The sequence below is a fragment of the Pristiophorus japonicus genome, chromosome 2, assembly GCF_044704955.1.
Source record: "Pristiophorus japonicus isolate sPriJap1 chromosome 2, sPriJap1.hap1, whole genome shotgun sequence".
In the NCBI taxonomy this organism is placed as follows: domain Eukaryota; kingdom Metazoa; phylum Chordata; class Chondrichthyes; family Pristiophoridae; genus Pristiophorus; species Pristiophorus japonicus.
The window spans coordinates 173,356,373-173,428,461 of NC_091978.1; the positions used below are offsets into that span (position 1 = coordinate 173,356,373).

General features: G+C 44.1%; 1 protein-coding gene across 1 annotated transcript; it reads right to left on the minus strand.

Annotated features, from left to right (window-relative positions):
• Positions 1-5,663: 5,663 nt before the first annotated feature.
• Positions 5,664-35,301, minus strand: chrna9a (cholinergic receptor, nicotinic, alpha 9a). The gene is made up of 5 exons (XM_070860747.1): positions 35,205-35,301; positions 31,071-31,216; positions 21,402-21,556; positions 12,903-13,435; positions 5,664-6,313 (listed from the first exon to the last, which is right to left on the minus strand). Exons 1-5 carry the CDS (start codon positions 35,299-35,301, stop codon positions 5,664-5,666), a joined length of 1,581 nt encoding a protein of 526 aa, XP_070716848.1.
• Between the last annotated feature and the right edge of the window lie 36,788 nt (positions 35,302-72,089).

The window sequence follows — 72,089 nt, forward strand, 5'->3', positions numbered from 1 at the left end:
TCACTCACCGGGATTCCCCCAACTGAGCTGCTCATGAAAAGGGCACTTAAAACAAGGCTCTCTCTGGTCCACCCTGATCTACATGATCACGTGGAGGATAAGCGGCATCAGCAAAGTGTGTACCATGACCGCGCAAACTTGTCACGCGGTATTGAAATCAATGATCCTGTGTTTGTGCTCAATTATGGACATGGTCCCTAATGGCTCGCTGGCACAGTCACAGCCAAAGAGGGGAGTAGGGTATTTCAGGTCAAACTGACCAATGGACAAACGCACAGAAAACACTTGGACCAAATTAAATTGCGGTTCATCAACAGCTACGCACAACCTGAAGAGGACACTACCAACTTTGACCTTCCAACACACACACAAGTGGCAACTGACATCACAGTTGACCACGAAACAGAATTCATCATCTCCAGCAGCCTGGCAAGGCCAACTGCCCAACAGCCCAGTGAAGAACTGACCAACCCACCCACACCAGCATTTGTACCGAGACGATCGACAAGGGAGCCCCAGATCATCTCACCTTGTAAATAAGTGTATTTTTGACTTCACGGGGAAGTGATGTTATGTATTTAAGCCCTTGTAACCTGCATCACACCTGTCCACCAGAAGGTCTACCTGTTGGAGTCCCAAGGGATCCCAGCATCGCTTGGGAGCACAGTATATAAGCAGGCCACCCACGAGGTACCTGCAATCTGGAACTAAAATAAAGGAGCTAAGGTCACACTTGCTCACACTCGGTCGGACCATTTATTATGAGTGTAACAGAGAGTATCCTGATGGCCAGGTATAATTTTTACACGCACCATCGCTCCGGGGGCCAGGATGTGGCGGGTTATGTCGCTGACCTTGCGATTTTGGAGCTGCGTGGGGAAAATGCGACAGGACGTTTTCGTGCTGGGCATTAGCCATGAGGTCATTCTTTGAAAGCTGCTGGCTGCCAGAACCCTAGACCCGAGCAGGGCCATCACGATCACCCAGGCACGCATGGCCACGGACGATAACACCAAGCAGATATCTTCTCAACATCGAAGCTCACCAGCAAGTACTGTGCACTAAAGTCGCCAGCAGGCCGAACTGCATATGGCAGGGCCTATAAGTCTGCAACTGCAAGACCTGTGATGACTCAGAGTCCGCCATTGGGGGTGAATGTGAATCCATTAGCACCATGCTGGCGCTGCGGGGGTAATCATTGGGTCCATCAATGTCGATTCAAGCACTACGTGTGCAAAGGCTGCGCAACAATGGGGCACCTCCAGCGAATGTGCAAATGTGCTGCGACACACCACATGGCAGAGGATGATCGATCCGGCGCAGATCACGCAGCACAGGAAACTCAACCCAATGAAGAAGAGAATGGGGTACATACCTTCACCACCAAGAGCCCTCCTATAATGCTGAAAGTCAAATCCATGGAGTTGGACACGAGTGCGAGTCAGTCAATAATGAGCCAGAAGGCTTTCGAGAAACTGTGGGGCAATAAGACACAAAGGCCCAAACTGAGCCTGATTAATGCAAAGCTGCGTACCTACACCAAAGAGCTCATAGCAGTCATTGGAATTGCGGCAGTGAAGGTATCGTATGATGGAGCTGTGCATGACCTATCATTGTGGATTGTTCCAGGCAATGGCCCACGTTGTTGGGTAGAAGCTGGCTAGAAAAGATTAGATGGAATTGGAACAACATCAAAACACTATCTTCAGTGGATGACGCCGCGTGTGCTCAAATGCTGAGCAAGTTTCCCTCACTATTCAAACCAGGCACAGATCCATCTCGGCACTGATGCACGGCCCATCCATCACAAGGCTCCATACATGATGAGGGAGAAAGTCGAGATTGAACTGGACAGACTCCAACGCAATCATATCGCCAGTTGAGTTCAACGAGTGGGCCAGTCCAATTGTTCCAGTGTTGAAAAGCGATGGCACGGTCAGAATCTGCAGACACTACAAGGTAACGATTAACTGAGTCTCACTACAGGACCAGTACCCGCTGCCCGCTTGTCTCGCATTCTGCTCAGTTACCGGACACGACCCCACTCGCTTACCGGGGTGCCCCCAGCAGAATTGTTAATGAAGAGAGCCCTCAAAGCCAGGCTCTCCCTAGTCCACCCTGATCTTAGTGATCACGTGGAAACCCGGCGAGACCGGCAGAACATGTACCACGATCGCGCGGCTTTTACACGTGATATTGATGTTAACGACCCTGAATTATGATCATGGTCCCAAGTGGGTTGCTGCCACTGTTTTGGCCAAGGAAGGGAATAGGGTGTTTATAATCAAATTGTTAAATGGCCAAACATCCAAAAGCATTTAGATCAGACCAAATTGCAATTTACTGACAACCAAGAACGACTTGAAGAGGACATCACCATCGACGATCCACCAACACACACCCAGCAATCGACCTTGCTGTCAATCAAAAGGATGAACCCACCGTTCCTGACAGTCCGGTCAGACCAGCCACGGTGCAGTGCAGCAATGGTCCGACCAACTCACACACGCCAGAGTTTGAACTTCGACGATCAACCAGGGAGTGAAGGGCTCCAGATCGCCTCAACTTGTAAATAACTTGTACCGAAGACTTTGGGGGGAGGGGGGGGGAGTGATGTTATGTAAGTAAATATGTAATACTTGCCACCAGAGGGTGCGACTGTTAAGAGTCCTAATGGTCACCTGCACAAACATGCAGGACCAGTATAAAAGGTTGGCTACCATGTTGTTTGGGCACTCTGGAGTTGTAATAAAGAAGACTAAGGTCACACTCAGTTTTGCTCACAGTACTCAGCCTTGTGGAGTTCTTGTATACTTAACAGGGTCAAAATCCTGGAACTCCAGCACTGTGGGAGTATCTTCACTACACAGACTGCAGCAGGTCAAGAAGGCAGCTTACTGCCACCTTCTCAAGGGCAACTAGGGATGGGCAATAAATCTTGGCCTTGCCAGCGATGCCGACATCCCATGAATTAATACATTTTTTAAAACACCAAATTCTATAATGGGAATCCCTGCCCCAGTTTTTTGTTGACAATGTATTGAAGTCATTATCACACATTTAAAATGGGAGTTGGAAGGGCAGGTCAACAACTTTTTTTGTTGTATGGGCTTATGGTTTAGCTTCATATCTTTAAAAAAAAACTGGGTCCTATATTTTCCTTCTGTGGCTTGATAGCAGTTATAATTTAAGTTCCCACCAACACAATTAAGAAGATGTGCACCTGGCCAGGTATACTTCTCTATTGGATTATGTTGGAATGGACTGACTGCACCCTTGCTTACCCAACCACCCATATTTACAAACTAAAAGATTTGCATTTATATAGTGTCTTTCATGACTACCAGATGTCTCAAAGCATTTTACAGCCAATGAAGTACTTTTGAAATGCAGTCACTGTTGTAATGTGGGAAACGCAGCAGCCAATTTGCACACAGCTAGCTCCCACAAACATAATAACCAGATAATCTGTTTCTGTTATGTTGATTGAGGGATAAACATTGGCCAGGACACCTGGGATAACTTCCCTGTTCTTCTTCGAAATAGTGCCATGGGATCTTTTACGTCCACCTCAGAGAGCAGACAGGGCCTCGGTTTAATGTCTCATCCAACAGTGCTGCACTCCTTCAGCACGGCACTGGAATGTCAGCCTAGATTTATGTGCATAAGTCCCTGGAGTACTAAGCCAAAGTACCTAGATATATTTGACAACATCTGCCTCAGACACCCATGCATCACCAGGGTGGCAGTCACTGAATGATGTTATCCACTCAAGCAAGATCTATAGACAACAGGGATGGCTTAGCTGGTGACCATCAAGGTGACTGTGACCTTGAACTTTTACACTACTGCATCCTTTCAAGCAAAAGCAGGGGATATATACTTAATACACTATATGCTGTGACGGTTAAAGTAAATCATTTTGGTGTTGGACTGAATGTGGGGTTTGAACCTCAGCTTAGGGTTGAGCAGAACACAGAGGTTGCATACTTTAAGGTTAAGCCTGAGAGAATAGCCGGAAGAAGCTTGGAGTCAGCACCTAAACTGCATAATTTCCAGGTCATGAACAGGTTGGCTTCTGTTATTTGGAGCTGGTCAGTGTGGTCAGTGTGGTCAGTGCTTCGATGCTGGCCTGGGCGAGAACACTTATGTTGGTCTGTCTATCCTCCCAGTAGATTTGCAGGATCTTGTGAAGGCTGCGCTGGTGGTACTTCTCCAGCACTTTGAGATGTTTGCTTTATATAGTTCATGTCCTTGAGCTATATAGGGCAGATATCACTAAGCTCAATGCTGTGGATGAAGGCGGGAGGGGGGGGGGGGGGGGGGGGGGTGGTGGCAGAGAGAGATAAATAGAGCCAAAATTGTGAGGTAATCCTGCCACTTTATAAATCATTGGTGCAACTTCACTTACAATATTACATACAGCCCTGGTCACCACAGTACAAAAAGGATAGTGCAGCTGTAGGATATAGAAGGGCAAGCAAAATGATTGCGGGGTTGGAGGGATTGGATTACGACAAGCAGCCACATGCATTGGGCATGCTCTCACTTGCGGTGATAATATTGGTCCTTTTAGGATTCTAAAAGGGACTAGATAATGCAGACAATGAGAATCTGTTGTAATGTGCCCTAAATACTAGAATCAGAGGACCTGGTCTGCACTTGAGATGGGGGGGGGGGGGGTGGGGGGAGGCAGTGAAGGGGGTAAAATTCAAATCTAATCTGTAGAAACAATATTTCAGTGAGCAAGTGGTAAAATCTATGAAACAGGTCACTAGGGGAATAGTAGAAGCAAATAGTTTTGATTCATTCAAATGTAAATTAGATATATTTCTTTAAGAAAATAATATTTTAGGATACAGGTGTATGAGTAATTTGAGACAAAACATTTGATAAGTGCAACCTGCTTAGGAAGAACTGGTGACTTTGGACCTATGGCTCCCAAAGCTTTCAACCACTGTAGGTTTTCCTCACCTTATCTCTGGGTCTGTTGTAGACTAATTGATAACCATGATTAGTGAATAACTCCATTATTATTGTATCCTGTGACCAGTAAAGAGGAATTTGAGGTTATAATTTCCCTTAAGAGTGATTCTGGATTTAAAAAAGGGTTTAGCCACAGAGAGGCAGATCAATGCTGTTTGAACTGGTCAAGCATTATTTCACTTAACTTCATCGACACAAGTGACTTCAAACCAAAAGTATTTACAGAAATAGGTAAGTAACCATTAGTTACACAATAGCAAACAGATCAGTAAAATACTTTTAGTTTAGCAAACATGGTGCCTTTAGCAATGTCTTCTAGTGTTGCAGGTCTTGGAATCCACAAAGGGGAAACTGTTGCTGCCGCCGCCTACAACTCCCAGTATATTACACTTGATTAAATAATTTGAATTAACATCTGAAGCATTGTAAAAATAACTTTAAAACCTAGAATTAAGAAATTGGTTTTGGAGAGCTGATAGATTCTACATACTGTAATACTGTAAATTCAGGTTTGAAGATACTGAAATAATTTTCTCAAGGTTTCATTGGCCCCAACAATGAGAGTTAGCATTATTCCACTTCCAAACTTCACTAGCACCAATGTATAAAACTTCTATACTACAGCAATCATAATTGAATAAGCAATTATACATCATATAAGACATGTGAAAATAAAGTTATGTTGCCTTTCCTACAATTAAAATGCTCATAAAAAACACCATGACAAAGAAAATCCACATGAAGAAACGATCCATTACTTTAGCCACTTTCTTCCACTCAGCAGATTTAGCATTGGTTGCTTTTTGCTCTCTAAAACAGTTGGCTATAAATTCAATATTTTTTGCCATCCTGCCTCGATGTAAATAACAGAAACAAGAGGACATGTTAAAATCTTCTTCACTGGCACAACTGCCCCCTATGCTTCCATCAAAATGCCCATTGGATTCTTTCTGGTTGCATATTGGACACTGATGCACTGGTAACACAGAGAGAGCAGCTTCCTCCTTCAGCATTGCATTGGTGCATTGGTAATTTTTATAAAGCGGAGCCTTTATTGTTGAGTCTTGCTCTTTTCTAAATTTTCCATTTGTTTTGGAATTATCCATCTGGAGTTTATAGTCCGGTTTTTCATCTTTCCTTTGCACCATTGTGCAAGTTTCACCAATGTCATACACAAAAAAGATCTTTGACATGTACTGCAATATTATCACTTTTGCCCAATTTGGAACTGGTTTGGCTTCTGGCCCACAGTGGTGAATATTCATGATGAAAATGGTCAGTGCAGTGGAGGCAGTGATCATCGTCATTGTTGCTATGTAGTATTTACCTGAAAAATAAATATTGGAGTTGTTTAAAGATTTCATAGTCAAATTTAAAATACATAATTCTTTAGGCACATGCACAGAATTAAGAAAAGGCCATTTGGCTCATCAAACCTGTTGACTCCACAAGCAGTGTGTGCAATATATTCTTTCATGTGCTCTACCCAATCCACACAATCTGATGAACAAAACTGTCAAAATAACACTGATTTATTCAAATGACCCCCAAAAGTAATGAAGCCAGATAATTATATACAGGCAGCTCTCATTTATCCGGACACAGATCCAATGGAAAACCTGCTGTAACGGAATTTAAAATAACTGTCACACACATGAATATCTCGCTCACTTCAACTGATGACACTTGATTACAGCAAAGGCCAAGGACTTAAAGATGAAAATGAATCTAGCTGAAGAGTGCATTTTCTCAGAGGGCTGGCTCACACGTTTTAAGCAGCGCCATGGCATTCGCCAGCTGGATGTGTCGGGCAAGAAAAAAATCAGCAGACAATGAGGCCGCAGAGAATTATTCAAGAACATTTGCTGAAATGGTGCAGGAAATTAAATTGACTGCAGATCAAATATACATCGATGAGACTGGCTTGTTATGGAGGTGTTTGCCAACTGCTACGTTGGCTGCAGCAGGGGAGGGGGAAGTTGCAGGCTTTAAAATGAATAAGGAGGTTAACAATCTTGAATTGTGACAACGCCTCTGGAGAACATAGACTTCCACTTTGTGATTGGCAAATCAAGGAAACCACGTGCTTTTAAAGGAATTGCTCATTTACCAGTTAGCTATAAGGCTCAGAAAAGTGCATGGATGGACAAGGACATATTCATGGAATGGTTTTCAACAGAATTCGTCCCCCAAGTTAGAGAAAACAAGAAAAAAAAATAGGCAAACCTAGTGGAAAGTGTGTGCTGCTTCTGGACAATTGCAGAGCACACCCGCAGGGGTCAAAATTAGTGTCCAGTTGTGGCAATATCTTCGCATGCTATCTGCACCCCAATGTGACCTCGCTCATTCAACCTATGGATCAGGGTGTCATACAAAACTTCAAGTGCCACTATAGGAATAACTTCATATGCAAATTGATTAATAGCGATCAATCATTCTGATTTCCAGAGAGCATACAATATTAAAGATGCCATCTATGCATGCTCTCTGGCATGGAGAGAAGTAAAAAGCATTACATTGAAGAGGTGTTGGTGCAAGTTGTGGCCCAATGTCATATTCGAAGTCAGTGCTTCTGATGACAAAGAATTCGAAGGTTTCTATGTTCGGACTAATAAAAAACAGGTCGTCACAGAAATCGTGCAGATTGTCAGCAGTGCACACGAAACAAACGCACTTAAATCCCTAGCAGAAGATGACATTGCTAAGTGGATAGATGTTGACACCGACACAGATGCAGCACAAACTCATACTGACGAGGAACTCATCGGCATAGTCACCAATAAAGACAATTCTGACGAAAGGATGAGCGATTCAGACAATGAAATTGAAGAAGAAAAATAAAAAGACTTGGACACGTGATGAAGAAGCAATGAAATATGTTGCTGTTTTTTTTTTGAGGAGAATTCTCCTTTTACTTCTCATGAGGTTCTGCAAACTCATATCATCCACAACATTTTAATTCAGAAAAGGAATTCATTTAAACAAGCAGATACAAGATCACTATTTTAAAAATCAAGCTCAGTTTTAACAGAATAAAATAATTTTTAATTGAAATGTTATGAATCAATTTTCATGTATTTTATTACATTCATGTCCAGATAACACAAACTAAATCTTTGTGGGTGACTATCACCTTCAAATATCAGCTTTAAAATGTAAACTCGCCCCGACAGAAAATTCGTTCACCCAAAATTGCCAAATCCCCGAGCGATCCGGATAAACGAGAGTTTACTGTATTTATTTCCTCTAGTTCCATAAGCACAGTTCATGTCTCTCTTCCTTGAATGAAATCAACTTAATCTGAGTGTCTCTTTAGATCTGGGTTACTTTCTTTGAGCTAGATTCTGCCCTCCTATCTCTCGAAGACATGGATTCCTTCCTGGGTTTCTGCTTAAAGGCACCAAATCACTTTCCAATGCCTTGCCCAAGTGTCTATTAGTGAAATTTGATTTGAAACTTGTTGCTACATGGATAGTTTGTCTGTCATAAGAAAATCTCTGTCAAGCTAGTGGGTCAAGAAACAGGAAGCAGAGTTTCTCATAATGCAGAAGACAGATTTAAGGTTGTATTTGCATTTAAAGTCATTACAGAGCCTCCCTATGAAGTCAGAGCCCTTCCTGTTTACACACATTTCTGTACTGGTGAGCAGAATATATACTCAGTGTAATACCAGCTGGGTTGTATACATAGGATTTTAAAATAAAGCACAATGTAAGGCAGATTATGTACTGATACAAGGCAGTCTGTATTTTTATGAAACAAGACTTGAGGCAGGATTGTATATGGATAAAAACAAAGTTTTGTCTGTATAAATGGATTTCAATGAAAATTTAAAACAATGGATTTAGTATAACACAAATGTCATTTGTTTTTGTTTTCAGAATTAGTCTAATATATGCAATTATCCAATACTTGCGACCGTTATGATTGGAACCACCTGTATTCACATGAGTCTTGACCAGTGAGTATCAGCAGGAATTGCTCAGCTAATATCCACAGGTCATCTCCAACAATGGCTACTGGATAGTAACCAGAGGTGAGTACCTCAGATAATTTCCCCCTACCTAACCCAGGTGTGCTGAGGTCAATTGGTATGCAAAAGCCAATCGCCACATCTCTAATAGTGCCCCAGCTGACATCAAAGACTTAATTCTCAGACAAGGCACTGAATCTGCAACCTTTTGGTCTATATGGCAACTGTTCACTGCATAAACTCACAATCTTCAGGAAAACAAGTCTCTATTTCCTAAATACTGGAAATATCCTCATTGCACATCTTCAATGTACTTTCAGGGCAGGGTATCCAAAATTGGATACAATGGGGTTTTGTTTTCTCTGTCCACTATTTATAGCACTCTGGTTGTTGCATTTATGTTCAATTCCTATCTAAGCTGTTGTATTGCAGTCATTAAACTATTCACTTAAAAAAGTTATTTTAACCTATTTGCATCAAAATAACAGACAGGAATTTAATGTAAGCACATCAATCAGTATGCCAAAAATAAAGAGGGGAAATTAAAGTTCAATATTGTGAATGTGACCTTAGAGATAGACAGGATTAAAATAACTTTATTTGCCTATGGTCAAATGCTTTAGAAATAGATCTCAGTCTTAACGACTGGATTCTTTACTGAGTAGTCAGTAATTACACCCAGCTCCTTTCTTGACCACCTCTGGTAATGGAGACCCATTCATTCATGCACCCAGTTTCATGTCTCCTGCTCCAATGTGCATCATCTTATATTCTGCAACAGCAAAGTCATGCAATAGCCTAATAGAAAGTACATATCTTGACTGCAAAACTAGACAGTACATGACCTAGCCATGTGGCTAAACAATTGACTTATTCAACATATAGCCCTGTTTAAAACACCCATTTGCTTTGTCCTGGCCAATATTTAAACCTCATATCAACATTAAAAAAAAGATTATCTGGTCCTCATCACATTGCTGTTTGTGGGAACTTGGTTACGTGCAAATTGGCTGCCACGTTTCCCACATTACAACAGTGACTATACTCCAAAAGTACTTAAATGGCTGTAAAGTGCTTTGAGATGTCCGGTGGTCGTGAAAGGCGCTATATAAATCCAAGTCTTTCTTTTTAATGTAACTGAACTATTTTCATTAGTTAGCAATTTAGTCTTTGGTGCTCTATTCATCCCCTTAGTGATATTTACTAAATAAATTACATAGAGAACACATCAATTGTATTATTTAAACCAAAAATGGTAAAACGCAACTTAAAACTGTGATCCCATCATAAGAATAATGATTTTACAATAAAGCACAATAGAAGTCAGCTTTTATACCGGTTTTAATGCAGGTTCTATATTGGTTATGAAACACGACAAAGCCATTGACATATGGATGTTTTGTGCTGTCACTTGATGTTTTGAACTGCTGCATACTGTATTGTTGCATATGGTTGAAAGGATGTGGTCAGTCCTACAGTGAGACCATTATTTTTAAACAAAGTGATAAACAGCCATAATAAATTGCTTGCAGATGAACTTTCTCAGTGATACAATGAATACAATCTTAAAATGCTATGAATGGAGCAAATTTATGTAGCAGAGTGTTGGGACTACTTAGTTAATCCAACTTGGATGTAAAGAATTAAACAATATTATAAATCGGATGTAAATTATTCACACTTTTACACTAAGAGTGCCTTTGACAGCAGATGTGCATACTAAGAAAGTAAGAAAGACTTGCATTTGTTCAGCACCTTTCACAAACTCAGGATATTAAAAGCAAAATACAGCCAATGAAGTATAATGCAAGATTAGGCATTTTCAGCACATAAAACTTAGTTAGATTAGGTCTTTTTAAACATAAATAATATTAACCACTCAAGTTTAGGTTAGGCATCTTTATGCATAAACAGCACACAGTTATACATAGGAGATAGCTAGGAATAATCTTCTAAACTCCGGAGAGTATAGCCCCATTCTACTCCATTCATAGGCTTAGGGTCAGTATTTACAGTAAAGGAGGATAGCATGCCAAACATCCCAAGAAAACTAATCAAGAATGGTGACATATCAAAATTAACGTAAGCAAAATAACAGCAAAGAAGAAAATAATGGCACTAAGGAGTGACAAATCCCCAGGACCAGATGGTTTCCATCACAGGATTTGAAAAGAAATAGGTGAAAACATAGCAGATGTCCCAATTATAATCGTGCAAAGTTCTCTCGATTTGGAAAACATTCCTTTAGATTGGAAAATTGTGCATGTCACTCTGCTATTTAAGAAAGGCGAGAGGGGGAAGCCAGGGAATTATAGACCAGTTAGCCTAACATCTGTTGTCAGGAAATTACTAGAGTCTATAATTAAGGATAGGGTGACTGAACACCCTAGAGCCAGCATGGATTTGTAAAGGCTAGGACATGACTGACAAACCTGATCGAAGTTTTTGAAGCGGTGACTAAAAGTAGTGGACAGGGGAATGTCGAAGGATGTTATTTATATGGACTTCCAGATGGCATTTGATAAAGTCCCACATAAGACACTGTTAGCTAAAGTTAAAGCTCACAAAATTGAAAACAAATCATTGACTTGGTTAGGAAATTGGCTGAGTGGCAGGACACAAAGTAGAAATGATGGGCAGGTACACTTAAATTGGCAGGATGTAAATAGCAGTGTCCCACAAGAATTGGTTTTTGGGCCTCCATTATTCATTGTATGTATTAATGACTTAGATAATGGTGTAGATTAAGCAAATGGGCAAAACTGTGCCAAATGGATTTCAACATAGGCAATTGTGAGGTCACCTACTGTGGACTTAAAAAGGATAGAACAGAGTACACATAGTTAACATGCAGGTACAGCAAGCAATTAGGAAAGCAAATGGTATGTTGGCCTTTATTGCAAGGGGATTGGAGTACAAGAGTAAGGAAGTCTTGCTGCAATTGTACAGGGCTTTGGTGAGACCACACCTGGAGTACTGTGTACAGTTTTGGTCTCTGTACCTAAGGAAAGATATACTTGAATTCAAGGGGTTGCAATGAAGGTTCACTAGATTCAGTCCTGGGATGCAAGGTATTGGGTTCCTATCACAGATGAGACTGCACACATGGAGGTTAAAGTAACAGTGACCTCAGTCTTTATTAAGACACTCCAGAGTGAGGAACAGGCCTTAGGGGCCGGCTTATATACTGTGCTCCCAAGGGATGCTGGGATCCCTTGGGTCTTCAGGGGATGCCCTCCCTGGTGGCGGAACATGGGAGTGCATGCTTTACAGATACACAACACAAGGGTTGTCCTATGAGGACAGATGGAACAGAATGGGGCTATCCTCAAGTTTAGACGGTGACGTGATCTAATTGAAACATACAAGATTCTGAGAGGACTTGAAGGTGTAGATGCTGAGAGGATGTTGTTTCTCCTGACTGGAGAGTCTAGAATTAGGGGGCATAGTCTCAGTATAAGGAGTCAGCCGTTTAAGACTGAAATTAGGAGAAATTTCTTCACTCAGAGTTAGGAATCTTTGGAATTCTCTACCCCAAAGGGCTGTGGATGCTCAGTTGCTGAATATATTCAAGGTTGAGATAGGTAGATTTTTGGACTCCAAGGGAATCAAGGGATATGGGGATCAGGTGGAAAAGTGGGGTTGAAGTCGTAGATCAGCCATGATCTTATTGAACAGGCTCGAGGGACTGTATGGCTGCCTGCTGCTCCTAATTCTTCTGTTCTTAAAGAGGCCTACCTAAAAGCAAATGTAATGATCACATATGCAAGCATAATTTAAAAATCTAATTTGCAACAATTTTCTTTTAAAACTGGTAACAGTTTGGTGAGGTGGTGTATTTTTGTCACAACACAAATTATGGAAGCTTTCCAAATTGCAAAGTATGTAGAATTACTTTTTAAACCCACAATTTTGAGCATAACCTCAAAGCTAGGTCACTTACCAATCAGTGGAACACTTTCAGACGGAGGCATGCTTTCTGCAACCATCAGCTGAAACACAGTCAGTGCTAGGAGTACAGTCACACCAAGTGATACCTTCTCTCCAGAATCAGCTGGTAGGTAAAATCCTAATGGAGCTAGGAATGAGATCATTACACATGGGATCAACAAGTTAAAAATGTAAAAAGATGACCTCCTTTTGAGGATTAAGGTGTACGTGACATCTGGATATGGATCTGAACAACACCCATATGTTATTACATTTTTTGTTGCTGGCATTCCGTGTACTTCCCATTCTACATTCTCCACAAAATCAGTCAGATCTCCGGTGTCGAGTCCATTAGTGATGTCGACCTGATTTCCATTGTAGGTCCAAGAGCCAAAAGTAAGGTTGCATCTCTGATCATCAAATGGGAAGTAGGCCACATCCACTACACATGAGCTCTTGGTAATCGCTGGTGAATCCCACGTAATCTGCCCATCATATCTCAACACCACATTAGTCTCCATGGATCCTGTAGACTCATCATCAGCTCTAAAACAACAAGTTACCAAAAGCAAGCACTATAGTCAGTTACAAGGGCTTTATAGGAAAATATTCAGTAATGTTATTAATACAAATGATAACAGCCATGTAAAATGAAATTTTAACTACCAATGTATTAAACTACTTTTTTCTTCTTTCTAATTTCCTGCCCTCCGTCATTCTCTCCTGAAGGCATCACTTCTTTGCTGGGATGCTGTTTCATGAGTAAAGTCTACCTCAAACATTGCCCACATGCTAGTCTAGAGAATAAGGCATGTCAGGTTATTCAACCATGAGTAGTATCAGACAAGCCTGATAAGAACATAATAGGAGCAGGAGTAGCCCATTTGGCCCCTTGAGTCTGCTCCGCCATTTAATAAGATCATGGCTGATCTGATCATGGACTCAACTCCACTTCCCTGCCCGCTCCCCATTACCCTTTATTCCCTTAGCACTTAAAAGTCTGTCTATCTCGGCCTTAAATATATTCAATGACCCAGCCTCCACAGCTCTCTGGGGCAGAGAATTCATAGATTTACAACCTTCCAAGAGAAGAAATTTCTCGTCATCTCAGTTTTAAATGGGCGGCCCCTTATTCTGAGACTATGTCCTCTAGTTTTAGTTTCCCCTAAGAGTGGAAATATCCTCTCTGCAGCCACCTTATCGAGTCCCCTCATTATCTTATAAGTTTCAATAAGATCACCTCTCATTATTCTGAACTCCAATGTGTACAGGCCCAACCTACTCAACCTATCTTCATAAGTCAACCCCCTCATCTCCAGAATCAACCTAGTGAACCATCTCTGAACAGCCTCCAATGCAAGTATATCTTTCCTTAAGTACACAGTACTCCATCCAGGTGTGGCCTTACCAATACCCTGTACAGATGTAGCAGGACTTCTCTGCTTTTAGACTCTTTCCCCTTGCAATAAAGGCCAACATTCCATTTGCCTTCCTGATTACTTGCAGTACCTGCATACTAACTTTGTGTTTCATGCACAAGAACCCCCAGATCCCTCTGTACTGCAGCACTTTGCAATTTTTCTCCATTTAAATTAGAATTTGCTTTTCTATTTTTTCTGCCAAAGTGGATTACCTCACATTTTCCCACATTATACTTCACCTACCAAATTTTTGCCCACTCACTTAGCCTGGCTATATCCCTTTGCAGATTTTGTGTGTCCTCCACACAATTTGCTTTCCCACCCACCTTTGTATCATCAGCAAACTTGGCTACATTACACTCGGTCCCTTCATCCAAATCATTAATATAGATTGTAAATAGTTGAGGACCCAGTACCAATTCCTGCAGCACCCCATTAGTCACTGTTTGCCAACCAGAAAATGACCCATTTATCCCACCTTACTGTTTTCAGTTAATTAGCCAATCCTCTATCCATGCTAATATATTACCCCCAACCATGGAACTTTTATCTTATGCAGTAACCTCTTATGTGGCACCTTATCGAATGCCTTCTGGAAATCCAAATACACCACATCCACTGGTTCCCCCTTATCCACCCTGCTCGTTACATCCTCAAAGAACTCCAGCAAATTTGTTAAACACAATTTCCCTTTCATAAAACCATGCTGACCCGGCTTGACTGAATCATGCTTTTCCAAATGTCCCGCTACTGCTTCCTTAATAATGGACTCCAGCATTTTCCCAACGACAAATGTTACACTAAATGGTCTATAGTTTCCTGCTTTTTGTCTGCCTCTTTTTTTTTAAAAATAGGGGCGTTATAATGGGGAACAAAGAAATGGCAGATCATTTCAACAAATACTTTGGTTCGGTCTTCACTAAGGACGACACAAATAACCTTCCGGAAATACTAGGGGGCCGAGGATCTAGCGAGAAGGAGGAACTGAAGGAAATCCTTATTAGTCAGGAAATTGTGTTCAGGAAATTGATGGGACTGAAGGCTGATAAATCCCCAAGGCCTTATAGTCTGCATCCCAGAGTACTTAAAGGAAGTGGCCTTAGAAATAGTGGATGCGTTAGTGGTCATTTTCCAACATTCAATAGACTCTGGATTGGAGGGTAGCTAATGTAACAGCACTTTTTAAATAAGGGGGGAGAGAGAAAACAAGGAATTATAGACTGATTAGCCTGACATTGGTATTGGGGAAAATGTTGGAATCAATTAAAGATGTAATAGCAGCACATTTGGAAAGCAATGACAGGATCAATCCAAGTCAGCATGGATTTATGAAAGGAAAATCATGCTTGATAAATCTTGTAGAATTTTGTGATGATGTAGCTAGTAGATTAGACAAGGGGGAACCAGTGGATGTGGTGTATTTGGCAAGGTCCCACAAGAGATTAGTGTGCAAAATTAAAGCACATGGTATTGAGAGTAATGTATAGACGTGGATAGAGAACTGGTTGGCAGACAGGAAGCAAAGAGTAGGAATAAACAAGTCCTTTTCAGAATGGCAGGCAGTGACTAGTGGGGTACCACAAGGTTCAGTGCTGGGACCCTGGCTATTTACAATATACATTAATAATTTAGACAAAGGAATTGAATGCAATATCGCCAAGTTTGCAGATGACACTAAATTGGGTGGCAGTGTGAGCTGTGAGGAGGATGCTAAGAGGTTGCAGGGTGACTTGGACAGGTTAGATGAGTAGGCAAATGCATGGCAGATGCAGTATAATGTCGATAAATGTGAGGTTATCCATTTTGGTGGCAAAAACAGGAAGGCAGAATATCTGAATGGTGACAGATAGGAAAAGGGGAGGTGCAACGAGACCTGGGTGTCATGGTACATCGGTCATTGAAGGTTGGCATGCAGGTACAGCAGGCGGTGAAGGCGGCAAATGGCATGTTGGCTTTCATAACGAGAGGATTTGAGTATAGGAGCAGGGAGGTCTTGCTGTAGTTGTACAAGGCCTTGGTGAGGCCACACCTTGAATATTGCGTACAGCTTTGATCTCCTAATCTGAGGAAGGACATTCTTGCTATTGAGAGTGCAACGAAGGTTCACCAAACTGTTTCCCGGAATGGCAGGACTGACATATGAAGAAAGACTGGATCAACTAGGCTTATATTCACTGGAATTTAAAAAAGAGGGGGATCTCAGAAACATATAACATTCTGATGGGACTGGACAGGTTAGATGCAGAAAGAATGTTCTCGATGTTGGGGAAGTCCAGAACCAGGGGTCACAGTCTAAGGATAAGGGGTAAGCCATTTAGGACAGAGATGAGGAAAAACTTCTTCACTCAGAGAGTTGTGAACCTGTGGAATTCGCTACCACAGGTTGTTGAGGCCAGTTCGTTAGATATATTCAAAAGAGAGTTAGATGTGGTCCTTATGGCTAAAGGGATCAAGGGGTATGGAGAGAAAGCAGGAATGGGGTAATGAAGTTGCATGATCAGCCATGATCATATTGAATGGTGGTGCAGGCTCGAAGGGCCGAATGGCCTACTCCTGCACCTATTTTCTATGTTTCTATGTTAATGTGGCTCAGGAGAGTGAGATCGCTTTTAAAGCATTGACACATACTCTATCGGGAAACTATCAAATTATCAAACAATCAGGAAACAGTTAAACACACCGATACCTCTTCAAGGTAATTGAAGTTGAAGTGGAGAGTTACATGGATTTTGGATTGGGACAATTGAAAGCTAGGGAGAAATAAGTTTAGCAAGAATTATCCACAAGATGGATACGAGTAAAAGTGAGATCTGGAGAATCTTTTAATCCATGACTTATTGGATGTTAAACTGTAGTGTTGCTTGAAATGATTGAGACACTGAATTTAACTGTGACTGTAATAATGGTGTTTTATAGGTAACAGAGCATGGGAAAAGCTAGCACGAATTCAGTACGAGATCATTTTGGTGATGCATCCTGTGTCACTACTACTGCAACTACCAGGCTTTACAGGTCTAACAGGACCTGTCCCATTGGGCTGAATAAATCAGCACACCCTTACGTTTGTATTATTTCACATGCTCTGGTAGTTCTCCAACTTGTAATGATAGTGTATTTAATATATGTCTATGGCTAACCAGCACTAATACAAAATTAATTAATTGAGCACACCAAAAGAAAAGGAGATCCCAGGCAGAGTAAGATCAGGAAAGAAAGAAGAAATAGAGGTTACCCCAGGTGGGGCAGAATTCGAACACCGGAACAATGAATTGAACTTGAGTAAGAGGTCGGAGTTTGCTCCTCCCCTTATAAGTCAATAAAGATATTTCCTTCTCAAAGAAGGGAATGCAAGAAATCATGGATTAGAAGAAATAACTTGAGACCAAAAAGCCTCTTCAGAGTGGTGTTGGAATTGATGGATTCATTCCATGGTACAATAGCTAAAGTGACTTGAACAACCTGAACATAAATAATTTAGAACAGGCAACTCTAAACATCCGAAGGCCAAGAATGGCATGTCTGACTCCAACCTTGCGTGGATGTGAAGAGGGGGGTTTCACCCAAAAGTTGAGACAAAGAATCCAACATATCATAGGTTAATAGCCCTGCCAATATCCTACTTCAGGACCACCCCTAAAAAGAGAAGAAAAGAAAGGCATTTCAGGGCAGACAGTGAAGATAAGAACTGCTCATGCCACTAACAGTCTGTCCGATCGGGACTAATAACAACTACTTGTCACGGTTGTATGTCTACTATGTCTATCCTGATTGTGTGTTGTGCTCGACTATATTTGAACTATCGCTCCCTTAATAAATGCCTTATAACTCCCAAGACCCTTTGGGTATGTGTGTGACCTGTGATACTAAATCTTACACAAAAGGAAGATGGTTGTGGTGGTTGGAGGTCAATCATCACAGCCCCAGGACTTCACTGCAGGAGTTCCTCAGGGCAGTATCCTAGGCCCAACCATCTTTCGCTGCTTCATTAATGACTCCCTCCATCACAGTCAGAAGTGGGGATGATCGCTGATAACTTCAGTGTTCTGTGCCATTCGCAACTTCTCAGATTAAGGAGCAGGTCATGCCCGCATACAGCAAGATCTGGACGACATTCAGGCTTGGGCTGATAAATGGCAAGTAACATTCGCGCCACACAAGTGCCAGGCAATGACTATCTCCAACAAGCGAGAATCTAACCACCGCCCCTTGACATTCAACAGCATTACCATTGCGAATTCCCCATCTTCAACATCCTGGGGGTCACCATTTACCAGAAACTTAACTGGATCAGCCACATAAATACTGTGGCAACAAGAGGTCAGAGGCTGGGTATTCTGCTGAGTGTCTCACCTCCTGGACTCTCCAAAGCCTTTCTACCATCTACATGGCACAAGTCAGGAGTGTGATGGAATACTCTCCAACAACACTCAAGAAGCTCGACTTCCAGGACAAAGCAGCCCACTTGATTTGCACCCCATCCACCACCTTAAACATTCACTCCCTCCATCACTACCATGGGTGCCGTGTGTACCATCTACAAGATGCACTGCAGCAACTCGCCAAGGCTTCTTCGGCAGCACCTCCCAAACCCGTGACCTCTACCACCTAGAAGGACAAGGGCAACAGGTGCATGGGAACAGCATCACCTCCACGTTCCCCTCCAAGTCGCACAACATCCTGACTTGGAAGTGTATTGCCGTTCCTTCATTGTCGCTGGGTCAAAATCCTGGAACTCACTCCCTAACAGCACTGTGGGAATACCTTCACCACACGGACTGCGGCGGTTCAAGGAGGCGGCTCACCACTATCTTAAGGGCAATTAGGGATGGGCAATAAATGCTGGCCTTGCCAATGACACCCACATTCCATGAACACATTTTTAAAAATGCATTGCAATACTCAGAGTGTAAGAAATAAACTGGAGGAATTAAGAGCAATTATGTCACAAAACATTGATTTAATAGGTATAATAGAAATATGGCTGTTCACTGGAAAGGAATAGAAAATAAAATATATTGGGTTATAATATTTTTAGCAGAAAATAGATAAGAAGGAAGAAGGAGTGACAATATTGGTGAAGGAGAGAATTGTTCCAGATTTTAATTATTTGCTCATTGACAGGGAGCTAGTAAATGGAGAAAAGGGAATGGAATTCCTAAAATGGATGCAGGACTCCACAATGCAGTATGTTCATGTGCCTTCAAAGGGAGAGGCGCTGCCAGATCTAGCAATGAGTAACAAAATTGAGCAGGTAGAGGAGTTAAATGTGGGTGAACACACTGGGAGCAGTGACAATATAATAAGGTTTAAGGTTCAAATAGAAAACTAAAATGTTGGTACAAAAACAAGGGCACCAGATTAGAGTAGGGCAGATTTTAGAAAGATAAAGTAGGTTTAAGTTGAAGTGGAAAGACCAATTGAAACACAGAACTATAGATCAATAATGGGATAGTTTTAAAAAGATTACAAAGTTGCAAAATTAATATATAACATTAAAAGAGAGACTACTTCGTTTCACATTGCTGTGGATAAATAGAGGTTAAAAATGAACAAAAGTTGAAGAGGGAAGATAGGGCTGAGAAGATGTGATAAAAATATGAGAAAGAGAAAATAACGAGACACTCAGTAGAGGGGTAAGGAGAGTGAGGAGGGACTATGAGGCAAGCATCTGAAAAAAATATTAAAAGAGTAGAATATTCTACAAATACATCAGTAAAATTGAATTGTTAAATGTGAGGTGGGACCCCTGAGAGGAGAGGCTAGTGAGTTAGTAGACGATCAATGAAAAATGGCAGAGATACTTAACAGCCTTTAACTGCACACACCCCTTTGATTTGAGCTACTATCCAGATTTTGCACAAACCCATTAGCCTAGTTGCTAGCTCAAGACCAAGAGCTCATGTTAATTATTCAGTTCATAAATTTGGGTAGTCGGTTCAATAAGCAGTGGGCCAGTTCGGTTTGGCAGCCAGCCATTTCCAGCACATATTTTGCTGGTCTTGCAAAAATTAGGATTGATATTACAGTTCAGGATTGGAGCATGTCAGGAAGTTTTATTAATGTTTCATTTCCATGCATAATGATCCTGAATAAGTTGACCCATCAGTCACTGCAGCTCCCCAGAATGAAGGAAATTTGGTTTTAATGTACTGTGCCTGCTTCACATAATGCAATCACTGCATAGTTTCAGAATAAGGGGTTGCCCATTTACAATGGAAATGAGGAGGAATTTCTTCTCTGAGGGTCGTGAATCTTTGGAATTCCCTACCTCAGAGCTATGGAGGCTGGGTCATTGAATGTATTTAAGGTGGAGATAGACAGATTTGTCAACGATAAGGGAGTCAAGGGTTATGGGGAACAGGCAGTGAAGTGAAGTTGAGGCCAGGATCAAATCAGCCATGATCGTATTGAATGGCATAGTAGGCACGAGGGGCCAAATGGCCTACTCCTGCTCCTATTTCTTATGTTCACATAGAACAGCAAGTCTGAGAATGGCTAGTGAAAAACCAAGAGCCTGAGAGAAGGAAACAGGAGACTGGGACCTCTGGAAAAAGGGAGTCAGAGACCAGGAATTAAAGAGAAGTGAAGTAGAACCAGGCCAGGAGTAGGGGAGTGCATTTCCTAAAGTATTCTCCATCATAATAATCCACATATAAAACTATCTCCTTACTTTCAAACCTCAAACAGTGTCATGAATTTCAAGTCGCATACATGAGTATATACAGCTTAGCACCAATTTCACAAAATTGTGCTCGTGGCCAGAACCCGGAATTCAGCTACACACTTCCAAGGACTTTTCCTCTGCATTCAAAGTATGCCCCATGCTTTAAACTAGCACTTTATGATTACGTTTAAACCTTAGTAAATTAGTTATGCACAGTCAATAAATAAATCATACTAACTACACTATAAAATCACAGTGAAAATGCAGATTGTTCATGTGCACTTTGACAACACAACTGTTTTAAATAGAAAGTGAAATATAATAAGGAGTCAATTATATTATTTTTACTGACAACCATAATGATTATTTTAACTAAATATGTTAAAAATGTAGCAATTGATGATGAAACAATGACATTCCAACTTACTTGTTATATAGAACAATATCAGGTCTCCATACAAAGCTACTTGGTATTCGAATAGCATCAAGTCCATCATATTTGTCTCGGTCCCACTTAAGGAAAGCATCAAACCAGATTTGCCGAATCCAAAGGTAAGCGGTCAGAATTTGGTTCCTTTCATCCTACAAGTATCAAAAAAGTAAATTCTCAAGAATCATAACAAATTTAATTCAGATACCAATACAATATTTTTTTTTGTATTCTCCCTCAAATTACAATCATCTTTTCCATCTTAATTAATTCAGCATTACATGTCCAATGCTGTGTAGGCTACATATTTTTCCAGCCATTATCAGCACAGAAAAATCATAAGAACTTAACAAATAGGAGCAGAAATAGGCCATTTGGCCCTTCGGCCCTGCACCACCATTCAATAAGATCATGGCTGATCTGATCTTGGCCTCAACTCCACTTCCCCGCCCGCTCCCCATAATCCTCAACTCCCTTATAATTCAAAATCTGTCTATCTCCACCTTAAATACATTCAATGACCCAGCCTCCACAGCTCTCTGGGGTAGAGAATTTCAAAGATTCACACCCCTCTGAAAGAAATTCCTCCTCAAAAATAAAATGGGGAAGGTGGCGCAACCGTAGCTAACAAGGGAAATTAGGGACAGTGTTAAATCCAAGGAAGAGGACTATAAATTGGCCAGAAAAAGCAACACACCCGAGGACTGGGAGAAATTTAGAATTCTGCAGAGGAGAACAAAGGGTTTAATTAGAAGGGGGAAAAGAGTGTATGAGAGTAAGCTTGCAGGGAACATAAAAACTGACTGCAAAAGCTTCTATAGGTATGTGAAGAGAAAACGATTAATGAAGACAAATGTAGGTCCCTTTCTGTCAGAATCAGGTGAATTTATAATGGGGAACAAAGAAATGTCAGACCAATTGAACAAATACTTTGGTTGTGTCTTCACTGAGGAAGACACAACTAACCTTCCGGAAATACTAGGGGACCAAGGGTCTAGCGAGAAGGAGGAACTGAAGGAAATCCTTATTAGACAAGAAAATTGTGTTAGGGAAATTGATGGGATTGAAGGCCAATAAATCCCCAGGGCCTGATAGTCTCCACCCCAGAGTACTTAAGGAAGTGGCCCTAGAAATAGTGGATGCATTGGTGGTCATTTTCAAACATTCTATAGACATTGGATCAGTTCCTATAGGTTGGAGGGTAGCTAATGTAACCCCACTTTTTAAAAAAGGCGAGAGAAAACATGGAATTATAAAACTGTTAGCCTGACATCAGTAGTGTGGAAAATGTTGGAATCAATTCTTAAAAGACGTAATAGCAGCGTATTTGGAAAGCAGTGACAGGATCAGTCCAAGTCAGCATGGATTTATGAAAGGGAAATCATGCTTGACAAATCGTCTAGAATTTTGAGAGGATGTAAATCATCATAGGCAGTCCCTCGGAATCGAGGAAGACTTGCTTCCACTCCCAAAGTGAGTTCTTTGATGGCTGAACAGTCCGATATGAGAGCCACAAACCCTGTTACAGGTGGGACAGACATTCATAGGGAGAGGGCGTCGGTAGAGCTGGTTTGCCGCGCGCTCCTTCCGCTGCCTGCGCTTGGTCTCTTCATGCTCTTTGCGTTGAGACTCGAAGAGCTAAACGCCCTCCCGGATGAACTTTCTCCACCTTGGGCGGTCTGCGGCCAGGGTCTCTCAGGTGTCAGTGGTGATGTCGCACTTACCAAGGAAGCTTTGAGGGTGTCCTTATAACGTTTCCGCTGACCTCCTTTGGCTCGTTTACCATGAAGGAGCTCCGCATAAAGCATTTGCTTAGGGAGTCTCGTATCTGTCATGCACACTATGTGGCCTGCCAGCGAAGCTGATAGAGTGTGGTCAGTGCTTCAATACTGGGGATGTTAGCCTGGTCGAGGCCACTGATGTTGGTGCGCCTGTCCTCCCAGGGGATTTGCAGGATCTTGGAAACATAGTTGGTGATATATCTCCAGCGACTTGACGTGCCTTCTATACATCGTCCATGTCTCAGATCCATACAGGAGGGTGAGTATTACTACAGCCCTGTAGACCATGAGTTTGGCGGTAGATTTGAGGGCCTGTTCTTCAAACACTCTTTTCCTCAGACGGCCGAAGGCTGCGCTGGCGCACTGGAGGCGGTGCTGAATCTCCGCATCAATGTCTGCCCTTGTTGACAAGAGACTCCCAAGATATGGGAAATGGGAGTGGAACTAAACTACAGAACCAGTGGGAAACTGTTTAACCTACGCCGCCTCCAGGCCAGGTCCAAGATCACCCCAACTTCTATCGTTGAGCTGCAGTATGCGGACGACGCCTGCATCTGTGCACATTCAGAGGCTGAGCTCCAGGATATAGTCAATGTAGTCACTGAGACATATGAAAGCATGGGCCTTATGCTTAACATCTGTAAGACAAAGGTCCTCCACCAACCTGTCACCACCGCACAGCACTACCCTCCAGTCATCAAGATCCATGGCATGGCCCTGGACAACGTGGATGTAACTAGTCGAGTGGACAAGGGAGAACCAGTGGATGTGGTGTATTTGGACTTTTAAAAGGCTTTTGACAAGGTCCCACACAAGAGATTAGTGTGCAAAATGAAAGCACATGGTATTGGGAGTAATGTATTGACGTGGATAGAGAACTAGTTGGCAGACAGGAAGCAAAGAGTAGGAATAAACAGGTCCTTTTCAGAATGGCAGGCACTGACTAGTGGGGTACCGCAAGGTTCAGTGCTGGGACTCCAACTATTTACAATATGCATTAATGATTTGGACAAAGGAATTGAATGTAATATCTCCAAATTTGCAGATGACACTAAGTTGTGTGGCAGTGTGATCTGTGAGGAGGATGCTAAGAGGCTGCAGGGTGACTTAGACAGGTTAGGTGAGTGGGCAAATGCATGGCAGATGCAGTATATTGAAGATAAATGTGAGGTTATCCACTTTGGTGGCAAAAACAGGGAGGCAGATTATTATCGGAATGGTGATAGATTAGGAAAAGGAGAGGTGCAACGAGACCTGGGTGTCATGGTACATCAGTCATTGAAAGTTGGCATGCAGGTACAACAGGCAGCGAAGGTGGCAAATAGCACGTTGGCCTTCATAGCGAGAGGATTTGAGTATAGGAGCAGGGAAGTCTTACTGCAGTTGTACAGGGCCTTGATGAGGCCACATCTTGAAGTGTGTACATTTTTGGTCTAATCTGAGGAAGGACATTCTTGCTATTGAGGGAGTGCAGCGAAGGTTCACCAGACTGATTCCTAGGATGGCAGGACTGACATATGAAGAAAGACCAGATCGACTAGGCTTATATTCACTGGAATTTAGATGAATGAGAGGGGATCTCATAGAAACATGTAAAATTCTGACGGAAATGGAATGGTTAGATGCAGGAAGAATGTTCCCGTTGTTGGGGGAAGTCCAGAACCAGGGGTCACAGTCGAAGGATAAGGGGTAAGGGGTAAGCCATTTAGGACCGAAATGAGGAGAAACTTCTTCACTCAGAATTGTGAACCTGTGGAATTCTCTGCCACAGAAAGTTGTTGAGGCCAGTTAGATAGATATATTCAAGAGGGAGTTAGATGTGGCCCTTACGGCTAAAGTGATCAAAGGGTATGGAGAGAAAGCAGGAACGGGGTACTGAAATTGCATGATCAGCCATGATCATATTGAATGGTGATGCAGGCTCGAAGGGCCGAATGGCCTACTCCTGCACCTATTTTCTATATTTCTATTTCCGCTTTAAATGGGCGACCCCTTATTCTGAAACTATGCCCCCCAGTTCTAGGTTCCGCCCACAAAGGGAAACATCCTCTCTGGATCTACCTGGTCAAGCTCCTCAGAATCTTACACATTTTAATAAGATCACCTCTCATTTTTCTGAACTCCAAAGAATATAGGCCCAACCTGCTCAACGTTCTTCATAAGACAACCCCTTCATCTCAGGAATCAATCTCGTGAACCTTCTCTGACCTGCCTCCAATGCAAGTATATCCCTCCTTAAATAAGGAGAACAAAACTGTCGCAGTACTCCAGGTGTGTTTTCACCAAAGCCCTGTACAGTTGTAGCAAGACTTCCCTACTTTTATACTCCATCCCCCTTGCAATAAAGGCCAACATTCCCATTTGCCTTCCTGATTACTTGCTGTACCTGCGAGCAACTGTGTACAAGGACCCCCAGATCCCTCTGTACTGCAGCATTTTGTAATCTCTTCCCATTTAAATAATAATTTGCTTTATTTTTCCTACCAAATTGGATAACCTCACATTATACTCCATCTGCCAAATATTTGCCCCCTCACTTAGCCTATCTATATCCCTTTGCAGATTCTTTGCATCTTCCTCACAACTTGCTTTCCCACCTTTGTATCAGAAAATTTGGCTACATTACACTCTGCCCCTTCATCAAAGTCATTAATATAGATTGTAAATAGTTAAGGCCCCAGCACTGATCCCTGTGGCATCCCACTAGTTACAGTTTGCCAAACTGAAAGTGACCCATTTATCCTTACTCTCTGTTTTCTGTTAGTTAGTCAATCCTCTATCCATGCTAATATATTACCCCCAACCCAGTGAGCTCTTATCTTGTGCAGTAACCTTATCGAATGCCTTCTGGAAATCCAAATACACAACATCTATTGGTTCCCCTTTATCCACCCTGCTCGTTACATTCTCAAAATAACTCCAGCAAATTTGTCCAACACGGTTTCCCTTTCATAAAACCATGCTGACTCTTGTGGACTGTATTATAGAAACATAGAAATTTACAGGGCAGAAGGAGGCCATTTTGGCGCATTGTGTCCAGGCCGACCCTCAGTCAGCAGCCCTGAAGGTTACATATAAACCCATGAACAATGAACAATGGCGGAAAGGTAGAGCAGCCGGCCTAACCCGTCCGCTCCACACAACTGCGATACCCCATGTATCGCAACATTTTACACTCCACCCCACCCGGAGCCATGCGATCTCCTGGGAGAGCCAAAAAACAGAAAAACCCAGGCCAATTGGGGAAAACAAATCTGGGAAAATTCCTCTCTGACCCATCCAGGCGATCAAAACTAGTCCAGGAGACCACTCTGGCTGTGTTAGATTCCCTGAAGTACTTACCATTGTATCTGCGCCAGCCAACAAGATGTTATCCAGTCTAATTTCACTTATCAGCTCTAGGTCCGTAACTTTGCGGGTTACGGCACTTCAAGTGCCCCATTCAAGCACCTTTTAAATGTGGTGAGGGTTTCGGCCTCTACCACCTTTCCAGGCAGTGAGTTCCAGACCCCCACAACTCTCTGCGTGAAGAAGCTTCCCCTTAAATCCCCTCTAAACCTTCTACCAACCACCTTAAAACTATGCCCCCTCGTAATTGACCCCTCCACCAAGGGAAATAGGCTCTTGCTATTCACTATATCCAGGCCCCTCAAAATGTTACATACATCAATGAGGTCTCCCCTCAGCCTCCTCTCTTCCAAGGAGAACAAACCCAGCCTATCCAATCTGTCCTCATAGCTAAAATTCTCCATTCCAGGCAGCATCCTTGTAAATCTCCTCTGCACCCTCCAGTGCAATCATGTTCTTCCTGTAATACAGCGACCAGAACTGCATGCAGTATTGCAGCTGTGGCCTAACCAGTGTATTATTCAGTTTAAGCATAACCTCCCTGCTCTTGTATTCTATGCCTTGGCCAATAAAGGCAAGCATTCTGTATGCCTTCTCAACCACCTTATCCACCTGGCCTGCTACTTTCAGGGATCTGTGAACAAGCACTCCAAGGTCCCTTTGTTCATCTATGTTATGTCTCGAATAAAGCAATGTGACTGAGTACTGTAGACTTGAGTAAGTGTGACCTTAGACTCTTTATTCTGACTCCAGGGTGCTGGCACAGCATGGGAGGTCTGCTTATATACAGTGCTCCCAAGGGATGCTGGGATCCCTTGGGATCCCAATAGATGCGCCCTCTGGTGGCAGTAGAAATGTTGGTTACATGATGTTGCATACATAACAATTTACACTTCTAAGCGGCCTACCATTTAATAGTATACCCTTTCCTTATTAGCCCTCCCAAAGTGCATTATCTCACACTTCTCCGAATTAAATTCCATTTGCCACTGTTCTGCCCACCTGACCAGCAGATTGATATCCTCTTGCAGTCCATGACTTTCCTCTTCATTATCACACAGCCAATTTTTGTTTCATCTGCAAACTTCTTAATCATACCCCCTATATTCAAATCTAGATCATCGATGTATATTACTACATAAAGCAGGGGACCCAGTACTGAGCCCTGCAGAATCCCACTGGAAACATTCTTCTGTGACATTCTTCCAGTCACAGAAACATCCATCAACCATTACCCTTTGCTTCCTACCTCGAAGCCAATTTTGGATCCAACTTGCCACTTTGCCCTGGAATTCATGGGCTTTTACATTCGTGACCAGTCTGCCATGTGGGACCTTATCAAAAGCTTTGCTTAAATTCATATGCGTAGACCATTTCCCATAACTCGGGAGCCGCTTATCAACAAGAGCAGACATTGATGACGAGATTCAACACCGCCTCCAGTGATCCGGGAGGGTGCTGAGCACTCGAGTCTAATCGCCGAGAGCACGCAGAAATCAAGCGCCGGCAGCGGAACGAGCATGCGGCAAATCTGTCCCACCCTCCCTTACCCTCAACGACTATCTGTCCTACCTGTGACAGGGACTGTGGCTTTCGTATTGGACTGTACAGCCACCTAAAGGATCATTTTAAGAGTGGAAGCAAGTCGATTCTGAGGGAGTGTCTATATTGCACTATATCATACGCATTACCCTCATCGACCCTCCTGGTTACCGCCTCGAAAAATTCAAATCAGTTTAGTCAAACACGATCTTCCCTTAACAAATCTGTGCTGACTGTCCCTGATTAATCCTGGCCTTCCTAAATGTAGATTTATCTTGTCCTTCAGGATTTTTTCCAATAATTTCCCCACCACTGACGTTAGGCTGACAGGTCTGCAATTACTCAGCGTACCCTTTTCTCCCTTCTTAAACAAGGGTACCAGCCCTCCAGCTCTGAATCCAAAGAGGACTGTAAAATTATGGTCAAGGCCTCTGCTATTTCCTCTTTTGCTTCGCTCAACAGCCTAGGATGCTACTACTTAATAAGGGACTCCAGCATTTTCCCAATGACAGATGTTTGGCTAACTAGTCTATAGCTTCCTGCATTCTATCTCCCTCCTTTTTAAATAGGGTCGATGCACAAAAGTGACTGAAGCACTCATTATCAAATAATTCTATAACTAGTATTCTCACTGTTCTGATGAAAGGTCACTGATTTGAAACGTTAATTCTGTTTCTCTCTCTACAGATGCTGCTTGACCTGGAGTATTTCCAGCATTTTCCCATTGGCATTTCAGATTTCCAACATTCACAATTTTTTGCTTTTCTTACTGTCTGGATCAGGACACTTAGGGGCCGAAATTGCCCCTTTCCTGAAGGCCTGTTACCACCGGTAATCAGCAGCCATTGCACTCCGCAGCATGGCTGCCGACTTTTCGTGTAATGGCCGCCATTATCAAAATTCCGCTCCTGCGGTATCCTGGCAGAAACCCCCCCCCGCCCCTGCTACCGATCCATCCTAAATGCATGCCGATGTTCCTCCTCGATGGTGAAGGTCTGCGGAGAAAATCTTCCTCCCATTAGGCGGTGCCGAAACCTGCTCATTTGAGATGGTGCCGTGAGGCTGTGGCCTTCTAAAATGGTGGTGCGGCTCCTACTGAAGGGGAGGACGCACTGCTGCTGCCGCCATTTTTTTTTTGTCGGCTGACTGCTACGTCGGGCTGACAATTGTGCCAACAGGTAGCATGGTACCCCCGCTGGCCCGGTCGAAACCCTCCCTGGTGGCTCCAGTGGACCAAACTTTTAAAATCGCGCAGGCTCTCCCCTTTAAGTGAAGGGGAGAGCAGTGATGACACGGCATCATGACGACATCATCAGCACTATGTTGATGACAGACAGTGGCAGCCACTACCGCACCCTCACCCCCCCAACTTCCATCCCTCTAGTGTGCTCACTGCCACACTACCGCCCCCATTATGAGCGACTTCTGGACCACTGGAAAAAAAACAGAGTGGAATTTCGCTCAAGAGGCCACCTCATCCACCGCAGCTGTGAACACACAAGAAACTGGGTGGGAGCGCCCTGTTTCCAGCGGTGGGCAATTTCTGCCCCTTAGTGTTCTATCACTAGAACTATTGGGTCACCCAATTATATATTAGTGTTACACAAGTAAGTCAGCAGTAAATCCTCTTTTCAATTGCAGTTGGACACCCAATTAGCAAAATGCACATAAGCAGACTTAATGACACAGATTTTGAGGTCAGCTCACCGCTGACCTCGATTAAAGCTGCCCACCAAAATTTAGTGGGCTCTCAAGCACAGACTTCCTAATTTCCAACATCAGTTTCAGTTTGGTGCCATCTACATGGGATCCATGGCATTCAGCAACAGCGCAGGCAGCAGGCAGGCTGATCAGCCAATCTGATTGTTCTCACAGAAGCAAAGCAGGAAGTAAAAAGCAGGGAATATAAATCAATTACTTTCTGTACAAAGTTTGGAATAACACATGGGGTTAAGGAAGAAACTTAATCATCAGAACAAAAGCTTCTATAAAAGACAAAATATTTTTATTCAACATTTACAATTTTTAAATGTTCTTCTGAGGGAACGAGACTCCATACTTATAAAATACATTTTCAGGGCTAGGGAAGTTGTTCAGTAGTTAGTAGGACTTAGTACACGGTTTAAAAAAAAAATCAGGTACTCCTTATTGAACAAGGCTCATCATTTTTCATTGGTCTTTACAATGAGAATAATGTGTAAATAATTGAAGTTCATGACAAGTCAGAGATTCCTAATGCTTCCATCTATGGAGACTGCAACAGTGCACCCTGTGGAGGAGCAGGGCATCATTGACTGGAACTTCCAGATTTCTGCATTTAACTGTGCAAGTTGCTATCAATTTTATACAGTAATGACGACGAGCGCTGACAATTTCATCATCATTACAACCACAAATTCTCCAGAGAAGCTTTCAACGACAACATGACAGTAATTTACAGATTTAAGTGCTTTTTAAAAGTAATCAGGTTAAAATTTACCTTCAAGTGTCAACATGAATTAAATTCAAATAGCAATCTGTGCATTGCATTTTTATCCAGATAAATGATAAATAGGCAAGTGTACAAATATATTTAAGTAGGCTCCCTTGATGGCTCAGTGAGCTTATCCAGTGAGCCACTAAGCAATATAAACCAGGAAGCCTTCTGGCTCTGAAATGTGCTGAGTTAGCTGATCTCAGTCAGGGCATCAACAGTGGTGTAACATGACCTCAGCACACTAGGTTAGGGAATGGACAACCCTGCTTCTGCTTGCTATTCAGAAATCTCTAGTGAAAGTGCATGTATGCAATTATCAGGTGAGGAGGACAGAATCTACTGTGGCAATTGACTAGCCTGTTGACACTGTCAAGATTCACAGGTGAAGAATGGCCACTTGGGTGAGGTAGTAACAGGTAAGCGATCTGGTGGAATCAAGGTATTACACCTTCAGGATGAAAAAGGAGGAAAAAGGAAAATCAGAGGGGAAAACAAAAAAGGTATTTAAGTAAATCTTACCATATCTTTAATTTGGGAGAGGGTGATCTTCAGAGTGACATTTAGTGCTAGATCTGTATCTTCTACAGGCCTGAGAGCATCTATATAATCTTCAAATAAATTCTTAAACAGCATTTGAGCATATCTTCCATCTGCTGACTCAGTACCTGTCGAAACAAAGCAAATCCTTATTCAAATACATATGTAGTAAAATAGAATAAAAATATAATCAATTTGGATTCTATTTTTATCTGTTCATTGTTTTTTTTCTTAAAATTAGACTGCATTTTAAGTATATCTTATTCTGGAAACCAATACAAAGCACAACAAGAATCTCTCGGAATTGCAAAAAATTGTCTAAAAAGGTTCTAAAATTGCTTTAGCTTAACCTATTTATTTATTTATTTAATTTATTTATGAGTAGAATTTGAAAAAAGGCCCTATTTTCACACGCGTTGTAATTTTATTGCCCAATTACTCCAAAGCAGAAAGCTGCAATGTGTAGAAATGCTTGTTTTGATAGTTTTAATGCGATATCAAAGTTTAACCGAACAGTAAACATTAATGGACTAAAATAATCATTTTGGTCAACTATTTTAGAGAATCCAAGTAATTTAAATCTGCTATTTTCTGCAATGATGAAGCTTTATATCAGCTGCACTGCAAGTCCCAGTGGAACGAAGAATTAATATGGTCAGTGACTAAAATCAGCATGTTGGAATAAATAATATTGTCTGATTCCTGTGACAACAGCTATTGTATTATACAAGAACTATCATACTAGAGTTTAGCCATTAAGTGGTGAGAATTAAAACCACAACAAGTCTACAGGCAAACTTCAATTTCAAAGTATTAGCTAGCTCCATAACCTTCAGTCTAAAAACACAAGCCTATTATCCATTCGACAATCTGGATCCAACCAGCATGGGTCACGAGTTAGGAAATTTGGCGAGGAGCCCCTTTCACCCATTCCGTGTTCAACATGCTCGGAGAATGATCAATAGTTTCATTCCACGTCCACCAGACAAACTCTCAGAAGGCAGTGAGACCAGACCGTCGTGTCGGTCAATGCTAGGAGTCAACCCCCCCCCCCGAGGGCCTAGATGCAATGCTGCAAAAAGTTCAATGACTTCACACGAGTGGTTAAGGTCAGTGAATCTATCTTCAAATGCTATATTCCACCAATTGCACAACTGTCCTCAGCAACTGCTCAATGCACCACACCCCAATCACATACCTATCAATCAGGATTCATACACAACATTCACCTCACCCTCACACACTTCACACTGCTTCAAGCCTCACACCCACATCTTGCGCACACTGCCAGCTATTTAACCAAGAGGCAGGCACAGCTGCATTTCCTTACCCGAATGGAGCAGACAGTGCTTGCCATTATTAGAGCATCATTGCAGAGGCTGTGACCAGCAGTGGGCCCCTATTTAAGAAAAGAGTCAGAAAGCAGGAAACTATAGTAGAGTTAGCCTATAATCTGTCATTGAGAAAATTGGAGTCCATTATTAAGGAAGTAGTAGCAGGACATTTAGAAAATCATAATAAAGCCATGTTAACTCTGCTTGACTGTTATGAAAGGGAAATCACATTTGACAAATTTGCTGGAGTTCTGTGAGGATGCAACGAGCAGGGTGAATAAAGGGGAACCAGTAGATGTCGTGTATTTGGATTTCCAGAAGGTATTCAATAAGGTGCCACATGAAAGGTTACTATGCAAGATAAAAGTTCACAGGATTGAGGTAATATATTATAGCATGGATAGAGGATTGACTAACTGAAAACAGAGAGTCGGGATAAATGGGTCATTTTCAGTTTGGCAAACAGTAACCAGTTGGGTACTGCAGGGATCAGTGCTGGTGCCTTAACGATTTACAATCTATATTAATTATTTGGATGAAGGGCCCGATGCAATGTATCCAAATTTTCTGATAAAAGATAGGTGGGAAAGCAAGTTGTGAGGAGGATGCAAAGAATCTGCAAAGGGATATAGATAGGCTAAGTGAGTGGGCAAAAAATTTCAGATGGAGTATAATGTGGGAAAATGTGAGGTTATCCGATTTGGTAGGAAAAATAAAAAAGCAAATTATTTAAATGGGAAGGTGTTACAAAATGCTGCGGTACAGAGAGATCTGGGGGTCCTTATACATGAAACACAAAAAGTTAGCATGCAGGTACAGCAAGTAATTAAGGCGACAAATGGAATGTTGGCATTTATTGCAAAGGGGTTGAAGTATAAAAGTAGGGAAGTCCTGCTACAACTTTACAGGGCGTTGGTGAGACCACACCTGGAGTACTGCGTACAGTTTTGGTCTCTATTTAAAAAGGAGGGATATGCTTGCATTGGAGGCAGGTCAGAGAAGGTTCACGAGATTGATTCCGGAGAGGAAGGGGTTGTCTTATGAAGAAAGGTTGAGCAGGTTGGGCCTATACTCATTGGAGTTTAGAAGAATGAGAGGTGATCTTATTGAAATGTATAAGATTCTGAATGGACTTGACAGGGTAGATGCAAAGAGGAGGTTTCCCCTCATGGGATAATCTAGAACTAGCGGGCATAGTTTCAGAATAAGGGGTCGCCCTTTTAAAACAAAGACAAGGAGGAATTTCTTCTCTCAGAGGGTTGTGAATCTTTGGAATTCTCTACTCTAGAGAACTGTGGAGGCTGGGTCATTGAATGTATTTAAGGTGGAGATACAGATTTTTGAATGATTAAGGGAGTCAAAGGGTTATGGGGAGCAGATAGGGAAGTGGTGTTGAGGCCAAGATCAGATCAGCCATGATCTTATTGAATGGTGGAACAGGCTCGAGGGGCCAAATGGCCTATTCCCGCTCCTATTTCTTATGATTTAATATAACTGTATCCTCACCCTGCGGATGACACTAAGTTGGGTGACAGTGTGAGCTGCGAGGAGGATGCTATTAGGCTGCAGAGTGACTTGGATAGGTTAGGTGAGTGGGCAAATGCATGGCAGATGAAGTATAATGTGGATAAATGTGAGGTTATCCACTTTGGTGGTAAAAACAGAGAGACAGACTATTATCTGAATGGTGACAGATTAGGAAAAGGGAAGGTGCAACGAGACCTGGGTGTCATGGTACATCAGTCATTGAAGGTTAGCATGCAGGTACAGCAGGCGGTTAAGAAAGCAAATGGCATGTTGGCCTTCATAGCGAGGGGATTTGAATACAGGGGCAGGGAGGTGTTGCTACAGTTGTACAGGGCCTTGGTGAGGCCACACCTGGAGTATTGTGTACAGTTTTGGTCTCCTAACTTGAGGAAGGACATTCTTGCTATTGAGGGAGTGCAGCGAAGATTCACCAGACTGATTCCCGGGATGGCAGGACTGACCTATCAAGAAAGACTGGATCAACTGGGCTTGTATTCACTGGAGTTCAGAAGAATGAGAGGGGACCTCATAGAAACGTTTAAAATTCTGACGGGTTTAGACAGGTTAGATGCAGGAAGAATGTTCCCAATGTTGGGGAAGTCCAGAACCAGGGGTCACAGTCTGAGGATAAGGGGTAAGCCATTTAGGACCAAGATGAGGAGAAACTTCTTCACCCAGAGAGTGGTGAACCTGTGGAATTCTCTACCACAGAAAGTAGTTGAGGCCAATTCACTAAATATATTCAAAAGGGAGTTAGATGAAGTCCTTACTACTCGGGGGATCAAGGGTTATGGCGAGAAAGCAGGAAGGGGGTACTGAAGTTGCATGTTCAGCCATGAACTCATTGAATGGCGGTGCAGGCTAGAAGGGCTGAATGGCCTGCTCCTGCACCTATTTTCTATGTTTCTAACCCAACTTCTCACATCCCATTTTCCCCTCATCCCACAATATCTTCTGATTTACAAGCTGCAGATGGTGTAAGTATGCAACTTACTTTTGCCCCCTCCCCTCACCACAAACCTATCCTTGTGCCTTTCTCTTTCAAATGTCCAAGCACTGCCACCTAGCCACAGAGTGGTGGAAGAGCTGGTGTCACAGCAGTCCAGCAATCCGTCCTTCAACAGATGACTAGCTTTGTGGAGCTGCCACCCCAGGGAAGTGGCGGTGGCTCTGTGGAGCATGAAACTGCTGTATTCTCAGGATGACAACATTCGTCCTCTCACCACTGCCACTCCGCCAGTGCCCTTGCTGTTGCCTGTCAGCCAGCCAGCCAAGACCGCTGCCGCCCATGCCGAGATGGTGCTGTCCAGAGCCAGGCCATTTAGACCCAGGTCAAGGTCGTTCAAGACCATCTGCAGTCTTCCTCACTGAAAATCAGCAGCCTTCCACCAGCCATGGTAGCACTGCATAGGAGCACAAGGATAGGCAAAGGCACACTAAAGACAGGCACTAAAGGAATGCACAAGGATGATTAGTTTATGTTTGTATGAAATCCGACATGTTTATAAATTTATAAATTTGGTTTGAAATGTTTGTGTTGGCTTTTACTTTTGCACTGTGGACAAAAACGTAGTAATAGTCATTGGCAGAGGGAAGGTAAGGTGTGGGACTGTTGGGTGAATGGAGAATTGGGATTGCGTTTACTGGAATTGAAAGGGGTCGTTTAGGTTGCCTCCTTTCCTCTTCCTTGCCATATAACTGTGGCAAAGGCTGTGCCTTCATGGCGAGGTTGTAAATCATGCAGCAGGCCACCACGAAACGTGATATGCGCTCTGCCAAGTACTGCAGGGCTCCTCCAGAGTGGTCCAGGCAGTGGAAGCATTGTTTCAGCACGCAATGGTGTGGTCTCAAACATTTTGTTGTATATATGTCTCCCACAAGTGAGTGGGTTGCACACCAAAATCATGAGCCATTTCATCAAAGGATAGCCCTCGTCACCCAGTACACACCACCTGGTTTTTCGTGGTGGCTCGAATGCAGCTGGCACAGCGGACTGCTGCATCATGACACTTATCAGGATACAGTCATTGACCTGCATGATTCTCCGCCTATGGTCACACACCAACTGGATGTTGAGGGAGTGGAACTCCTTTCGGTTGCAGTACATTTCAGTTGACATGCAGCACCCACAAAGCGACATGTGTGCAGAAAGAGTCCGACTGAACACTGAGCTCAAAGTAAAGTGTGACCTTAGTCTTTTATTGCAGGTCTCCAGAGTGCCTCTCCAACCTGTGAAGCCTCCTTAAATACCTGTGCTCCCAAGGGATTATGGGATCCCTTGGGACTCGAGGATGAGCCCTCTGATGGCTGTACAGAGTAAATACAAGTATACATATATAACAATGGGGAAGCCTGAAATCCTCGCAAATCTATGTGCTCACTCCGTCTGCTGCTATCTGGCAAGAGAGGATGAAATGCAGTCAGCTCTCTTGGAATAAGGATACTCAGTGGCGTCCTTTAGGCAACCGTGGATGGCAAACTGGGAGATGTTGCAACTATCTCCTGCTCCAGCCTGGAAGGAGCCAAATGCATAAAAATTCATGGTCATGGTCACCTTCATAGCCACAGGCCCTGCTGAGCTTACAGTTGTGGCTGCAACAGGTGGCAGATTTCATTGAGGATGTCCATACTGAAGCACAGATGTCTCAAACACTGTTTGCTTATTAAAGTTCAGGTAGCAAAATTGCTCCCAACGATCATGTGCGGATATGGCCTCCTACTGAGAGCCCTTCTCCCCACCTCTTCCTTCCCCTCTTGTAGCAGCTTGTCCTGGTCTATGTTGCCTCTGCTCATTCTCCCAGTCATTCCTAAGGGGAATAGATAGGCATTTCTGCAGCCGCAATCAAGACTCCCGGATGATATGTTGCCTCCCTGGTGCAAGGGACAAGGATGTCTTTGAGTGGCTGGAGAGTATTTTGGAAGGGGAGGTTGAACAGTCAGTTGTCATAGTGCATATAGGTACCAACGATATCGGTAAAAAACAGAACGAGGTCCTACAAGCTGAATTTAGAGAGCTAGAGTTAAATTTAAAAAGTAGGACCTCAAAAAAGGTAGTAATCTCAGGATTGCTACCAGTGCCACGTGTTAGTCAAAGTTGGAATAGCAGGATAGTTAAGATGAATACGTGGCTGGAGAAATGGTGCAAGAGGGAGGGATTCAAACTCCTGGGACATTGGAACCGGTTCTGGGAGAGGTGGGACCAGTACAAACCAGATGGTCTGCACCTGGACAGGACCAGAACCAATGTCCTAGGGGGACTGTTTGTTAATGCTGTTGGAAAGGGTTTAAAATAATATGGCAGGGGGATGGGAATCTTTGCAGGGAGACAGAGGGAAGTAAAATGGGGGCAGAAGCAAAAGGTAGAAAGGAGATAAGGAAAGGTGGAGGGCAGAGAAATCAAACGCAAAAAATCAAAAAGGGCCACATTACAACATAATTCTAATTGTTAAAAAAACAAGCCTGAAGACTCTGTCTCAATGCGAGGAGCATTCGTAATAAGGTGGATGAATTAATTGCGCAGTCAGCTGTTAATGGATATAATTGGGATTACGGAGACATGACTCCAGGGTGACAAAGGCTGGGAATTCAACATCCAGGAGTATTCATATTCAGGTAGGACAGACAGAAAGGAAAAGGAGGTGGGGTAGTCTGTACACAACTCCCACTCGCGTTTTCTGCCAATTTGGTGTTCCGCAGCTCTACCCATACAGATTACACATCATCCAAGCTAATGTCCTTCCTTAATATTGCGTTAATCTCCTCTTAAATGGTTGATAGTGGGAATGGTTAAAGTATTATTCGCCAGCCTGTCCTAGCCAATTCACGTCTCATACCATCAAAGTTACACAGTGACAGAGTTCATTCAGAGACTAGGCTCCTGAACTTAAAGAAAGGTAACTTCAATGGTATGAGACGTGAATTGGCTAGGATAGACTGGCGAATAATACTTAAAAGTTGATGGTGGATAGGCAATGGCAGACATTTAAAGATCACATGGATGAACTTCAACAATTGTACATCGCTGTCCGGCGTAAAAATAAAACAGGGAAGGTGGTTCAACCGTGGCTAACAAGGGAAATTAGGGATTGTGTTAAACCCAAGAGGCATATAAATTGGCCAGAAAAAGCAGCAAACCTGAGGACTGGGAGAAATTTATAATTCAGCAGAGGAGGTCAAAGGGTTTAATTAGGAGGGGGAAAATAGAGTATGAGTGTAAGCTTGCAGGAAACATAAAAACTGACTGCAAAAGCTCTATAGATATGTGAAGAGAAACCGATTAGTGAAGACAAATGTAGGTCCCTTGCAGTCAGAATCAGCTGAATTTATAATGGGGAACAAAGAAATGGCAGAGCATTTGAACAAATACTTTGCTTCTGTCTTCACTAAGGAAGACACAAATAACCTTCTGGAAATACTAGGGGACAGAGGGTCTAGCGAGAAAGAGGAACTGAAGGAAATCCTTATTAGTCAGGAAATTGTGTTAGGGAAAATGATGGGACTGAAGGCCGACAAATTCCCAGGGCCTGACAGTCTGCATCCCACAGTACTTAAGGAAGTGGCCCTAGAAATAGTAGATGCATTGGTGGTCATTTTCCAACATTCTATAAGCTCTGGATCAGTTCCTATGGACTGGAGGGTAGCTAATGTAACCCCACTTTTTAAAAAAGGAGGGAGGGTGAAAACAGGGAATTATAAACTGGTTAGCCTGACATCAGTAGTGGGGAAAATGTTGGAATCAATTATTAAAGACGTAATATCAGCACATTAGGAAAGCAGTGACAGGATCAGTCCAAGTCAGCATGGAATTATGAAAGGGAAATCATGCTTGACAAATCTTCTAGAATTTGAGGATGTAACTAGTAGAGTGGACAAGGGAGAACAAGTGGATGTGGTGTATTTGGACTTTCAAAAGGCTTTTGTCAAGGTCACACATAAGAGATTAGTGTGCAAAGTTAAAGCACATGGTATTGGGGGTAATGTATTGATGTGGATGGAGAACTGGCTGGCAGACAGGAAGCAAAGAATAGGAATAAACGGGTCCTTTTCAGGCAGTGACTAGTGGGGTACTGCAAGAGTCAGTGCTGGAACCCCAGCTATTTACAATATACATTAATGATTTGGACAAAGGAATTGAACGTAATATCTCCAAGTTTGCAGATAACACTAAGTTAGGTGGCAGTGAGAGCTGTGAGGAGGGTGCTAAGAGGTTGCAGGGTGACTTGGACAGGTTAGGCAAGTGGGCAAATGCATGGCAGATGAAGTATAATATAGCTAAGTGTGTGGTTATCTACTTTGGTGGCAAAAACAAGGCGGCAGATTATCTGAATGGTGACAGATTAGGAAAAGGGGAGGTGCAACGAGACCTGGATGTCATGGTACATCAGTCATTGAAAGTTGGCATGCAGGTGCAGCAGGCAAATGGCATGTTGGCCTTCATAGCAAGAGGATTTGAGTATAGGAGCAAGGAGGTCTTACTGCAGTTGTACAGGGCCTTGGTGAGACAACACCTTGAATATTGTGTACAGTTTTGGTCTCCTAATCTAAAGAAGGACATTCTTGCTATTGAGGGAGTGCAGCAAAGGTTCACTAGACTGATTCCCAGGATGGCAGGACTGACATAAGAAGACTGGATCGACTCGGCTTATAATCACTGGAATTTAGAAGAATGAGAGGGGATCTCATAGAAACATAAAATTCTGACGGGATTGGACAGGTTAGATGCAGGAAGAATGTTCCCGATGTTGGGGAAGTCCAGAACCAGGGGTCACAGTCCAAGGATAAGGGGTAAGCCATTTAAGACCGAGATGAGGAGAAACTTCTTCAAAGAATTGTGAACCTGTGGCATTTTCTACCATAGAAAGTTGTTGAGGCCAGTTTGTTAGATATATTCAAAAGGGAGTTAGATGTGGCCCTTACGGCTAAAGGGATCAAGGGGTATGGAGAGAAAGCAGGAATGGGGTCCAGAAGTTACATGATCAGCCATGATCATATTGAATGCTGGTGCAGGCTCAAAGGGCAGAATGGCCTACTCCTGCACCTATTTTCTATGTTTCTATGTTGTATTCCAAGGGGAATACCTACTATTGCACCCATATCTGGGAGCAAGTGGTTTGTGCAGAAGCCGTGAAGTCAAAAAAAAATCCTTCAGTATCTGACACACCACCCCTTATAAACTTCAGCATATTTAAGAGAACTCTAGAAAGCACCAAACACTTGTAGAATCATAGCAACAGCCAGCAGAAATCAATTTGCAACTAACCTGTAAATAATTGATGACTCCATTAAATTGTGGTGGTGGAGGGGGGGGGGGGGGGTCCTTCCTGCTGCTGAGCACATGTCCAGCTGTGCAAGCTTAAGAGAGGGCATTAGCTGGAGCAATGAGCTCCAAAATGGCAGCGTTGACATCATGATCTACTTACTCTGCATACTTCCAATGCATGAGCACGGTAACACCCTCTCCAATATGGTGTCCAGCACAACTTGCCCCAGAGGTATGCGCGCACACCACACTCCATTTTGGACCTCCAAGGGCACTCGTAGCATCCAAAAACCAGACGCTACGTATTCAAAATTTGCACCCACAATATCCAGTTTAGGTCACAAGGGGACCATTGTTATAATACAAAGTTACACTTTGTAATTAGATATTGGGCTAACATACACTTTCAGCTACAAGACACTTGGACTGCTTACAGGAGTGACCAGCACACCTATACCCGAGAGAATATCTAAGGAACAGATGCCCATCTTTTCATCTGCTGATACTTTATTCCATCCCACCAGAAGGAACTCTGGAAAATGCAATCAATTCATTTCCTTGCAAGTGATCACTGTAAACATTAATGTTTTACGCTGGTACTTCTTCATAACTTATCCTAGTACTCCTTCTAGGCACTTTCCCAGTGGAAAGGCAACATGTCTCTTTGGGTGGATAGGCACAGTACCTATTTGGGCTGAGTCATGGGATGGCCCTGCAAAGACTTACATCTCATGTGATGATCCTGTGGTCAAGCTGGTCCTGCCCAATTTCTGACACATCTTGTATCATTTGAGTGGGGCATGTGGATGAAACAGAAGTGGCATTACCTTGAGTGACAACAATTTCATCTATTTCTGCTTCAGTCAGGCCCCTGCTGTTAGCGCTCCCTCAGCGAGCACTGTCTACTGATTTGTGTGGGAGCAGACACAAGGGTGGCAATGAAACCCTGCCTCAAGGTTCTTTCCATTTGAGAATCTCCATCAAAAGGAACCCATCATTGATTGAAGCTTAAGGCATCATTGGTGGCAGTTCAAGCATTCACTAGAGGTGATCCAGCTGGGCTTAGGATATCCGTCAATTTAAAGGCTCTGCTGCAGAAGGCCTGGAATTGCTACATGCACCATGGTGGGCTGCAGTTTGTGTAAATAGTCAGGCATGGCTGAAAACATGCAGCCAGTAGATTCTGCCAGTCACTACCAGACCTTAGTGTACTTTCCACATTCAAATTATGACAAATATTAAAGCTTAGACAGCAGCTTTCTTTTATACACAGATCCCACGAGATTTAAATCTCTGGGTTTAGCAAGTGGCTCTTCCATTGCCACTTCCACTTGATCTTCCTCACTAATGCTCAGTGCTTTACCCAGTCTTCTCTACACAAGGTCATAGGATAAGTTTTGAAATGTTCCATTTGCATCACAGAATAGAGATTGAAAAATCAGCTGCACAAGCCATAATCAACACTAACACTCCAGTCAGTGCAGTACTGATGAAGCATTACATTGTTGGAGGTTCTGTCCTTATAATAAAATGTTAAACCAAGGCCCCATCTCCTGTTCAGATGGATGTTAAAGATTCCATAGCATTATTTTGAAGGAGAGCAGTAAGTTCTCCAGATACCCTAGACAACATTCCTCCTTAACAAACAATACCAAAAATAAGTTAACTGGTCATTTACCTCATTACTGTTTGTGTGAGCTTGCTGTGTGCAAATCGGTTGCAAATTGCAACAGTGACTACACTTTTTTTTTTTAAAGTACTTCATTGGCTGTAAAGCACTTTGGGACATCCCGAGGTCATGAAAGGCATTATATAAATACAACTTATTTATTTTACATTGCTGTACTTCAAAGTAAATATGGTGCTTTGAGATATTTCTGAGACACAATAAAAAATATCAATGCAAGTCTTCCTTTTAAATGGTACAATACAGGATTCATACTTCTGAATAATTTCCAAATCACTTGTAAATTATTAGACCTTCTTCACAATTAGAATCAATTTAGATTACCACAATCTCCAATTTACTGGCACCTAGAACTGAATCATATCTGATCAGCATTATTTACACAAAAAAAGTGTCACTTTCACAGTTTAATAAATTCCAGACTTCTGGCATTTCATTGCAACAGAATTGGTAAGATGCAAATTAGCTCACAAATTCCTCAATATGCAATTACTGGAAAAAAATTGCACTTCAGAAATGTTGTAATGTTATTTTGGATGGTTTGTTGACAGAATACCAGTGGTGTAATTTTGTGTTTTTTGAGCAGCAACCTGGAAGAGGCAATAAAGCATTCTTACTGTACTTAAAGTACTCTAATTCTGGCCTCTTGAGCATCCCCCATTTTGATTGCTCAATCATTGGTGGCTGTGCCTTCAGCTGCCTAAGCTCTGGAATTCCATCTCTAAACCTCTCCGCCTCTCTGTCCTCCTTTAACACGCTCCTTAAAACCTACATCTTTGACCAGGTTTTTGGTCATCAGCCCTAAGATCTCCTGATGTAACTCAGTGTTAAATATAAATATAAGTTGTTGCTGTTATTGGAAGCATTTCATGCTTAAAAAGAGAGTCCTTTGTATAAAGTAATTCCTCTCAACAATTTAAATCCATTAAGTAGGAAAATAACTAAACGTTCAAATTAAACATTTCCCTTCTCTCAACCATCAAGGGAAGCCTACATTAACTATTATTTATTGTGCAGGTTCCAAAGAAGTCCAATGAAACAAAATGATTTCAACGAGCTGAACAATTTAATATTTCTGAAACACATAGTAAACAAGCTGTATAAAACAAAAAAAAGAGCTAGAGTAATAAAGTCTTACCCATAATGAAGAGTGCATTCAAGAGGAAAATTAATTCGGAGGACAGGAGCCAGATGTCCAGCTTCATTCTGCTACCTGCGCTCCTGAAATCGAGTAAAAGAGAATGTACCTTCGCAAAAACAAAACGTTACGTCAAGAACCCATTACAATTGACAGCGACAAAGATGTTATTGAACACTGACCTTCCCCGCGGTGGGAATGCACCGCTCCAACCTGCCCGCACGCTCTGGGTTACAGCAGGCCCAGGCTGCACGCGCCACCCACAGGTGAGCGGCTGCGTCACGCGCTCTACCTGCTGAGTGACAGGTGGCTGCAGCCCGGCCCCACAGTAAACAACTTCAGGACACGTCAACATTCTCCCATTGCCATCCTGGCCGCCCCATTCGTTGACCGGAGGTTATTGTTGCCGAATAACGCAACTGATGCATTAAAACCAGGAATGGTTCAAGGCCGAACTAAAGACTCGGGTGGGACTATTTGTTAATGGTATTTTGTTTGTAAATGATAGTCCATAAAGTGGGACAGAAAATGCTGGAAATAGTCAGCAGGTCAGGCAGCATCTGTGGAGAGAAACAGAGTTAATGTTACAGGTCGATGACCTGCTGAGTATTTCCAGCAGTTTCTGTTTTTATTTCAGATTCCAGCAACTGCAGTATTTTGCTTTTGTGTCCATAAATTGGTGATGTTTATTTCTGTGTAATCTCGCAGAAGAAATTACTGCAGTTATATTGGAACAAGCCGACTAGTAAAAGCCATAGGCCTACAAATTTGCCTCCTTTGCGCCTCCTGTTAGCGCCTCTCGGGGGGGGGGGGGGGGAGTGGCGGCAATAATGGGGAGCTACCGGCTTTGTGTGGCGAGAGTACCGCCGCCTGCAAAATTCCTGTTGAGATTTGCGGCAGCGGTAACCCCTAGCACCACGATCTCCTGCGCCCAGAGATCGTGGCGTCATCCGTCTGTGTGGTGCCCTGGTAACGCCCTGGACCCAAACTTCGATTCCGCCCCCTGCAGCATCGCTGGGTGTCAACACCGGCAGCTGCAGGAGGCTTTGTTAGGGAGGCCGACTGCTTGGGGAGCGGTATTTAAAGGTAAAGATGGTTGTGTGAGAATTTTTTTTTCCTAATGCCTAATATCCATTTTTGAGCATTTCCTTCTGCCCCGATCGATCTGCCCTGCACTCTACTGGAATGCTTGGGACTGATCGTGCCGGATTGCAGTTACCGTCAGCAACGAAGTACCTCGTTTCAATGCCGAGCCTGCAGTGATGGAAGGGAGGGAAAGAGATTCTTTTCCAGGCAGTGCTGACCTGACCTCAACTTTCAGCAGCGCTGCACCGCTACCGGCCCTCTTGCCAGCTTTAGTGCATCAGGGGAAGTGGTTGCGCTTGATTTAGCGCTTCCTGGAGCACTAAACCGGAAGTTCGTGTCTTAGAGTCCCTCGCATAGCACCCAGCGATCAGGGTGCTATGCAATTTCTCCCCCAGAGTAGCAAAAAGAAGCATTGGTCCCTTAAAGGCTGAGACAGGTGTAATTATAATGGTGAATAAGGATATGGCAGAGACTTTAAACAAATATTTTTTTTACCTGTCTTCACAGTAGAAGACACACAAAGCATACCAAGGGGCTAATAAGAGTGAGGAACTTAAAGTAATTAATATCAGTAGAGAAAAAATACTTCAGAAACTAATGGGACTAAAAGCCAATAAATCCCTTGGACCTGATGGCCTACATCCTAGGATTCTAAACGAGGTGGCTACAGAGATAGTGGATACATTGGTTGTGATCTTCCAAAATTCCCTAGATTCTAGAACGGTCCCAGCATATTGGAAGGTAGTAAATATTATCCTGCTATTCAAGAAAAGAGGGGGAGAGAAAACAGGGAACTACAGGCCAGTTAGCCTGACATCAGTCGTTGGGAAAATGCTGGAATCCATTATTACGAAAGTGGTACAGGATACTTAGAAAATCATAATATGATTAGGAAGCAGAGTCAACATGATCTTATGAAAGGGAAATTGTGTTAAAAAAAATTGTTAGATTTTTTTGAGGATGTAACTAGCAGGGTAGATAAAGGGGAACCAGTGAATGTAGTATATTTGGATTTCCAAAAGGCATTTTATAAGGTGCCACATAAAAGGTTTCAATGCAAGATAAGGGCTCATGGGGTTAGGGGTAATATATTAGCATGGACAGACGATTAGTTAATAGACAGAAAACAGAGAGTAGGGATAGTTGCGTCATTTTCAGGTTGTCAGACTGTAACTAGTGGAATGCTGCATGGATCAGTGCTTGGGCCTCAGCTATTTATAATCTATATTCATGACTTGGATGAAGGGACTGAATGCAATGTATCCAAGTCTGCTGATGATACAAAGCTAGGTAGAAAAGTAAGCTGTAAGGAGGACATAAAGAGCCTGCAAAGGAATATAGACAGGTTAAGTGAGTGGACAATAAAAACAGAAAATGCTGGAAATCTCAGCAGGTCAGGCAGTATCTGTGGCGAGAAAGCAGAGTTAACGTTTCGGGTCGATGACCCTTCATCGACCCGAAACTGTTAAGTCCTGACCCTAATGTACTGACTTACACATGCTGAAGTCAAGGTCACTCAGGACCTGCACCTTTAATTCCAGCTCTCCAGTGCTGCACTTGCCTGAGACCTCTCTTTATATACCTCAGTGGGACAGGTATGGAGTGTCTCCTGCAAGTGCACCCCTGGTGGTAAGGTATGCTTATTGTTACAGGTCATATCCAGTTACAGCCATGTATAGCATGGTAAGATACAGTTATATACAGTAATGTGAGATACATGACACCACCCTCCCCCAAGATTTTATCGCCTTTATAGATTCAGTCTCTCAGGTGGTCTGCGCTCTCGTGTGGAGCGTCATGGTTGTGGTTCAGTTGTTTGCTTTGGCCTGTTTTTCGTTCGATGTGATTGCTGGTATCTCGCCTGGGCTGTCTATTGAGACTGCCCTTTCCTCAGGTTGTTCCACCTGTCTGACCACCAGGTGTGGTGTGAGTTCCACATTGTATCTGCCTCTGGTTCTTCAGTGTTATCAGTGAATCTACTTTTTACTTGGTCTACATGCCTCCGGCAGGTTTGGCCATTGTCCATTTGTACAACTAGTGGCCTGTTTCCCTCTTTGTCTGTTACTGTTCCTGCAAGCCATTTGAGACCCCAGCCATAGTTTAGCACAAACACGTTGTCCCCTATCTCATTCTACCTCCCCCTCGAATTTCGGTCATGGTACTCAGTTAGCTTTTGATGCTTAGCCTCAACAATTTCATGCATGTCTGGGAGGATTAACGAGAATCTGGTCTTTAAGGTTCGTTTCATCAATAGTTGCGCGGGGGTACCCCCAGTCAATGAATGCGGACGAGATCTGTATGCCAGCAGCAGTCATGACAGGCGGCTCTGCAACGTGGGACCTTGGATTCTGAGCATGCCTTGTTTAATGATCTGCACTGCTCGCTCCGCCTGGCCATTGGAGGCCGGCTTGAAAGGTGCCGTCTTAACGTGATTTATACCATGGTCAACTATAAAATCGTGAAATTCTGCGCTGATGAAGCACGGACCATTATCACTGACCAATATGTCAGGAATGCCGTGCGTTGCAAACATGGTTCCAAGGCTCTCCACAGTGGTGGAGGTGGTGCTCGAGTTTAAAATGGTGCACTCGATCCACTTTGAAAATGCATCGACGACTACGAGGAACATTTTGCCCATGAATGGGCCCACATAGTCTACATGCACCCCCAACCACGGTTTGGTGGGCCAGGGCCAGGGGCTTAGGGGGGCCTCCCTGGGGGCATTACTGAATTGGGCACAAATGGTGCACCGATGGACACAGAGATCCAAGTCCGCGTCAATGCCAGGCCACCAGACATGAGATCTGGCTATGGCCTTCATAAGGATGATCCCCAGGTGCTCGCGATGGAGCTCCCGGACAAACGCCTCCCTGCCTCATAAGGGCATAACTACTCGGCTGCCCCACATCAGGCAGTCTGCCTGTAGTGAGAGTTCATGCATGCGCCTATGAAAGGGTTTGACCTCCTCGGGGCAGGCATCGCGAGCCTCTGCCCAGTCACCGGTTAAAACGCATCTTTTAACTAGAGATAACGTGGCGTCGCTGGTCGTCCAGGCTCTGATTTGGCGAGCCGTCATGGGCGAACGTGTGGATTCAAAGGCATTGATTGCCATGACCATCTCACAGTCCTGTTCATTGGACCCTTCTGTGGTCGCCAGGGATAGCCTGCTAAGCGCGTCGGCACAGTTGTCTGTGCCTAGTCTGTGCTTTATCGTGTAGTCGTAAGCCGCCAGCATGAGTGCCCACTGCTGAATGCACGCCGAAGCATTCGCGTTGATTGCCTTGCACTCGGATAGCAGGGACGTGAGGGGTTTGTGGTCGGTTTCTAATGCAAACTTGGCCCCGAACAGGTATTGGTGCACCCGACCCCGTATGCTGACGCATCACACGTAAGGACTAACTTTTTACCTGGCTAAAACACTCTTGGTACATAGAAGGTTGCGTGCCTTATTGAAGGCACGTTCTTGGGCGTCCCCCAAAACCAATCGCACCCCTTTCTGAATAGCACGTGGAGAGGCTCCAGCAGCGTGCTCAAGTTCTGCATAAAGTTCCCAAAGTAACTGCCCGAGAAAGGCGCGCAGTTCCGAGACATTCCGGGGCCTGGGTGCCAGGCAAATCGCTTCGATTTTGGATTCGGTTGGGTGGATTCCATCAGCGGCAATCCTTCTGCCCAAAAATTCAACCTCAGACGTGAGAAACCGACACTTGGATTTCTTAACTCTTAGGCCTACCCGATCCAATCGACTTCGTACTTCCTCAGGATTGCGGAGATGAGAGTTGGTGTCCCTGCCCGTGATGAGTATGTCATCTTGAAACACAACCGTCCCCGGGATGGACTTGAGCAGACTCTCCATGTTGCACTGGAATATAGCAGCTGCCAACCTGATGCCGAATGGGCATCGATTGTACACAAAAAGGCCTCGATGTGTGTTGATGGTGGTGAGTAGCTTAGACTCTTCGGTCAGTTCTTGTGTCATATACGCAGATGTGAGGTCAAGTTTCGAGAAAAGTTTTCCTCCAGCCAACGGGGCAAATAGGTCCTCCGCTCTGGGCAGCAAGTATTGGTCCTGTAGGGAGACTCTGTTTATGGTAGACTTGTAATCACCACAGATTCACACGGATCCATCAGGCTTCATGACGGGGATGATGGGGCTTGCCCAATCACTGAATTCCACGGGAGAAATTATGCCTTCCCGCAGAAGCCGGTCCAGTTCATTTTCAATCTTTTCCCTCATCACATAAGGCACAGCTCTAGCCTTGTGATGGACCGGTCTAGCATTCTGTTTGATGTAGATTCTAACTTTAGCCCCTTTGAAGGTGCCCACACCTGGCTGAAAGAGATGTTCAAAACGGCTTAGAACTGTTGAGCAGGAGGTCCGTTCCTCTGACGACATGGCGTGAACATCATCCCATTTCCAATTAAGTTCTGCTAGCCAGCTTCTCCCCAACAGGGCTGGGAGATCCCCGGGGACAATCCACAGGGAAAGTCACTGCACCATTCCTTTGTGTGTGACTGAGAGCATGGCGCTGCCAAGGACTGAGACGATTTCTTTAGTATAGGTCCTTAGTTTGGTGTCGATCTTTGTGAATTTTGGTCTGTTGCTTTTGTGCGGCCACAGCTGTTCAAATTGTTGAACGCTCATGAGGGATTGACTGGCCCCCATGTCCAGTTCCATGTTGACGGGTATCCCGTTGAGTAGAACCCTCATCATAATTGGAGGCGTCTTGGTGTAAGAACAGTGGACATTGATCGTGTTAACCCGCTGTACCTCGGCGTCCCATGCACTGTTCCAACCGTCTTCTGGTCCGCTTTCCGACCTTTCTGATTCGTATACCTGCCGAGCTGCTGTTTTTCTGCACATGCGAGCCAGATGCCCTGTGTAGTTGCAGTTTCTGCAAACGGCATGCTGAAATCGACACACCCTGGTTGAGTGCCTTCCCCCACATCTCCAACACAGACCGTTTCCATTGTTTCTGAAGGATGAGCTGCGTCTGGCTGATCTCCCTTGAGCTTCTCTCAATCTGTTGTTGATTGCTTGCATTGCGGGTTGATGAGGTGTGATCGGCCGTTCATGTGGCCCTTGATTTTGATGGCTTCTGGCGCCACTGTCTGCTGTTGAAGGCCTGCTCTCCTGCCTTTGTCTGTGTGTGGGGGTAGCGGTTTGTTTCACAATGTGGACCCCTTGTTCCGATGCCTCGTTGGTTGTCGTACCCGAAGTATAGATCAGCCTCGTTTCTTCTTCGCCTGCCAAGAACGTCTGTGCGACCAGTGCTGCTGCCTCTAGAGTCAAGTTCTTAGTCTCTATAAGCTTTCAGAATATGCCTGCGTGGCCTATTCCTTCAATAAAAAAGTCTCTCAGTACTTCTCTCCTTAGTTAATCAGGGAACTCACATGAACTAGCCAGCCTCCGAAGTTCTGCCACAAAGTCGGGTATGCTTTGGCCCACACAGCATTTGTAGTTGTAGAACCTGTGTCTGGCCATGTGTAGGCTGCTCGCTGGCTTCAGGTGGTCTCTCACCAGTGTGCTCAACTCCTCAAATGACTTGCTTGCTGGTTTCTCGGGTGCCAGCAGGTCTTTCATTAAAGCATATGTTTTCGAGCCACAGCTGGTCAAGAGATGGCTCTTCTCTTGTCTGCCTTATCATCGCCCAGCCAGTTTTTGGTCACAAATCTTTGCTGGAGCCTTTCTATAAAGTCATCCCAATTGTCTCCAGCATTGTATTTCTCATCTGAGCTGTTGGTAGCCATTCTGTGGATTCTGTGATCCCGTAACTCGTCGCCACCGTTAAGTCCTGACTCTAATGTACTGACTTACACAAGACACATGCTGAAGTCAAGGTCACTCAGGACCTGCACCTTTAATTCCTTGCCTGAGACCTCTCGTTACATACTTCAGTGGGACAGGTATGGAGTGAGTCCTGCAAGTGCATCCCTGATGGTAAAGTATGCTTATTGTTACAGGTCATATCCAGTTACAGTCATGTATAGCATGGTAAGATACAGTTATATACAGTAATATGAGATACATGACAGAAATGTTAACTCTACTTTCTCGCCACAGATGCTGCCTGACCTGCTGAGATTTCCAGCATTTTCTGTTTTTATTCCAGATTCCAGCATCCACAGTATTTTGCTTTTGTATAAATGAGTGGGCAGTAAGGTGGGAGATGGAGTATAATGTAGGGAAATGTGAGATTATTCACTTTGGTAGGAAGAATTGAAAACTTAATATTTTTTAAATGGTGAGTAACTACTAGATGTTGGTATTGAGAAAGATTTAGGTGTCCTCGTACAGGAAACACAGAAAGTTAACATGCAGGTATAGCAAGCAATTAGGAAGGCAAACAGCATGTTGGACTTTATTGCAAGCGGGTTGAAGAACATAAGAAATAGGAGCAGGAGTAGGCCATTTGGCTCCTCGACCCTGCTTCGCCATTTAATACGATCATGGCTGATCCGATCATGGACTGAGGTCCACTTCCCTGCCCGCTCCCCATAACCCCTTATCCCCTTATCGGTTAAGAAACTGTCAATCTCTGTCTTAAATTTATTCAATGACCCAGCTTCCTCAGCTCTCTGAGGCAGAAAATTCCACAGATTTACAACCCTCTGAAAGAAGAAATTCCTCCTCATCTCAGTTTTAAATGGGCGGCCCCTTTTTCTAAGATTATGCCCCCTAGTTCTAGTCTCCTCTATATCAGTGGAAACATCCTCTCTGCATCCACCTTGTCAAGCCCCTTCATAATCTTATACGTTTCGATAAGATCACCTCTCATTCTTCTGAATTCCAATGAGTAGAGGCTCAACCTACTCAATCTTTCCTCATAAGTCAAACCCCTCATCTCCGGAATCAACCTAGTGAACCTTCTCTGAACTGTCTCCAAAGCAAGTATATCCTTTCTTAAATATGGAAACTAAAACTGTACACAGTATTCTAGGTGTGGCCTCACCAATACCCTGTATAACTATAGCAAGACTTCCCTGCTTTTATACTCCATCCCCTTTGCAATAAACACCATGATTCCATTGGTCTTCCTGATCACTTGCTGTACAAGAGTACAGAAGTCTTACTACAATTATACAGGGCTTTGATGAGACCACATCTGGAGTATTTTGCACAGTTTTGGTCTCCTTTTCTGAGAAAGGACATACATGCCTTAGAGGCGGTGCAGCGAAGATTCACGAGATTGATCTCTGGGATGAGGGGGTTGTCCTATGAGGAGAGATTGAGTAGTTTGGGCCTATACTCTTGGGAATTTAGAAGATTGAGAGGTGATCATTGAAACTTATAAGATTCGGAGGGGATTGACAGGGTAGATGCTAAGAGGTGGCTGGAGAGTCTAGATCTAGGGGGCATAGTCTCAGGATAAGGTGTTACCCATTTAAGACTAAGGAGGAATTTTTTACTCAGAGGGTTGTGAATCTTTGGAATTTAAAGCCCCAAAGTACTATGGATGCTGAATCGTTGAGTATATTCAAGGCTGAGATAGATAGATTTTTGGACTCTAAGAGAATCAATGGATATGGGGATCGGCTGGGAAAGTGGAGTTGAGGTCGAAGATCAGCCATGAGATTATTGAATGGTGGAGCAGGCTCGAAGGAATAGAAGAATATGTTAATAGGATGAGATGAAGAGTGGTGGAAGGAGGCTCGTGTGGAGCATAAACACCGGCAAAGATCAGTTGGGCTGAATAGTCTGTTTCTATGCTGTAAATTCTATGTTACAAAAAAAATGAGAAATCTGGACATACTTTCCATGATTTTTGCCCATTAATTTTAAAGGGCAAAAATGTACCCCCACCACATACTCTTCCGAGTTGAATGTTTGGCTCTTAGTAATATACGTTATCCGTACAAAATGTGATTTATGTCACCACAATATACCCGCGGCTCCCTCCCACCCTCCCACCGCCCCCCCTCCCCCCCACTCATACGCCTCAGCAAGCAGCGTACAACTAGGCACATTCAAGGAGAGGAAACCTCAATAGACATTTAGGTTGCTTGTACAATAGTTCCAATGTTTGGACTGGGTCTGGGGTAGAATGCTTTTCAATTTGAGCCAGAGAAAGTTGGCAAAATGCTGGTAGTATGTTGTGTGCTGTAAAATATAGCCATGCAAAGTTATACTTGTATTTTTTGGCAAGGCACTTACTAAGTTTCCTTTATTAGATTCTTTATTTCATATAATCATACAGCACAGGAAGAGGTCTTCAGTCCATTTTGTGTGTGCCAGCTCTTTGAAAGTGCTGTCCAATTAGTCCCATTTCCCTGCTCTTTTCCGATAGCCCTGCAATTCTTTTCCGCTTCAAGTATATATCTAATTTATGTTTGAAAGATACTAATGAAACTGCTTCCCCAACCCTTTCAGGCAGTGCATTCCAGATTGCAACAACTCACCTAGTTCTTTTGCCAATTTATCTTTATTGTGCTTAACTTTGCACTCTTCTTTGAACATAAGAAATAGGAGCAGAGGTAGGGCATTTGGCCCCTCGAGCCTGTTCTGCCATTTAATAAGATCATGGCCTCAAATCTACCACCAAGCTCATGGTCTACAGGGCTGCAGTAATACCCACCCTCCTGTATGGATCTGAGGCGTGGACGATGTATAGAAGGCACCTCAAGTCGCTGGAGATACATCACCAACCATGTCTCTGCAAGATCCTGCAAATCCCCTGGGAGGACAGGCGCACCAATATCAGTCTCCTCGACCAGGCTAAAATCCCCAGTATTGAAGCACTGACCACACTCGATCAACTTCGCTGGGCAGGCCACATAGTTCGCATGCCAGATACGAGACTCCCTAAGCAAATACTTTAGGCGGAGCTCCTTCATGGTAAACGAGCCAAAGGAGGATAGTGGAAACGTTGTAAGGACACCCTCAAAGCCTCCCTGGTAAAGTGCGACATCACCACTGACACCTGTGAGACCCTGGCCGAAGACCACCCGAAGTGGAGAAAGTACATCCGGGAGGGCGTTTAGTTCTTCGAGTCTCAACGCAAAGAGCATGAAGAGGCCAAGCGAAGGCAGCGGAAGGAGCAAGTGGCAAACCAGCCCCACCGACTCCTTCCCTCGCCGAATGTCTGTCCCACCTGTAACAGGGTCTGTGACTCTCGTATTGGACTGTTTAGCCATCAAAGAACTCACTTTGGGAGTGGAAGCAAGACTTCCTCGATTCCGAGGGACTGCCTATGATGATGATGGCTGATCTGCACATACCATGCCATGTGCAGGAGGTGCGAGATTATGTTCACTGCCTGCAAAATTGCCTACCATGCTTGTACCCTCTGTTTATTAGTAGTTGCCCTTCCACCAAAAGACAGCAGTTTGCTTGGCCCTCATTGCGCATCAAATAACTCTTAAAATTGCACACTCTACGCACTGCCCAATTTAGCGGGTGTGCCCAAATACTTACTGCAGACCTAATCTTGCTGAAAGTGCTCAGAGTAAGCCTGTGTTAAAAAGGAAGAAATAAATTAACTCTCATATATTGCATTTTCTGTCTGCGTAGAGCAATTTCACTGTTCCAGAGTAAAAATGAAAAACTTTCATTTTAGGAAACATATAGTTAAAGAATGCATCTAATTAGAGTCTAAGAAAAAAGGTAAGATTGTCTAAGTATGTAACTATTCCACCAATTGAAATGATTTTACGCTGGAAAGTCTGTTGCCATCAGTTCAGTTTCTTTTCAGGAGAACAGTGCAGATACTGTTCTGTAGTCTAGTATGATACTCATTAGTGGGTCAGCTAAATAGCTGTAACACAAGCTTTCAGCGGGGGCCAATCTGAGCTCTGAATACATTAACAAGTTTCAAATTTCCGAATCTCAGTTACCTACCCTAATTAATAATGAGTGGACACCACTGTCAAATTTAATCTCTCCCAATTATTTAAATCCTAGAATTGAAATCCAGCCTCATGGTTACAGCTTGTCTAGGGTATTGCCAATGAGCTACCCAGGTGACAAGGTAACAGATATTGTTTGAGTGATGGGATAGGATCATTCATTGAAAAAACAAGTATATAATTTCTCCATGTTCCTCTGATATCTTCTGCTTCTTGTATCACCAAATGTATCAATTCTATCCATTCCCAATGTGCCACACATTTCTCCTAAACTCCCAATGTACCTTTAAAAAGATGGACTTGCAGTTATATAGCATCCTTCATGACCACCAGATGTCCCAAAGCACTTTACAGCCAATAAAGTACTTTTTGAAGTATAGTTAATGTTGTAATGTTTAAATCCATCAAATGTGCAATTTCCTTGTATCTGCTTGAATAGGTGGTTTGCCATTTCAGAATCAACCACATTGCTGTGGGTCTGGAGTCATATATAGGCCAGACTGGGTAAGGACGGCCTTAAGGAAGATTTCATTCCCTAAAGGACATTAGTGAACCAGATGTTTTTTAAGACAATCTGGTAGTTTCATTGTCACCATTACTGATACTAGTTTTTATTAATTCCAGATTTTTATTTATTTAATTAATTTAATTTAAATTCCCCAGCTCCCGTGTTGGGATTTGAATTCGTGTCCAGATCATTAGTCCAGGCCTCTGGATTAATAGTTCAGTAACATATCCACTCTGCTAGCATGTGGCAACCTGCATGTGTGCAAGACATTTAAAACACACCGTCAGCTTAGGAGTGAACGACAGCTCCAGGACCACTGCAGCACAGTTCTTCACAGCACAAGCTGCTGTGTCAGTCGCCGCTGAACAGGCTTTGGCCTGAAATGTGACATAATTCTTCAGCAGGTTATCTGACCAACGTGATTGAATGGAGAGACGCTTCAGCAATGTCATCACTACAGTGGATCTGTTCATCTACAGATCAGTGGGCACAGTGACATGGACACTTCTAGCAGCGGCTGGCTAGAACTCACAAGGGATGATGATGAATGTGGACTGCAATGTTTGTTGAGGCAGTGGTGAGAAGGTGGACAGAAGTCTGGGTTCTTAGAGCATGCTGGTGTTTGATATTATTTTGCAGGATAACAACTTGCATTAGGGGAAGATTTTGCTGTGGAATGGGGAGGGAAGGGTTGTGTTTGAGCTCAGCCAAACGTTTCACTGATAGGGTACCCTTAATTTCTCTGGCAGCCGCTGTAGGCCCACTACTGCTATAGGTTCCTGGTCAGTGTCCTCCTGTCTCTCTCTTCCTCGGCCGCCTGCTGTATCTCCTCCAGATGGATTCCTCTTTCCAAGTCAGTGTTATACATGTTGCAGCAAACTACTGTGATCCTGCAGACTCTGGTAAAATGATACAGCAGGATACCCCTGACCTGTCCAATCACTGCTAGAGCTGCTTGACAATGTTATAGCTATTCTCACCACATGCCCTGGTAAAGGCATGACCTCATTATATATCATTTCCACTAGTGTGCTCGGAGGGCTCAAGAGTATCATCAGCCAAGTTAGCACAGTCCAGAAAATTGGCACTCGTACAGAATCATTTCCATGAAATTTAGACCTTATAAACCTTTGCCATTTGAATGAGACCACTTTCTTTTGTGTGGCTGCATTCCTTTAATTAGTTGCAACAACGTTAGTTCCAGCAGTGCCAGAAATTCAGCCCTCAGTGGGAAGCATGTTCTATGCTGAGAGGTATCTGAAAGCACAAAGACATGAGTCGGGTTATGGTGAGAGAGGAGGAGGGAGGGTGGTGTTGGGGGTGGGGGGTGGTGGAGAGCCAGAAATGCATGAATAGCTTGAAAATGAGAAAAGGTTATAGGCTGAGGGGAAAGTGGGATGTGAGAAGAAGGATTAGGAATGACCATACCGTTTTTGTCTCCAAAGGGTTGAACCTCAGAACCTCGCCAGGCCATGGCCTCTACCACATGGCGCCCAATGATCTCAAGCACTCACTCCTCAAGCAGGCTTAAGTGTTGAAGGTCCGTCTGGACCCCTCCTGTCAGCTCCTGCTCCCGGCAGTTATGTGTGACCTTGACCTGCAAGAGAAAGAGAAGTGTTGAGTGAGTTTCGTGCAATGTATTTGGCTTGCCATAGTTGAGTAGCTATTGTTGTGTTGATAGGTGGTTTGTGAATGCTGGGATGTGGTTCAAGGAGCAGTGTGTGAAGCTTGTGGTGCAGATGGTGGTATGTAGCATTTGTTGAAACCTTCACTCACATTGACCACCCATATGAGGTCGTTAAACTTCTTCCAGCACTGGGTGTGGGTCCTGGGGACAACAGTGCTGGCTGTAACGTGGTCCCTTACCTCACGCCACATGGTCCTGGATGTGTGTGGTGAGGGCCTTCAGCCAGTTTGCAAGTATAGCACCGCCCACTCCTTTCCACCGCAGAGACCAATGCCTTGAGAGCTTCGCTAGCGAACTTATGGACTCTCCCCTTCCGTCTATGTTCTACCATCATAGAATAATAGAAATTTACAGCACGGAAGGAGGCCATTTTGGCCCATCGTTTCCACGCCGGCCGACCAAGAGTTATCCAGCCTAATCCTACTTTCCAGCTCTTGGTCCGTAGCCCTAAACTTGTAAGTGTTGCTTCACTGTCCTCTTCGCTGTGCTGTTGGGGCAGCTGAACAGCCTAGCAGCCTGATAATGAGATGCTGCAGCATTAATGCACTTTCCCTTTAAGTAGTGGAAAAAGCCTGTGGCAATCATGACTGTGAATTAGACCGTCCCCGATATTGGTTCACCTGTTCAGTGTAACGTTAATGAGCAGCAGTTTTAATGCTGAAATCATGATTAAAATCGTGTTAATGAAGAGTGAAGATGAATTTTGGATCTTAACTGGACCATTGTCAGATGGCATAGCTTAACCTCATTTAGTCTTAATGCTGCCACTTGGCTATATCCAATTTTTAGCCCAATGAAATGAAGTTAGTCTGTACAATGTTGTTTATGATCCCATATCCATGAGAACGACCACATTTTACAGAAACTATACCAACACATACAGAGGAGATGTTAGTTTTCCATGTTTTGATAGTACCTTCACATTCAGTAAGTTGGAGAAACTTTTGCTATAGCTCCCCTTTAATTCTGTAAGTACCATGCTCAATCCTGACAAGGGAGCTGGTTTACTTAATTTCTCACTCTGAAACAACAACAACTTGTATTTATACAGCGCCTTTAACATGGTAAAAAATCCCAAGGTGCTTCACAGGAGCATTAGGAGACAAAAAAATTGACACCGAGCCACATAAGGAGAAATTAGGGCAGGTGACCAAAAGTTTGGTCAAAAAGATAGGTTTTAAGGAGCGTATTAAAGGAGGAAAAAAGGTAAAGAGGTGGAGAGGTTTAGGCAGGGAATTGCAGAGCTTAGGGCCAAGGCAACAGAAGGCCGGTTGAGCAACTATAATCAGGAATGCTCAAGAAGGCAGAATTAGAGGAGGGCAGAATTAGAGGAGCGCAGATATCTCGGGGGAAGGGGGAGGTGATTTGTGAGGCTGAAGGAGATTACAGAGATTGGGAGGGGCAAGGCTCTGGAGGGATTTGAAAATAAGGGTGAGAGTTTTGAAATTGAGGCATTGCTTAACCGGGAATCAATGTAGGTCTGCAAGCACAGGGGTGATGAGTGAGCGGGACAGACTTATAAGAACATAAGAAATAGGAACAGGAGTAGGCCATACGGCCCCTCGAGCCTGCTCCGCCATTCAATAAGATCATGACTAATCTAATCATGGACTCAGCTCCACTTCCCCGCCCGCTCTCCATAGCCCCTTATCCCCTTATCGTTTAAGAAACTGCCTATTTCTGTCTTAAATTTATTCAATGTCCCAGCTTCCACAGCTCTCTGAGGCAACGAATTCCACAGATTTACAACCTTCTGAGAGAAGAAATTTCTCCTCATCTCTGTTTTAAATGAGCGGCCCCTTATTCTAAGACTTCTTGGAATGGCTGCCTGCTCTTTCTGAAGGACCAACTTTTGCTTCTATGAGTAATGGTCATTGGTAATGGTAATGGCATTTCCTTTTCTGCCTCTAGTTAATATAATAATCACTTCCCCTACCTCTTCCCCTCCCAATCTTTCCTCTCTGTCTCTTCCTGTCTCCATTTCTTTCCCCTCAAATCTCCCTATGTTCTTCAGCCTTCCCTCTGCCCTATCTAACTTCCACTCCACCCCGCGATTATTTTATTTTCCTTCCCACCTCTCCCTGCTTCCACCTCCTCTCTCCTCTTCTCCACCTCTCCCTTCATCCCCATTCCTCCTTCCTGAGATGGTCTCTAAATCTACCTTCCTCCTCTGCTCTCTTCTGCCCTCCAGTATCGCAGGCCTTCCTGAGCCCTGATCACATTATTCTCTCTCAACCCAGCTCACCTGAAGAGTGCGCTTGATCTTGACCACCTATGCAACACCGTGGGAAATTGACCAGAAAAACAAAATCTCACAGTGTACTAAGCAATCTCCTATAATGCGATTACTATACATACCTGTGCTGCAGTCTTGTCATTCATACACCTTATTGGAACTATTTTATTAATTTAATTCTAAGTGTAAGAAATTGACCAGTTCATCTACCAAAAATTTATGCTGAACAAATTAAGACAAAAGTTATAAAATCTGATTTTCTTAGGCTCTGCGCTTGGCACAGAGTCTCACTAATAGAAACATAGAAACATAGGAAATAGGTGCAGGAGTAGGCCATTCAGCCCTTCTAGCCTGCACCGCCATTCAATGAGTTCATGGCTGAACATGCAACTTCAGTACCCCCTTCCTGCTTTCTCGCCATACCCCTTGATCCCCCTAGTAGTAAGGACTACATCAAACTCCCTTTTGAATATATTTAGTGAATTGGCCTCAACAACTTTCTGTGGTAGAGAATTCCACAGGTTCACCACTCTCTGGGTGAAGAAGTTTCTCCTCATCTCGGTCCTAAATGGCTTACCCCTTATCCTTAGACTGTGACCCCTGGTTCTGGACTTCCCCAACATTGGGAACATTCTTCCTGCATCTAACCTGTCTAAACCCGTCAGAATTTTAAACGTTTCTATGAGGTCCCCTCTCATTCTTCTGAACTCCAGTGAGTACAAGCCCAGTTGATCCAGTCTTTCTTGATAGGTCAGTCCCACCATCCCGGGAATCAGTCTGGTGAATCTTCGCTGCACTCCCTCAATAGCAAGAATGTCCTTCCTCAAGTTAGGAGACCAAAACTGTACACAATACTCCAGGTGTGGCCTCATCAAGGCTCTGTACAACTGTAGCAACACCTCCCTGCCCCTGTACTCACATCCCCTCGCTATGAAGGCCAACATGCCATTGCTTTCTTAACCGCCTGCTGTACCTGCATGCCAATCTTCAATGACTGATGTACCATGACACCCAGGTCTCGTTGCACCTCCCCTTTTCCTAATCTGTCACCATTCAGATAATAGTCTGTCTCTCTGTTTTTACCACCAAAGTGGATAATTCTCACATTTATCCACATTATACTTCATCTGCCATGCATTTGCCCACTCACCTAACCTATCCAAGTCACTCTGCAGCCTCATAGCATCCTCCTCGCAGCTCACACTGCCACCCAACTTAGTGTCATCTGCCAATTTGGAGATACTACATTTAATCCCCTTGTCTAAATCATTAATGCACAATGTAAACAGCTGGGGCCCCAGCACAGAACCTTGCGGTACCCCGCTAGTCACTGCCTGCCATTCTGAAAAGTACCCATTTACTCCTACTCTTTGCTTCCTGTCTGCCAACCAGTTCTCAATCCACATCAGCACACTACTCCCAATCCCATGTGCTTTAACTTTGCACATTAAACTCTTGTGTGGGACCTTGTCGAAAGCCTTCTGAAAGTCCAAATACACCACATCAACTGGTTCACCCTTGTCCACTCTACTGGAAACATCCTCAAAAAATTCCAGAAGGTTTGTCAAGCTTGATTTTCCTTTCACAAATCCATGCTGACTTGGACCTATCATGTCACCATTTTCCAAATGCACTGCTATGACATCCTTAATAATTGATTCCATCATTTTACCCACTACTGAGGTCAGGCTGACCGGTCTCTAATTCCCTATTTTCTCTCTCCCTCCTTTTTTAAAAAGTGGGGTTACATTGGCTACCCTCCACTCGATAGGAACTGATCCAGAGCCAATGGAATGTTGGAAAATGACTGTCAATGCATCCGCTATTTCCAAGGCCACCTCCTTAAGTACTCTGGGATGCAGTCCATCAGGCCCTGGGGATTTATCGGCCTTCAATCCCATCAATTTCCCCAACACAATTTCCCGACTAATAAAGATTTCCCTCAGTTCCTCCTCCTTACTAGACCCTCTGACCCCTTTTATCCGAAAGGTTGTTGGTGTCCTCCTTAGTGAATACCGAACCAAAGTACTTGTTCAATTGGTCTGCCATTTCTTTGTTCCCCGTTATGACGTCCCCTGATTCTGACTGCAGGGGACCTACGTTTGTCTTTACTAACCTTTTTCTCTTTACATACCTATAGAAACTTTTGCAATCCGCCTTAATGTTCCCTGCAAGCTTCTTCTCGTACTCCATTTTCCCTGCCCTAATCAAACCCTTTGTCCTCCTCTGCTGAGTTCTAAATTTCACCCAGTCCCCGGGTTCGCTGCTATTTCTGGCCAATTTGTATGCCACTTCCTTGGCTTTAATACTATCCCTGGTTTCCCTTGATAGCCACGGTTGAGGCACCTTCCCTTTTTTATTTTTACGCCAGACAGGAATGTATAATTGTTGTAGTTCATCCATGCAGTCTCTAAATGTCTGCCATTGCCCATCCACAGTCAACCCCTTAAGTATAATTCGCCAATCTATCCTAGCCAATTCACGCCTCATACCTTCAAAGTTACCCTTCTTTAAGTTCTGGACCATGGTCTCTGAATTAACTGTTTCATTCTCCATCCTAATGCAGAATTCCACCATATTATGTTCACTCTTCCCCAAGGGGCCTCGCACAATGAGATTGCTAATTAATCCTCTCTCATTATTCAACATTCAGGAAGGATAGAATAAAAGGAAAAGGAGGTGGGGTAGCATTGCTGGTTAAAGAGGAGATTAATGCAATAGTTAGGAAAGACATTAGCTTGGATGATGTGGAATCTATGGGCCCAAGTTTCCACATGATTCGCACCTGATTTTTAGGAGCAACTGGTGGAGAACGGACTATTTTAGAAATCGCAATTCTCCACATTTTTTTTTCTGCAGTTCTAGTCAGGTAGAACAGTTCTAGTTTAGAACAGAATTTTTTTTCTTCAAAAGGGGGCGTGTCCAGCCACTGACGCCTGATTTGAAAGTTTCCACAGTGAAAATGTACTCCAAACTAAAGTAGAGTGGAGCCAGTGAAGATTTTTGTAGAACTGAAAAAACCTGTTCTACACATTAAAAAATCAGGCGCAGGTTACAAATTAGGCGTCCAGAACGAGGTGAGGGGGGAGGTCGGGGGAAGGGAACTCATTAAATTCGACAATAAATCCTTATTTATACTTCTACAAATATTATACAAATAAATCCAACCTGAATAAACATTTATAAGCCAAGAAAAGATTAAATAAACCATCTTCCTACCTGTGTGAAAGTGCTTCAGCCAGCGAGAATTCTGCAGCCGTTCATGCCGCTGAGTGGGAGAGGGAGAGGGAGAGAGAGAGAGAGAGAGAGAGAGGGAGGGAGGGGAGAGAGAGAGAGGGGGAGGGGAGGGAGAGAGAGAGAGGGGGGGAGGGAGAGAGAGAGGGGGGGAGGGAGAGAGGTGGGGGGGAGGGAGAGAGAGAGAGAGGGAGGGAGAGAGAGAGAGAGCGGGGGGGAGAAGAGAGAGAGGTGGGGGAGAGAGGGGGGGGGAGAGAGAGAGCGGGGGGGGGGAGAGAGAGAGAGCGGGGAGGGGAGAGAGAGAGAGCTGGGGGGGGAGAGAGAGAGAGCGGGAGGGGAGAGAGAGCGGGGGGGAGAGAGACAGAGAGGGGGGGTCGGGTCGGGGAACAGGAGCGCGGGTCGGGTCGGGTCAGTCGGGGGGGGGGAGCGGGTTTCGGGTCTCGGGTCGGAGCAGGAGCGGGTGTCAGGTCGGGGGGGGGAGCGGGTGTCGGGTCGGGGCGGGAGGGGGGTGGGGAGCGGGTGTCGGGTCGGGGCGGGGGGAGGAGCGGGTGTCGGGTCTCGGGGCGGGGGGGGGAGCAGGTGTCGGGTCGGGGCGGCGGGGGAGCGGGTGTCGGGTCGGGTTGGGGGGGGGGAGCGGGTGTCGGGTCTCGGGTCGGGGTGGGGGGGGGAGCGGGTGTCGGGTCGGGGGGGAGGGGGAGCGGGTGTCGGGTCGGGTCTGGTCGGCGCGGGGGGGGGGGAAGCGGGTGTCGGGTCGGGTCTGGTCGGCGGGGGGGGGGGGGGGGCGGGGAGCGAGTGTCGGGTTTGGTCGGTGGGGGGGAGCAGGAGCTGGCCGTGGGAGGAGCCTTATTCACGCAGCCCCAGTGAGGCCATTCAGCCAGGTATAGGGGCTGCGTGCTTCAGGCCCCTCCCACACGGTTCGGCGCCTGGAGCTACTGCACTTGCGTGCCGACTGTAGCGCGCATGTGCAGAGGTCCCGGCACTGTTTTCAGCGCCGGGACCTGGCTCCGCCCCCCCCACAGCTCGTGCTGGCTGCGCCGAGGGCCAGAGGACCTGTAAGTAGGTGGAGAATACCGAGGATTTTTTTAGGTGCCGTTTTAGGCGCGAAAAACGGGCGCCCAGCTCGGAGGGGCGCCCGTTTTTTTTCTTGTGGAAACTTGGGCCCTATATGGGTAGAGCTACAGAACACCAAAGGGCAAAAAACGTTAGTGGGAGTTGTGTACAGACCTCCAAACAGTAGTAGTGATGTTGGGGAGGATATCAAACAGGAAATTAGGGGTGCATGCAATAAAGGTGCAGCAGTTATAATGGGTGACTTTAATATGCACATAGATTGGGCGAGCCAAACTGGAAGCAATATAGTGGAGGATGATTTCACAACACCCATTACACAACACCCAGTCTAAGATGGCCTCCCCCCTAGTTGGTTCCTCGACATATTGGTCTAGAAAACCATCCCTTATGCACTCCAGGAAATCCTCCTCCACCATATTGCTTCCAGTTTGGCTCGCCCAATCTATGTGTATATTAAAGTCACCCATTATAACTGCTGCACCTTTATTGCATGCACCCCTAATTTCCTGTTTGATACCCTCCCCAACATCACTACTACTGTTTGGAGGTCTGTGCACAACTCCCACTAACGTTTTTTGCCCTTTGGTGTTCTGCAGCTCTACCCATATAGATTCCACATCATCCAAGCTAATGTCTTTCCTAACTATTGCATTAATCTCCTCTTTAACCAGCAATGCTACCCCACCTCCTTTTCCTTTTATTCTATCCTTCTTGAATGTTGAATACCCCTGGATGTTGAGTTCCTAGCCCTGATCATCCTGGAGCCACGTCTCCGTAATCCCAATCACATCATATTTGTTAACATCTATTTCCATAGTTAATTCATCCACCTTATTGCGGATACTCCTTGCATTAAGACACAAAGCCTTCAGGCTTGTTTTTTTAACACCCTTTGTCCTTTTAGAATTTTGCTGTACAGTGGCCTTTTTTGTTCTTTGCCTTGGGTTTCTCTGCCCTCCACTTTTCCTCATCTCCTTTCTGTCTTTTGTTTTTGCCTCCTTTTTGTCTCCCTCTGTCTCCCTGCATTGGTTCCCATCCCCCTGCCATATTAGTTTAACTCCTCCCCAACAGCACTAGCCAACACTCCCCCTAGGACATTGGTTCCGGTCCTGCCCAGGTGCAGACCGTCCGGTTTGTACTGGTCCCACCTCCCCCAGAACCGGTTCCAATGCCCCAGGAATTTGAATCCCTCCCTGCTGCACCACTGCTCAAGCCACGTATTCATCTGCGCTATCCTGCGATTCCTACTCTGACTAGCACGTGGCACTGGTAGCAATCCCGAGATTACTACTTTTGAGGTCCTACTTTTTAATTTAGCTCCTAGCTCCTTAAATTCGTTTCGTAGGACCTCATCCCTTGTTTTACCGATGTCGTTGGTACCAATGTGCACCATGACAACTGGCTGTTCTCCCTCCCTTTTCAGAATGTCCTGCACCCGCTCCGAGACATCCTTGACCCTTGCACCAGGGAGGCAACATACCATCCTGGAGTCTCGGTTGCGGCCGCAGAAACGCCTATCTATTCCCCTCACCATTGAATCCCCTATCACTATCGCTCTCCCACTCTTTTTCCTGCCCTTCTGTGCAACAGAGCCAGCCACGGTGCCATGAACTTGGCTGCTGCTGCCCTCCGCTGATGAGTCATCCCCCCCAACAGTACTCAAAGCGGTGTATCTGTTTTGCAGGGGGATGACCACAGGGGACCCCTGCACTACCTTCCTTACACTACTCTTCCTGCTGGTCTTCCATTCCCTATCTGGCTGTGGACCCTTTTCCTGCGGTAAGACCAACTCGCTACACGTGCTACTCACGTCGTTCTCAGCATCGTGGATGCTCCAGAGTGAATGGTGCTCACAGGTCAGGATATTGGGTTCCTGATCTTGCATAGCTAACTCTCATTACGTCTGATCTCCTATCAGGTGATTTGGGAACAAAAAATGAGGCTGCACTACCAGTAAGTGCAGGCCTTATTAAAATATTGAAATAATTTAAACAGGCCCTGCATTTAATCTATTGACTTTATGTAAAGTCCACAGCATGCAACTCACCCTCATAAACTGGACAAATGGTACTCGGCCTACTCAAGCAGGCTGCATAACTGGAGGTGGCAGTCTTGGTTCCTGTTAAATTTAATTTTAAGATTTGGGCTTTGCATATGGAAGGTTTTAATGCAGATGTTGTTGCTTTGATGTTTTCAAATTGCCATAAGCAGTTTTAGAAGGAAATACTGTGGGTAGCAGTATATGGTGTGTTAAATTTTCCATTTATAATTTATGGAAGATCCTGCCTAGTCACCTTGATCTAATGTATTCACTTAGTAGCTGATTAACACCTATTAATATTTTATATCATTAATTAGATTAAGCTACTTTAAAAATAAACCATTGTGCTCTGAATTTTATCAGCGCTCATCTTTGCACACATCCTTAAGCCTGTGTCTATTCATAGGTGTATGCTATTCGACTTTGTGACAACCATTAATACCTCAAGTTACATTTCATTTCTCTATGCCATTGGTGTCTTTAATAACTGAGGAAAAGCAATGAGAATATTAAGACTTGAGTTTTCCTCTTCCCTTCTCCTGGGCACAGGTCAGGCTTGGGGAAACCCAGGGGATCCCCATCAAATCGCTGAGCAACATAAAGGGGTTAGAGATCCAGTGTCACAAATCTCCATCCCCTTTTACTTGTCTTTGCTCTTGGGAACTGAGCTTTCTCTAGAAACAAAGGAGAGAAATATCAGGACCTAATTGTCACAGCACTATACAGATACAGGGTATGTACATATCCTCGATATGAAGTTAGCAATGGAGAAAACAAGAAGGGGACAAAATTGCCCCTTCCGATAAGGCCTCTAACCTCTGGAAAGCGGCAGTCACGGGGCAGTGCGGAATGGCCACCGACTCTCCGTGGACCCCTCACGAAATTGCCCCTTTCCCGAAATGCCTCGTGGGAGCGGCCCGGCCGGTGCCCCCGACAGCTTTTTGTGTCGGAGCACTATCTGTGAAATGGCGGCGGGCCACTCTTAAAGGAGAGGGCGCACTGCTGCAGCCTCCATGTTATTTTTTTCTGCCATGTCGGCCCGACAATTATGCCCCCGGGTTCGGCCGGGCCGCCAAAAGGCAGCCTGACACCCCCTCATGGGTGTCAGGCTGCTGGCCCGGCCAAAACCCTCCCTGGTGGCCCCGTGGACCTAACTAAATTGAATGCAGAGTTCGCAGCGGCTCTCCCCTTTAACTGAAGGGGAGAGATGTTGTGATGTGCCAGTGCGATGACGTCATCAGCGCAGCACTGATGACTTACAACTGTGACCATTCAGTCCCACCCCCCACTTCCACCCTGCTAGTGACGGCCACTTCGCTCCACTCCCACTTCCACCCCCATGGTGATCCACTTCTGCCCTGCTGGAAATAAAAACTCCGAGGGGCTGAATTTCGCCGGATAGGCTGCGGCAGCCAGAATGCTTCAAAAACGGTAGGTGCGCCCCGTTTCCGGCGGAGGAAATTTCCAACCCGAGGTGTCCCTCATGTCCTGATTAGGTACCTGCACATGGTTCAGTTCTTTTGAAAGCAGGATGCAGCCACCTGTGGGCTGAAAAGCCGCGGCCATTCCAGTACAATTTGCCTTAAAACACGTAGAGAGGAGTGCAGTGCAAGAGACCCAAATTAGGTTTGGATCTGGATTTGGCCGTGTAGTTGATAATGAAGAAGAAAGCTGTAGACTGGAGGAAAATATCAATGGACTGTTCAGGTGGGCAGAACAGTGGCAAATGGATTTCAATCCAGAAAAGTGAGAGGTAATGCATTTGGGGAGGGCTAACACGGCAAGGGAATACACATTAAATGGTAGGACACTGAAAAGTGTAGAGGAAAAAAAAGACCTTGGAGTGCATGTCCACAGATCCCTGAAGGTAGCAGGACAGGTAAATAAGGTGGTTAAGAAGGCATACGGGATGCTTACCTTTATTAGCTGAGGCATAGAATATAAGAGTAGGGAGATTATGCTTGCACTGTATAAAACACTAGTTAGGCTATAGCTAGAGTACTAAGGTAATCCCTCAGCTGTGAAGTGCTTTGAGATGTGATATGTGCTATATAAATGCAAGACCACCGATGCTTCGCTAGTCCTTTGAGAAGCCAAGAATGCAAGAGTTCCTGGCGTTGGGAGTACTTGCCTCCAGCACAGCCCCCTATAACACCGCTAGCCTTGTTTGGGATGAGCAGAGACTCCCATCCCCAGCAAGGCTGAATGAAAACTCACATGCATGGCTGGTACCCAGTGTATTTGTATTTCTGACCACTCTCACCAGAGTTGAAGCAAAATAGAGTTGAGGTACAGATCAACTATGATCTATTAGAATGACACAACAGGCATGTGCAGCTGAACGGCCTACAGATGCTCCTATGTTTCTCGTCACGACCACTTCTCTCGACCCCTCCATGGTCTCTAAATTGTCAGAGTTCTGGATGCCCAAAATTTTTCTCCAACTAAATATTGGGACAACCGAAGCCATTGTCTTTGGTCCACGCCACAAATTCCATTCCCTAGCCACTGATTCCATCCCTCTCCCTAGCATCTCTCTGAGGCTGAACCAGACTGTTCGCAACCTTGGTGTCATATTCGACCACATGCATGCACCATCACTAAGACCACCTATTTCCACCTCCGTAACATCGCCCGACTCCGCCCCGCCTCAGCTCATCTGCTGCTGAAGCACTCATCCATACCTTTGTTACCTCTAATCTTGACTATTCCAACACACTCTTGGCTGGGCCTCCCACATTCTATCTTATATAAACCTGAGGTTATTCAAAACTCGGCTGCCCGTGTTCTAACTCTCACCAAGCACCCATCACCCCTGTGCTCGCTGACCTACATTGGTTCCTGGTTAAGCAACGCCTCGATTTTAAAATTATCATCCTTGTTTTCAAATCCCTCTATGGCCTCGATTCTCCCTATCCCTGTAATCTCCTCCAGCCCATTTGTAGGTGGTGGTTTTCCCATGTGCCTGCTGCCCTTGACCTTCTAGGTGGTAGTGGTCATGGATTTGGGAGGTGCTGTCGAGAAGAACATAGGAACAGGAGTAGTCCGTTCAGCCACACATTCCTGTTCTATCATTCTATTAGATCATTCTATATACAATGTGTGAGATTTAACTAAATTATATAGTGCTGTACACTTCTTTGCTGATTTGATCCAATTATTTCTGCACCAAAGTAAAACTCAAAGTGGTGCACTATGTTTACATTAGGTTCCGTCCTTGTGTAGTATGTAAATGAGCAAACTACTTAAAACCAAATTCAGTATCTGTAATGTAGATTATTCATGTAGGCATGATCCACCCACCTAGTGCACTGTATGCTGCAGTGCAATACAACATGCAACTTCTAACCTCACTGCTCAACCTGGTGCAAGTGGGGAGGTTGGTGGCATTCTTGCATTCATTTATGTCGATTAATCCAACTTGAACTCTCTCCTTATGTAAATGTTCTTCTGTAAAAACAAAATCTACTTTTAAATAGATTCAGTTTAATTTACTACTGATTTTCAATTCTAAATATTCCAAACTGTCCTGAAGTATGCTAAACAGTCAGCTCTTTGATCATTTTGTTCTACTGCACAGTGTGGATACACATATTCACTTATTGAAAGTATAATTATTCAATAACTTTTGTCACAGTCATTTATTCTATATAATGCTGCTTCGTCTCTGAGAGGGATTTTGGTTTTTTATTTCCTGTTGTATTATTTAAAGCATATTTAAAAGTTTGGTATTTTGATGATTTCCTGGATTGAATTGTTGAACCCAATACAATAAAGGAGGTCAATTAAAGATTTTCAAGTAAACCATCCAAGTGCTGAACTAATGGAGAATTGTGATATCGAGTTGTTATCTCCCCTTCATTTTTACAGCACAATGTATCACAAACAATGCCAATATTATTTGCAAACCATTTTAATATGAGTTGCTGCATTAGGTGAAGCTCGGCAAAGCTTTATCAGCCACCTTCAACTTGCCAAGGACGAGGAAAATCAGAATTACAAAACTTTAAAGAGAGAGGAGATGTTTTATACATTCAAATAGCAAGTTTACAAAAATACTAATTTTGAACATCATCATCATAGGCGGTCCCACGAACGAGATGACTTGCTTCCACATGAGTTCACAGATGTTTCAATGAAGGACCCGATATTCCAGTCCTGAACTCCAATTGAATGGGTGGAAGATGCCTGTGCGTTGATTTTTTTTAACGTGTGGTGACCGTTGCACATATTGTGAGGCTTAAACCCATGAACATCTCTCAGAGGCAAGAGTGCTACCACCGAGCCAAGGCTGACATCTAATATATTTGATAAACTGCTAGCTTCAAAACTGAATTAATAACATATCATTATTGCTCAAGATTAGCATCTAGACATTCCAAGAATTCCAAGCCAGCTCACACACCTATCACCGATGTCAGCTGAAGACAAGTCAATGCCTTTTTCTGTCAAAAATATCAGATTTTTATTGGCATGATACCCTGGATTTAATTAAACATTTCATCTGAGCTCCCTCGGTAGTTCAAAGGTAAATAGGGGCTAAATGTCACGTGGTACTGAGCCCGATGAACCAGGAAGATCCCAAGTTTTAACCTTGGTCTGGTTGATTTGTTAGATGATCTCAGCCAGGGCACTGGAAGGAATATTGAAGTGAGACGATGTTTCCAGGAAAGGGAACAGGAAAAGAATCGTCCAGGGCTCTTGCTCCTGATCACTATCTGACCCATGAAGGAAAATGAGTATGTGATGTCAGATGAGGTCACTATCAGACTTAGCTGTGATGTCCCATGGTTAATAGTCAACTGACACTGTTCTTACAATGAAGAATATCCAATAGGACGAATGCAGGAGACCCAACAGTATCTGTGGAACCAAATCCCCAGCATGAGTTAGCACTCTCAGCAGATGAAGGGAGAAAACTGGCACAAAAATTCTAATAACAGGTCAATTTCCTTTTCAGTGTTTTGCAGTTAATTAGGTGAAATTCTTTGGTTTGAAATTATTGCCTTTTACAGTACAATTCTCCTGAAAAGGAAAAGTTGAGGCTTCAATACAGTTTATGGGCTGGATTTTCGGGTCTTTGCCGCTCCATTTTTCAACCCAGAGCAGCGGCAGTGGCAGCGGTGAGGTGTTTTGGCCAGGCGGTCAGCCTTCAGTGCCCCACAGCGATCCTTGGGTCCGGTTTTGTGGCGGCGCAGAGCAGCACCACTTTGAAGAGCTGTGCCCGGTGTGCAACGCCCCTGGTTATGACACCGGCGCGAGTTTTGAGTCTTGCCCGGTCCGTCCGCCGGAAAGCGCACCTTGCACTGACCGCCTGGGAAATCAGGGCGGTCCAAATATCCCGCAGGCGAAGAGGTGAGTAATGAACTCCTAAGGTAAGTGTGATTGTTTTTTCTTTAAATGTTTTTTTGCGATTTGTGCTGTGGTGCCGTGGGCAATGTTTTGAGAATGTTTTTGTGGAGTTTTTTTAGGTTTCCCGGCCCCCCCATGCGTCTCTCGGAATGCTCACTGCCCGGCTCTTTAGCTCGGGCGTTTCGCAAGCGAGTGCCCAAGAGAGGTATACAGCGTCTCCCTTCGCGCTGCGTCCCCTGATGCAGGGCCCATGTGCCCAAACGTAATTACTGAGGCACAAACTATTCTCGGGCGCTAACTTTCCCAGCCTGCTGCTATTATCGCCCCAAAAACATCAAAGCCGAAAATCCAGCCCTATATGTCCTACCAACTCGCTTGAGTTTTTTGAAGAAGTTACCAGGTCAATGGATGAGGGTAATCCGGTCGAGATTGTCTACCTAGATTTTCAGGAAGTCTCACGTTAGGTTACTACACAAGATAGATTCTTGCGGTATCAATGGTAATTTGATACACTGGATTAGGAATTGGCTCCAATCCCACAGATAGAAAGTTGTAGTCAATGGTTGTGGAGCAGACTGAAGGTAGGGTATTAGTAGTGTCTTACAGAGACCTGTGTTAGGGCATTAACTTTCACTATTTTCCTGTTCCACCATTCAATGAGATCATGGCTGATCTGTGACCTAACTCCATATACCCGACTTTGCCCCACATCCTGGTAGACTGGTCACGAAGGTTAAAGCCCATGGGATCCAGGGCAAAGTGGCAAGTTGGATCCAAAATTGGCTTAGAGGTAGGAAGCAAAGGGTAATGGTTGATGGATGTTTTTGTAACTGAAAGAATGTTTCCAGTGGGGTTCCACAGAGCTCAGTACTGGATCCCTTGCCTTTTGTGGTATACATCAAAGACCTAGATTTAAATATAGGGAATATGATTAAGAAGTTTGCCGATGACACTAAAATTGGCTGTGTGGTTGATAATGAAGAGGAAAGTCATGGACTGCAGGAGGATATCAATCTACTGGTCAGGTGGGCAGAACAGTGACAAATGGAATTTAATTCAGAGAAGTGTGAGGTAATGCACTTGGGGAGGGCTAATAAGGAAAGGGTATACACATTAAACAGTAGGCCACTTAAAAGTCTAGATGAACAAAGGGACCTTGGAGTGCTTGTCCACAGATCCCTGAAAGTAGCAGGCCAAATGGATAAGGTGGTTAAGAAGGCATACAGAATGATTGCCTTTATTGGCCAAGGCATAGAATGCAAGAGCAGGGATGTTATGCTTAAATTGTATAATACTCTGGTTAGGCCACAGCTGGAGTATTGCGTGCAGTTCTGGTCATCGTATTATAGGAAGGACATGATTGCACTAGAGAGGGTGCAGAGGAGATTTACTAGGATGCTGCCTGGAATGGAGAATCTTAGCTATGAGGACAGATTAGATAGGCTGGGTTTGTTCTCAATGGAACAGAGGAGACCTCATTGAGGTGTATAAAATTTTGAGGGGCCTAGATATAGTGAATAGCAAGGGCCTATTTCCCTTGGTGGAGGGTTCAATTACGAGGGGGCATAGTTTTAAGATGGTTGATGGAAGGTTTAGAGAGGATTTGAGAGGAGGCTTCTTCACGCAGAGGGTTGTGGGGGTCTGGAACTCATTGCCTGGAAGGGTGGTGGATACAAAAGTCCTCACCACATTTAAAAGGTGCTTCGATGGGCACTTGAAGTGCCGTAATCTGCAGGGTTACGGATCAAGAGCTGATAAGTGGGATTAGACTGGATAACCTCTTGTTGGCTGGTGCAGATACAATGGTAAGTACTGCAAGGGAATCGAATACTGCCAGGGTGATCTCCTGGACTAGTTTTGATTGCCTGGATGGGTCGGAGAGGAATTTTCCCAGATTTTTTTCCTCAATTGGCCTGGGTTTTTTAGCTGGTTTTTTGCCTCTCCCAGGAGATCACATGGCTCCGGTTGGGGTGGAGTGTAGAATATTTAATTGTAAGG

Excerpts from the sequence above, each read along its gene's own strand:
- chrna9a (XM_070860747.1), bottom strand. The coding sequence starts at position 35,301 with ATGGTCTTGAACGACCTTGACCTGGGTCTAAATGGCCTGGCTCTGGAC. Across the intron at positions 21,557-31,070 it reads TCTCCCAAATTAAAGATATG|GATGAAAGGAACCAAATTCT; the intron begins GTAAGATTTACT and ends TGATACTTGTAG. Across the intron at positions 13,436-21,401 it reads GATATTGTTCTATATAACAA|AGCTGATGATGAGTCTACAG; the intron begins GTAAGTTGGAAT and ends TTGTTGTTTTAG.